The sequence below is a fragment of the Sarcophilus harrisii genome, chromosome 2 (assembly GCF_902635505.1).
Source record: "Sarcophilus harrisii chromosome 2, mSarHar1.11, whole genome shotgun sequence".
NCBI lineage: Eukaryota > Metazoa > Chordata > Mammalia > Dasyuromorphia > Dasyuridae > Sarcophilus > Sarcophilus harrisii.
This window is the reverse complement of record NC_045427.1, coordinates 601544486-601616574: the sequence shown is the minus strand read 5'-3', so window position 1 is coordinate 601616574 and position 72089 is coordinate 601544486. Positions and strand designations below refer to the sequence as shown.

Genomic DNA, 72089 nt, shown 5'->3' with positions numbered 1-72089 from the left:
TTCTGCCCAATCTCCCAAACCCTATTCTGAATCCTCACCGCCAATCTAATCACACTTACCTGAATGGGCGGCCAACCTGTGGAGCAGCCATTTATCATTATCGGCCAATTAACCTCTATACTTCTTACTGATTCTTGTCCTAATAACTCTTGCAGGACTATTTGAAAACTATATACTAAAACCTAAATGAAGAGTCCAAGTAATTTAACCAAAATACTGGCCTTGTAAGTCAGCTATGAAGGTAAAACCTCTTCCTAGGACCCATCAGGAAGAAGGCATTACACCTTGCCATCAACTCCCAAAGCTGATATTCTACTTAAACTACTTCCTGCATAAAAAATTTTTTACTTATTTTTATCACAAAATTCAATTTGTATACTATCCCAATATTAAATTTTTTGCAATTTTTTGCAAATGTTTAATTTTACTTAAGCAAAAATATAAACTCATATATATACATATACATCAATGTATTAGTATATATTTACATATATAGAGCATACATTTATAGTCCTCTATCATATAATAATATACATATTAAGTATATATTACTAAATACATTAATATAATATATTGTTAAACATTAATGAATACATGATTATCTTAAACTAATATAACTCACACACACACATACACATACACAAAATACAGTTTGATTGGGTAGAGGAGAGATTAGAAGCAGGGAGATTATTAAGGAGGCAATCAAAATAGACCAGGCAAGAGGTGATGACAGCCTGAAGTTCAGTAGTGACTATATGAATGGAGAGTAATGGAAAGATAAAAAAGATATTGTGGATGCAGAATATGAAAATAATATGTCTGATTGGGTATATTGGTAACATTATTCAGGTTCTTTATACTTATTCTGAAATTTTTTCCATTGTCCTTTATCATATTTGTAATTTTAATTCTTCAGGGATCATGCTGCTCCATGATTCACAGGCAGTTATGCATAATCACTGGAATGTGATTTGTATTAAAGAGAGTGTATTTTGCAGAGAAAGCAATTTAGGATCTCTGAAAGCATTTTGCAATTTCCCAAATGCAATCTAGCATCATCTCCTCCTACTATTTAATGCAGTTTTTTTAAAGGCAGTTCCCCCTTTTTCTCCTCATAGGAATTGTTGCTGTTTATGTTGCAGCTGGTGCTTCCACATTCCCTTTTTCATTTCCATAGAGATTATAGGTCCCAGAAAATCTTCCACAAAGCTATGAAGATAGAGGAGAATTTATAAGGCTCATTACCAGCAATGAAACTGTCCTAACTCTTGATAGGATGGAGAGCTCAGAGCAGTTGTCTTGGGCAGTAACACCCCCCACCCCCATAAGACAAAGGAGTGCTATCTATACATTGAGGCATTTCCTTTTTGTATCCTATCATCCTTATTTTGTCCTTGCCATTCAGAACTCTGGGCAAGAAAAGAGTAAGGAACAGCTGATACACCAGATGGAAAGGTGCAAATACCATGACAATTACTGGCCAGAAGATACAGAAGCATGAGGAGGAATATTGAACTTGAAAGAAAATTGTAGGAAGTCATAAACTGAAAAAGATCCAGAGCTGCTATCAGTTACTTAGAGTCCAATTTATTTTGTTGAACTGAGTAATTTGTTTATCTGTAATTGAAACAGTGATCTTGTTGCCCTTCTATCTATGCTATTCTGAGAGTTGCAGTTAGGTACAAGGGAAATTCTCCACTTTTGCTCCAAAAGAATTGAGAAGGACTTAGGAGGAAAGACTAGCTGATAGACAGTGGTGAATTTATCCAAACAAAAATATTGGGAGTTTCCTTTTTCACTTTATTCTCTGGGAAACAATCCATGTGATCACAGCATGTCTTTGAATCAACAAATACATAAGGGAAAGAACTAAAAAGATAAGGCCCATGGTGCTTCTGGACATCTCATGTCATTGACATGGTGGGCTCTGAGTAATTCCATATGGTTACTATTTTAACATTATCAGCAATACTCCTTTCTATGATCTATATTAAATTTAGACACAGACAATGAGGGATTAAAGTTATTTTTAAAATACCTAAATGAGCTAACTATGAGAGAGCAACAGGGACAATATTCAGGCTTATAAGAAAGGATTCTCTGGGGCATGCCCTGGAAAGAATAATTTACAAAAGATGAACAGATGTCTCAAGTAGATTGCCACTTGGTGGACAAGTCAAATACGACAGTTAGATAATGTAGTTTAGTTGCAAAAGAGACAAAGTTACTATCCATCATTTTTTACTGAAGTAATGAAATTGAACTAAAAGAACTACAAAAACAATCTAGTGACCTCACATGGGGACTAGAACCATAGTTTCTATAGAACATGATTATTAGGATTTTTCCATTTGACTTGGACATTTTTTAGAATTTCAGCTTATTTTAATCTTTTTTTTTTTCAGGTTTTCCAAGTATTTTTTGAATTGTCAAATATAACTATTTTATCTAATCTTTTAACAAAATATTCACTGAAGCAATTATTTCTTCCCTAAAGTTCAAATTTCTATTTCATTTTTTATTAAATTTTATTGTAGTAAATTGATTTATTTTTAATATACATTGCTTTATGAATCATGTTAGGAGAGAAAAATCAGAGCAAAAGGGAATAATCATAAGAGAGATTTAAAAAAAAACAGAAAAAAGATGTGAACAGAGCATATATTTAGTTTCCTTAGATCTTTTCCTGGATGCAGAAAGCATTTTCTGTCCAAGGTCTATGGGGATTAGTTTGGATCACTGAACTGTTAAAAGGAACCAAACCTTTCATAGTTGATCAATGCACATTCTTGCTGTTCCCGTGTACAATATATTCCCTGGTTCTGCTTGTTTTGCTCAGTATCAGTTCATGTAAATCTTTCCAGACCTTTCCATAATCAACTTGTTCATCATTTTTATAGAACAATAATATTCCAATACCTTCATGTACCACAACTTGTCCAGCTACTCCCCCACTGATAGGCATCCACTGCTTTTCCAATTCTTTGATAGAGCTGCTACAAATATTTTTGCATATCTTAGTTCTTCTCCCTCCTTTATGATTTCCTTGGGATATAGACCAAGGAATGGCACTGCTAGGTCAAAGGGAATGTACAATTTTGTAGCCCGTTGGGTATAGTTTCACATTGCTCTCCAGAATAGTTGGAACATTTCACAATTTTACCAATAGTACATTATTGTCCCATTTTCCCTACATCCTCTACAACATTTATCCTTATATTTTCCTGTCATTTTTGCCAATTTGAGGGATTTGAGGTAGTATCTCAGGGTTGTTTTAATTTAGATTTCTCTATTTAGAGTAATCCAAATTAAAACAACCCTGAGGTACTACCTCATACCCCTCAGATCTCTAATCAATAGCCCTCTAATCAATAGCGATTTAGAGTATTTTTCATATAACTGTGAATAACTTTAATTTCATCATCTTAAAATTGTGTATTCATATCATTTGACCATTTAGCAATTGAGGAATGACTTGTATTTTTTTGTTGTTTTTGTCATTGTTTTTGTTTTTGCCCAATTTATGTTTATCTTTTTTATTATTGTTGTCAAAGGGTTTTTTATTTATTTTAGTGAACTTTTTATTTACAAACCATATGCATGGCTAATTTTTCCAATATTGACCCTTGCATAATCTTTTGTTCCAAATTTTCCCCTACTCACCCCCACCCCTCTCCTAGCTGGTAGGTAGTCCAATACATGTTAAATATGTTGAAATAAAGAGATCCAATATATGTATACATATTAATACAGCTATCTTGCTGCACAAGAAAAATCAGATCAAGAAAAACTGAGAAAGAAAACAAAATGCAAGCAAAAAACAAGAAAGAGTAAGAATGCTATGTTGTTTTCCACACTCTGTTCCCACAGTCCTCTCTCTGGGTGTAGATGGCTCTTTTCATTACTACACAGGTAGAATTGGTTTGAATCATCTCATTGTTGAAAAAAGCAACACCCATCAGAATTGATCGTCATATAGTCTTGTTGTTGCCGTTTATAATGATTGCCTGGTTCTGCTCATTTCACTTAGCATCAGTTCATGTAAGTCTCTCCAGGCCTCTCTGAAATCATCCTGTTGGTCGTTTCTTACAGAACAATAGTATGCCATAGTATTCTCTTCATATATGATAATTTAATTCAGCTATTCTCCAACTGATGGGAATCCATTCAGCTTCCAGTTCCTTGTGGGTACTTTTCCCTCCTTTAGGATCTTTTTTGGAATATAAGCCCAGAGTAACACTACTGGTTCAAAGAGTATGCACAGTTTGATAACTTTTTGAGCATAGTTCCAAATTGCTCTCCAGAATGATTGGATTCATTCAAAGTTCCACCAACAATACATTGGTGTCCCAGGTTTCTCACATCCCAACATGTGGGAATAACTTGTATTCTTATAAATATGACACAATTCTTTATATATATTTAGAAATGAGACCTTTATCAGATACACTGACTGTAAAGATTTTTCCTCAGTTTTGTACTTCCCTTTTAATCTTGTTTCCTTTGGCTTTGTTTGTGCAAAAAACTTTTTAATTTAATGCAATCAAAGTTGTCCATTGTGCTTTTCATAACGTTCTCAATTTCTAATTTTGTCATACATTCCTCTTTTTTCCAAAGATCTAATAGGGAAATTATCCCTTGTTTTCTTAATTTGTTGATGGTGTCATCCTTTATGCCCAAATTTTTACATTATTTTGGTAGGAAGTGTTTATAGTAGGTCTATGCCAAGTTTCTGACAAATTATTTTCCAATTTTCCCAACAAAATAGTGTCAAATAATGAGTTCTTCTTCCAGAAATTAGAGTTTGGGGATTTATCAAAGACTAGATTGATATAAGCCTTGATTATTATATCATGTGTATCTAATTTATTCCACTGATCCACCACTCTTTCTGAGCCAGTACAAAATGGTGTTCATTACTGTTGCTTTATAACATACTTTTAACTTTGGTACAGCTAAGCTAATATCCTTTGTATTTTTCATTAATTCCCTTGATTTTATTCTTTCAGATAAATATAGTTATTGTTTTTCTCTATCTCTGCAAAACAATTTCTTGGTGGTTTATTTCTTAGGGCACTGAATAAATATATTAATTTAGGCAATGTGGGAAAACAGGGATTCTGATACATTGTTGGTGAAACTGTGAACAGATACAGTTATTCTGGAGAGCAGTTTGGAACTATGACCAAAGAGTTATCAAACTGTGAAATATACATGTTAAACATGTATAATTCTTCTCTCTCTCTCTCTCTCTCTCTCTCTCTTTCTATATATATATATATATATATATATATTTCCACAAATATCATGCTGCACAAAAAATCAGATCAAAAAAATGAGAAAGATAATAATAGTAAGAAGCATATATTTAAAACCATCAGTAAGTATCATGTGTAATAGGGATAAACTGGAACCATTCCCAATAATATCAGGAATGAAAGGTTGACCACTATCAACATTACTATTCAATATTATATTAGCAATTCTAGCTTCCACAATAAGAATTGATAAAGAGATTAAAGAATTAGAATAGGTAATGAGGAAACTAAATTATCACTCTTTGCTGATGATATGATGGTATACTTAGAGAACCCCAGAGACTGTACTAAAAACCTATTAGAAATAATCCACACCTTTAGCAAAGTTGCAGGATACAAAATAACCCCACATAAGTCATCAGCATTCTTAATATACCTCGAACAAAATCCAACAGTTAGAGTTACAAAGAGAAATTCCATTTAAAGTAACTACCTATAGTTTAAAAATTTGGGAATCTACCTGCCAAAGAAAAGTCAAAAATTGCATGAGGAAAACTACAAAACACTTTCCCCACAAATAAAGTCACATTTTAAACAACTGGAAAAATATTAATTGCTCTTGGATAGGACAAGGAAATATAATAAAGATGACAATACTACCTAAACTAATATATTTATTTAGGGCTATATAAATCAGACTCCCAAAAAACTATTTTAATGACCTGAAAAAAAATAACAAAATTCATCTGGAAGAACAAAAGGTCAAGACTTTCAAGGGAACTAATGAAAAAAAATTAAATGAAGGTGGCCTAGCTGTACCAGATCTAAAACTATATTATAAAGCAGCGGTCATGAAAACAATTTATTATTAGCTAAGAAATAGACTAGTTGATCAGTGGAATAGATTAGGTTCAAAGGACAAAATAGTCAACAGTCTTAATAATCTAATGTTTGACAAACCTAAAGATCCTAGCTTGTGAGATAAGAATTCACTGTTTGACAAAAACTGCTGGGAAAAGTGGAAATTAGTATGGCAGAAACTAGGCATTTGCCCACACTTAACACCGTACATCAAGATAAGGTCAAAACGGGTTCATGACCTAGGCATAAAGAATGAAATTGTAAATAAATTAGAAGAACAAAGGATAGTTTACCTCTCAGACCTGTGGAGGGGGAAGGGATGTGTGACCAAAGAAGAACTGGAGATCATTATTGATCACAAAATAGAAAATTTTGATTATATCAAATTGAAAAGCTTTTGTACAAATAAAATTAATGCAGACAAGATTAGAAGGGAAACAATAAACTGGGAAAACTTTTGTACAATCAAAAGTTCTGATAAAGGCCTAATTTCAAAAATATATAGAGAACTGAATCTAATTTATAAAAAATCAAGCCATTCTCCAATTGATAAATGGTCAAAGGATATGAAGAGACAATTTTCAGATGAAGAAATTGAAATAATTTCTAGCCACATGAAAAGACACTCCAAGTCATAATTAATCAGAGAAATGCAAATTAAGAAAACTCTGAGATACCACTACACACCTGTCAGATTGTCTAGGATGACAGGAAAATATAATGTTGAATGTTGGAGGGGATGTGGGAAAATTGGGGCATTGATGCATTGTTGATGGAATGGTGAATACATCCAGCCATTCTGGAGAGCGATTTGGAACAATGCTCAAAACAATTTTCAAACTGTTCATACCCTTTGGTCAAGCAGTGTTACTACTAGATTTATATCCCAAAGAGATCTTAGAGAAGGGAAACGGACCTGTATGTGCAAAAATGTTTGTGGAAGTACTCTTTGTAGTGGCCAAAAACTGGAAACTGAGTGGATGCCCATCAAGTAGAGAATGGCTGAATAAATTGGGGTATATAATTGCTATAGAATATTATTGTTCTGTAAGAAATGACCAGCAGGAAGATTTTAGAAAGGCCTGGAGAGACTCACATGAACTGATGCTGAGTGAAATGAGCAGGACCAGAAGATCACTATACGCGGCAACAAGACTATATGACAGTCAATTCTGATGGGTGTTGCTCTCTTCAATAACGAGATCTTTCAAACCAATTCCACCTGTGTAGTAATGAAAAGAGCCAACAACAAGACTATATGATGATCAATTCTGATGGACGTTGCTCTCTTTAATAATAACATGAACCACATCAGTTCCATTTGTTCTTTAAGAAATAGAACCAGCTATATCCAGAGAAAAAACTCTGGGAAATGAGTGTGACCCACTGTATAGCAATTCCAATCCTTCTGTTTTTATTTGCTTGATTTTTTGATTTCCTTCACAGGTTAATTATACCTTATTTCAAAGTCTGATTCTTCATGTGAAGCAAAATAACTATATGGATATGTATACAAGTATTGTATTTAACATAAACTTTAATGTATGTAACATGTATTGGTCTACCTGCCATCTGGGGGAGGGGATGGGGAGAAGGAGGGAAAATTTGGAACAGAAGGTTTTGCAACTGTCAATGCTGAAAAAATTACTTATTTATATAAATTGTAAATAAAAAGCTATATAAAAGTAATTGTAGATAATATAAAATATTTGGGTGTCTATCTGACAAACAAAAGTCAGGAACTATATGAACACAACTACAAAACACTTTCCACACAACTATTGTCAAATCTAATCAATTGTAACATCATCAAGTGCTCATGAGTAGACTGCATGAATATAAAAATGGCAATATTATGTAAATTCATCTACTTATTTAATGCCATACCAATTAAAATCTTAAGAAATTATTTTACAGACCTACAAAAATCAATAAAAACTTTAACTGTGGAAATGTTTTCCCAGTTTGTTGCTTCCCTTCTAATCTTGTTTGCATTAGTTTTGTTTGTACAAAGGCTTTTTAATTTGATATAATCAAAATTTTCTATTTTGTGATCAATAATGATCTCTAGTTCATCTTTGATCACAAATTTCTTCCTTCTCCACGTCTGAGAGGTAAACTATCCTATGTTCCTCTAATTTATTTATAATCTCGTTCTTTATGCCTAAATCATGGACCCATTTTGATCTTATCTTGGTATACAAGTGTTAAGTGTGGGTCCATGCCTAATTTCTGCCATACTAGTTTCCAGTTTTCCCAGAAGTTTTTGTCAAATGATGAATTCTTATCCCCAAAGTTAGGATCTTTGGGTTTGTCAAACACTAGATTGCTATAGTTGACTATTTTGTCTTGTGAACCTAACCTATTCCACTGATCAACTAATCTATTTCTTAGCCAATACCAAATGGTTTTGGTGACTGCTGCTTTATAATATAGTTTTAGATCAGGTACATCTAGGCCACCTTCATTTGATTTTTTTTTCATTAATTCCCTTGAGATTCTCAATCTTTTGTTCTTTCATATGAATTTTGTTGTTATTTTTTCTAGATTACTAAAATATTTTCTTGGGGGTCGGATTGGTATAGCACTAAATAAATAGATTAGTTTAGGGAGTATGTCATCTTTATTATGTTCGCTCGGCTTTTCAAAGAGCACTTAATATTTTTCCAATTATTTAAATCTGACTTTATTTGTGTGGAAAGTTTTTTGTATTTTTGCTCAGATACTTCCTGATTTTCTTTTGGTAGATAGGTTCCCAAATATTTTATGCTATGGACAGTTATTTTGAATGGAATTTCTCTTTGTATCTCTTGTTGTTGGATTTTGTTGATGATGTACAAAAATGTTGAGGATTTATGTGGATTTATTTTGTATCCTGCAAATTTGCTAAAGTTATGAATTATTTCTAATAGCTTTTTAGTAGAATCTCTGGGGTTCTCTAAGTATATCATCATATCATTTTCAAAGAGTGATAGTTTGGTTTCCTCATTACCTACTCTAATTCCTTTAATCTCTTTCTCGACTCATTGCCTAGGCTAGCGTTTCTAATACAATATTGAATAATAATGGTGATAATGGACAACCTTGTTTCACTCCTGATCTTAATGGGAAAGGTTCCAGTTTTTCCCCATTGCATATGATGCTTACTGATGGTTTCAAATATATGCTCCTGACTATTTTAAGGAAAAGTCCATTTATTCCTGTCCTCTCAAGTATTTTTAATAGGAATGGATGTTGGATTTTATTAAATGATTTTTCTGCATCTATTGAGATGATCATATGGGTTTTGTTAGTTTGGTTATTGATATAGTCACTTATGCTAATAGTTTTCCTAATATTGAACCAGCCCTGCATTCCTGGTATAAATGCTACTTGGTCATAGTGTATTGTCCTGTGGATGATTTTCTGTAATCTTTTTCTAATATTTTATTTAAGATTTTATCATTAATATTCATTAGGGAGATTGGTCCATAATTTCTTTCTCTGTTTTCAATCTTCCTGGCTTAGGTATCAGTACCATGTCTATGTCATAAAAAGGAGTTTGTTAAGACTCCTTCTATCCCTATTTTTTTCAAATAGTTTATATAGCATTGGAGTTAATTGTTCTTTAAATGTTTGGTAGAATTCACATGTAAATCCATCTGATCCTGGGTTTTTTTTCTTAAGGAGTTGGTTAATAGCTTGTTCTATTTCTTTTTCTAAAATGGGACTGTTTAGTCTATTTACTATTGGAATCCTAGTGTTAACAGAACCTGAAACAAGGTACTAAGTACAACTAATAGAAACAATGCTTGTGTTCACACCTTTAGAGAGCTCATATAAGCAAGAAACATTTAAGTACTCATTGGAGTTCCCACCTTTGGGAGATTTCAGGATTTAGTATGAGATATCCGAATTCACACCTCCCTTGAAGCTCTCAGGGCCAGAGAGCACTCTGGGAGAAACCCATAATCCCACTCTCTCAGAAGAGATCATATATAAGAAACAGACAGGGGCTCTCTCCAGGAGTTGAGCTGAAAGCATTGACAGGGGAGCATCAAGTCAGTTCAGGAGAAGTCCACTCTCGAAGGTGCAACCAGATTCACTTCATCTCACACAGCTGTGGTGGCTGGGCTCCAGCACTTCCCCCACTGAGACCAACGTGGTCTGAAAGGCTCTCCAGAAAGCTGCCCAGTCCTAGGCAAGGAGGTGCTGGCTGGAGGCTGAAGAAAGCAAAGGCAGAAGCAAGGAACAATCTGCAAGAGCCCTTGGAACCAAGCAGAGAGATAGGCCTCTGGGCCAACCAGGCCCAAGGAAAGAGATAAGAAATAAAAGATCTGAACTTTTATTCCTGGCTGTGTTTGGAGTAATTATCACTTTTAACTGAAACGAAGGCTGCCTCCAGAAAACCTCCCCAAGAAACCTGCTCCCAGAGAGAACCACATTCTTATTTTATAAAAAAGAAAAACACCACAATTTACTTCTTCCTCTATTAATCTGGGCATGTTCTATTTTTGAAGGTATTCTTCCATTTCATTTAAGTTGTCAAATTTATTGGCATAAAATTAGGCAAAGTAACTCCTAATTATTGTTCTAATTTCCTCTTTGTTAGTGGCAAATTCCCCCTTTTCATTTTTAAGACTCACAATTTGATTTTCCTTGTTATTTATTTTAATCAGATTTACAAAGGGTTTGTCTATTTTGTTGTTTTTTTTCATAGAACCAACTCTTAGTTTATTAATTCATTCAATAGTTTTTTTTTTTACTTTCAATTTTATTGAGCTCTCCTTTTATTTTTAGAATTTCAAGGTTAATGTTGTACTGGGGGGAGTTAATTTTTTTCCTTTTCTAGCATTTTTTAGTTGCAAGCCCAATGCATTGACCTTCTCTTTCTCTATTTTATGTAAATAGGCCTCTAGAGATATGAAATTTCCCCTTATTACCACTTTGGCTGCATCCCATACATTTTGGTATGATGTCTCATTATTTTCATTTTCTTGGATGAAGTTATTAATTATCTCTATGATTTGAGATTTTACCCAATCATTCTTTATTATGAAATTATTTAGTTTTCAATTATTTTTTGGTCTATTTTCCCCTGGCTTTTTATTGAATGTAATTTTCATTGCATCGTGGTCTGAAAAGGATGCATTTATTATTTCTGCCTTGCTGCATTTGAGTTTGAGGTTTTTATGTCCTAATATATAGTCAATTTTTGTATATGTTCCATGAACTGCTGAAAAGAAAGTGTACTCCTTTCTGTCTACATTTAGTTTTCTCCAATGATCTATCATACCTACTTTTCTAGTATTCTATTTACCTCTTTGAATATTTCTTTTTATTTTGTGGTTTGATTTATCTAATTCTGAGAGTGTAAGGTTGAGATCTCCCACTATTATACTTTTGCTGTCTGTTTCTTCTTGTAGATCTCTTAATTTCTCTTTTAAGAATTTAGATGCTACTCCACTTTGAACATAAATGTTTTAATATTGATATTGCTTCATTGTCTTTGCTACCTTTTAGCAAGATATAGTGCCCTTCCTTATCTCTTTTAATTAGGTCAATTTTTGCTTTTGCTTGATCTGAGATGAGGATGGCTACCCCTGCTTTTTTGACTTCCCCTGAAGCATAGTAGATTCTGCTCTAGCCTTTTACTTTTGCTCTGAATGTATCTCCCTGGTTCAGGGATGTTTCCTGTAAACAACATATTGTAGGATTCTGGCTTTTAATCCATTTTCCTAACTATTTCCTCTTCATGGGGGAATTTACCCCATTCATATTTATGGTTAAAATTACCAAATCACAGCTGTCCTTTTTTAGTTTCCCTCTCCCCACCTTAGAATTCCTCCCCCTATCTTTCCCCTTTTTCTCACAATTTCTGTATTCCCTTCCACTTAGCTTACTCCTTCCCTTTTCACTTTTCCCTTCCCACTTTTCAATGAGGTGGGAGAAGTTTCACCATAATTTGAATATGTCTAAAATTTTTCTCTTTAAGCCAATTCTGATGGCAGCAAGATACACACTATATTAATCTCCCTCCATTCTTTCTCTTAGATATAATAGGTTTCCTTTACCTCTTCAAGAGATGTAGTACCCCCACTTTACCCTTTTTCTGGTACAATTTCCTTTCTACCTTTAGTTTCTAGAACAAGGTATACATGTATTCTTTATATATCTTTATCACAGAAATATGGTTCCCAATATTTCTTTTTACCTTCTTAGGTTTCTCTTGAGTTCTATAAGTTCTGATTTTTTTTCATAAAAAAGGTGAAATTCGCTTATTTCGTTGAATGTCCATCTTCTCCAGAAAAAGATGCTCATTCTGGCTGGGTAAGTTATTTTTGGTTAAATACCAAGTTCCTTATCTTTTTGGAATATCATATTCCAGGGCCTTCGTTCCTTTAGTGTGGACACTGCTACATCCTGGATAATCTTTATTGTGGCTCCTCTATATTTGTATAGATTTTTTTCTAGCTGATTGCAGTATTTTTTCCTTTGATAGTTCTGGCATTTGGCCACTATATTTCTTGGTGTTTTGATTTTAGGATCCCTTTCAGTAGGTGATCGATGAATTCTTTCATTATCTATTTTACCCTCTGTTTCTATGACTTCTCAACAATTCTCTTTGATGATTTCCTGGAAAATATTGTCCAGGCTTTTTTTTTTCATCATATTTTCAGGGAGTGCAATAATTCTCAGATTGTCTCTCCTAGATCTATTTTTCAGGTCTGTTGTTTTCCCAAGAAGGTATTTGACATTTTTTCCCATTGTTTAATTTTTTTTGGTTTTGCTTTACTGATTCTTGGTTTCTCCTCAAGTCATTCAATTCTATTTGTCCAATACTGATTTTCAATGAAGTATTTTCTTCACTCACTTTTTTTATATCTTTTTTCTAATTGTCCAATTGAGTTTTTAAGTGAGTTGTTTAGTTCTATGGAATTTTTTCCATTTTGCCATTTTTTTAGAGAGCTATATTCTTTTTCCAGTTCACTAATTCTATTTTTCAAGAATTTGATTTCCTTATCCACTCTGTCTTTAAAAGAGTGTCATCTGACTTCTCCAGATTCTCTTGCCAAACCTCCCTTTCCTTTTCTCATTTTTCTTCTATCTCTCTTGTGAGAGTCTTTTTAATTTCTTCTATGAGAGCTATCTGTGTTGAGGACCATATGATATCCTCCTTTGGGGATTCATCTGGAGATGGTCTGTTTTTAGTCTCCTTAGGTTTTTAAGTCTGCTCTCTATCCAGATAGAAGCTATCAATGGTTAGGGTCCATTTAAATGTTTTGCTCATTTTGTCAGAGAAGGACCAAAGAAGCCAAACTAGCAAAAAACAAACAAACAAACAAAAACAAAAAACAAATGTAATTTGTTGTTTTTTTTTTTTGTTTTTTTTTTTGTTTTTTGGCTGAGTGGTGTTACTGAGCTTCCTTTATAGACTACAAGGGGGCAACAGCGAGGCACTGTGCTGACCCTGTGCTCTTAGACTCTGAGAGAATGCTGAAACACTGTGGGGGGGGGGGAGGGTGGCCAGGTCCCAAGAGACCCTAGCTATTCAGGGTTATAGTCTTCACCTCCTGTGTTTTTAGCTTCTCTGCTTGCTGCCAGCACAAACTATCCGATTCTGACAACTGAGATCACACTCCACCCCCTCCAGTCTGCTCCGCAGTGAGCTGCCTGCTGTGCTCTCACTGCTGCTGCCTGCCCCTCAACCTGTACCCTATCTAAAATCATCCCCATCCTTAAGCAAAAATAGACCTTTCCTGGTGAATTTCAAGGATGTCTTCTCTTGATAATTATTTGTGTTTTTTTTTAATTATTCAAGCACTAATTCCGAGGCTTGTCATGAAATGAATTCTGAGAGAAAATGTGGACTAAGCAGATGTGTGCGTCCTCTCTGCCATCTTGGCTGCAAGTTGGTCCAATGATCTTATGATGAAAATAGCCATCTAGACTCAGAGGGAGGACTGTGGGAATTGAGTGTAGATCACAACATAATATTTTCACTTCTTTTGTTTTTGTTTGCCTCAATATTATTTTCCTTCTCATTTTTTTTTTGATTTCTGAATTTTCTTGTGCAGCAAGATAATTGCATGCTTATATTAGATGTCACATAGATTTTTACCATGTTTAACATATATTGGATTACTTGCCATCTAGGGGAGGTGGTGGGGGAGGGGAGAAAATTGGAATGCAATGTTTTTCAAGGGTCAATGTAGAAAAATTATCCTTGCATATGTTTTGAAAATTTAAAAAAAAACCTCCATAAAATAAAATTTAATTTAATTTAAAATAAGAATCCAAGCTCTAAAGGGATGAAACTATGAAAAAGTGCACTTGAATTAGACAACTGAGCACTTAAGGTTATTCAACAACGGCTCTTAGCATATGTTTGAAAAAATGGCCCTTCTCTCTGTTTGGTGCTGGTGCAATATTTGGTGTATACAGATAATTGTAGGCAAGGATTAGGCGGTGTGGTGAGACAAGCCAGACTCACTTGGAGGCAGGATGAGGAGGAGAAAGGTGGAGATTCTGGACTCCAGAATTGAGAAGAGATCTTTGGCAAAACTCCAGGCAGTTTGCCTGCTTCTCCCTGTAAAGACCAAAGACTTTTATTTTTTTTTTCATCTGAGGAATATATTTGGTTTATTATTAGAAAAACTATAAGCAAATTTTGCTATATTAGTAACAAAAACAACAAAAATCATATTATTATATCTATTGGCACACACAAAAAACACTTTTGACAAAATACAACACCCGTTTCTGTTAGAAACTTCAGAAAGCATGGCCCAAAGGACTTTTACTTAGCATGGTAAATTGTTGTTGTTGTATAGTTGTGTCCAACTCTGTGGATACACAACTCTCACTTGGGATCTTCTTTGCAGAAATACTGCAATGGATTGACATTTCCTTCTCTAGCTCATTTGACAAATGAGGAAACTGAGGCAACTTGAATTATGTGAATTGGCCAGGGTCACATAGTTAATAAGTACAAAGACTTTTATTTATCCTGACTCTGGCTGATCCTGAGGCCTCCGGGAGCTAGCTAACATCAAGCCATTTTCCAATTGATAAATGGTCAAAGGACATGAAGGGACAATTTTCAGAAGAAGAATTTGATCAATTGCATGGTTTTGAAACCATCAATGTTGAAAAATTATCCATGCATATATTTTGAAAATAAAAAGCTATAATAATAAAATAAAGAAAAATAAGAAGTGGGTGTTGTGATAGAAGGAAAGTCAGATTGGGGTGGGGAGTAATCAGAACCAAAACACTTTGAAGAAGGAGTAGGGTAGAATGAGATACGGAGAAGAAAATAAAATGGAAGGGATAGGATGGAATGAAAAGGGACAGTAACTGAAAAAAAATTAAGCAAGTTTTGTTCAAAAGGGTCTCATTTTCCAAACATAGATTGGACTGAATCAAATTTATAAAAGACCACCTCCCAATTCTTAACTAACAAAAAGTTATTAACAATTTTTAAATGAAGTGATTAAAAAATGCTCTCTATAGCCATATAGAAACAAAATCATTTAATTCACTAATGACTGGAGAAATGCACATTTGAAGCAATGCTGAGATACTACTTCAAACCTACTGGAATGGTTAATAGGACAGAAAAGGTAAATGACAAGTGGTCTAGGAAAGGCTATCAGAAATGAGACATTAATGCACTATTGGTATAGTTCTGAAGTGATTTCAGCCATTGGGATAATTTGCAAAGTTTATAAAAAGTTTATAAAACCACACATACCCTATAGCTCGTAATACCACCAATAAATCTGTATCCTAAAAGAGATTAAAAAAAAAAAGAAAGAAAAAGATGGATATGTACACAATATATTTCTGTTGGCAAAGAATTACAAATCCTATTAATTAGTGAATGGTTAAACATATATAGGTGATTATAATAAAAATTATTGTGTTATTTAAAAAATCAAGATGTTCTCAGAAAATAAAAACAAAAGCTGAAAAGAATTCCATAAGCTGACGCAAAGTGAAATGTACTGTTTGCAAAGTAATAGCAATATTGCAGGATGATCAGTTGTGAATGACTTATTTTCAGCAATCCTATAATACAAGATAAATCTAAATGATTTACAATGAAAAATGCTATCTATCTCCAAAGAAAGAACTAATAACTTCTGAATATAGTTTATTGCATACTTTTAAATTTTCCTTTCCTTTTCTTGAAGGGTTTTTTTTTGTCTTTATTTTTTAAAAATAATCAACACAGTATTTTGGTCCAAAGTTACAGGGATCATGCTTTATTATAAACTTTATCCTGACCTAGCTTATTGATTATAACCCGGAAAATGTTGAGAGAACAAGCAGTTAAGGTCTGAGAAATAAAAGGCAAAGTACCTATGTGTGTGCACACATACATATATGGACTATTAGATGGAACATTTGCAAATTCAAAGAGAAAAACTGAAGAAAAGCAACGAATGATCACTGTTATGACTGTGTATTTTAAAATCAGCCGGAGTCAGAAATTCAGATTAAGGGAAAATCTTCAATCTTTATTCTCAGTAGAGGTGAAGAAGGATCGGAGGTGAAAGGTGATCGGAGGTGAAGAGGGGATCACAATAGCAATGTGTGCAGCTGTGTCAAGAAGCCAGTCAGCTTTCTCTTTCTGCTCCTCTCTCCACCCCTCTGCCTCCACCCACCGAAATTGTCATTTCCTATACAACATATCAGGACTTGCACAAAGAGTGGGTGGGGCCATTCTTTCTCCAAGCATATATATTAACAGAGTATGGTCCAATTATTATTTAGCCTCACATACTTGGGACCTCAGTGCATCAACTAGAGCTTCAGCCCATTACAGATCATACTCTAGTTTTAACCCAGAAAGGATTAGGTTTCTGTGGTGACTTCAGCCATGAATTCTCCTTGTAGACTGGCCAGAGACTCAGAAGTAGAGGTGGTTCTCCTTGACCTTGTCTCTGGACCTTTGACCCCCCCCACAGTTTCTGAGGCTGTGGTGATGCCCAGGATCTGCTGCCCTGCCTCTTGGTAGATGGGATGCTATGGCAGGGAAGCTCTCCTGGGAAGGGCAGGAAGTGAGAGGAAGCAGGAGGAATGCCCAAGTGGCTACGTATATTAAACTGGTCAGATTCAGGGTGGTAAGGAGATGGGACAGGTGGGCTCCTAGGATCTCAGTTTGGCCAGGATCCCAATCTCTGGTGCTGCAGCAGAATGATAGCACAGGGAAAGTGAAAACTCTGTAGGGTAGGATCATAGGACTGGGTAAATCATAGTCTGGATAGCTCTTCTTTCAATTGAAGATTCTGAAAGTGATCACAGTGACTGTAGGGGGAACTTCTGATCTGGATTCAGTGTAATTGACTCGGAGAGATCAAGGCATGGACAGAAACAAAGTCCATAAAGTTAGTCATAGTTCCCCAATGTTACTAAAGAAAGGATGTGGGGAAATAAACCAGAATGCAAATTACAGGAACCAAGGTATCAACTTGGCCAAACCAGAGACCCCAAAGAACACAATTCTCACTCTAATGCAGATGGGAGCTGACACCCAACAAGGCAAAAGCCACTGGAGGGAAACTCTTGGGGTCTTCTACTCCTCCAAAGCCAGCCAGGGCCAAGATGATTCCCAACAGGATGAAGAGAAGGGTAGAAAAGAAAGTGAAGACCAAGGTGAAGAAATTGTGGCTCACAGTATGTTCAAAGCTGCCCGCAAAGCCACAGATGATGGGCAGGGAGAGGAATGATCATAGAACAAAGTGAAGGTTATCAACTTTTAAACTTCCCAATCTCTCCATGAGGCCACAGGGTAATTCGGGGTTCCTGGGAGGTGGCAGAAAAAGTGCAGCAGGGGTTGGGGAGCAATTCCAGTAGTTCCGTGAGGAAGTAGGGAAAAGTACCCACCGACCTTCCCCAGAAGCCACCCCCTCTGCACCCCCCCGCCCCTCCCTTCCCCATCATTCTATGTTTAAATTATTTTTACATGTAACTGGGGGGAATGCAAAATAAATTCAAAAAATAAAAGAAAGCAAAACAGACAAAACTCCAGATCCTTTGTTACTTTCCCCCATACCTTAAACCCAAACCACAAATAAATGTAAATAGCAATCATTTCTGTTTTGGCCAGAACCATGAAAATCTCATCTCAGAATTATTTATTTATTTATTTGATTTAATTTATTTTTAGTAGTAATTGCTAGCATTTATAGAGTGTTTTAAATGTTGGACATTCTCTCTCTCTCTCTCTCTCTCTCTCTCTCTCTCTCTCTGTATATATATAAAATTTCATTTCATGCTACAAAACTTAGGAAGGTAGGTGTTATTATTTCCCCCATTTTACAGATAAGGAAACTGAGATTGATAGAAGTTACATATATAGAAGGTCTCATCACTATCATAGCAAACTCCTGTGTTAAATCTGTTTCCCACATTCTGCTTTTAAATTCATTCTTTTGTCCATATACAATAACATATAAGTCTATACAATTAGCAAATGTCTACAGCAGTATTCTAACTCAGGTCCATTGCTCTTTCCATCACATCTAATATACTTTCACAACAGTATCAAATTCTGATTTTTCTTCTATTGATTATCGATTGATTATGTCTACTGTTTGCACCTGTGGAATCCAGGATTTCAGTAACTTAATATATTCTTTTAATATTTTATGTGATGTCATCATTCCTTTATTTTCTTTTTCCTTTTCAAAAAGTGACCACTTTATAGAGTCATATTCTATATGTGATTCCTAGAACCTCAAGTCTCCTTGATAGTGAAGGAATGAATTTAACCTCCTGGGATCTTTGATTTATTTCTATTATTCCCCAAATGTTATTCATTTGCATATAAATATTATAGGACTTTTTTTTAAATTTCTGGCTTTCTCACATATCATCTTCTCTAAATGATTCATTCTCTTTTCTAATATATTTCCTTAATTGTTCCTGACTCAGAAGATATATATATATATACATATAGGCAATTCCACATATATCTTCATTCTTTTTTTTTAAATCAGTCCTTTTAATCTGACATGTAAAAAAAGGAAGGAATATGATTCTTTTCCTAGGTGCACTTCATCCCTGGCAAGTAGATTTATCATTTTAAGATATAATTCAGAGATGAAATTCCATTCTGAGAATTTTCTTAGCTAGCTGTGCATTTTCCAGATTTCTTTCCCTTTGTGATTTTTCTTAAATTAGCAGTAATAAAGAAAAGAACACCCTAAAATTTTAAATTTTAACCTTTAGGCTTCCACATGTTTAGTATTATTTTATAAGTTCACTTTGATGATATAATTGCTTGACACATTGATCATCATAAATAAAAAGGTTGGTAAGTTCCAGAATATTCTTTGTCAAATCTTATTTAAATATTTCTGAAAATACAATAGATCTTTCTGTTAAATATATTATGGAAGATAATATAGCATAATGTAGCAGCTAAAATTCTAAGATTAGAATCAGGAAGACCTGGGTTAAAAATTTTAATCTGATGCTTGCTTTGTGAAATAAAGAGTCAATTAATGACTCTGAACATCAGTTCCTTCAACTATAAAGTTAAAATAATAACACCATTTCCCTACAACATAGGATTGAAATGATTCTCCAATAAAGAAATTATTTTTTTCAAATCTTAATATAATACATACATTTGTTATCATATGATCCTATTTGCTGATAGGAAAATTTGGAAATCAATGCCATTAATATAAAATGATTTTTTTAAAAAATCTAGCCAATGTGATTCAAAATATTTTCCTTCACTGGTAAATACCTTTAGTGTAGAGATCTCCATATATGAAAAAATTTCACAAACTTGATTTGATTTAATACTGAGATTTTTAAATAACATCACCTTGATTTGTACATAAACCTGAAAAAATTCTTAAATATTCCCTTACTGTTGATATTGAAAAGATTTCAATGATATATTCAATACTAAACTATGAATAGGTACATCCTTTACCATAAATATCCTCTCTAGCTGGAGAGTTTAAAAAAAAAACACATTTTCCCTAATTGCTTGAATTTTAGAGCTGCATTTGCTCATGGCCTCTGCCCAAATACTCTTTATGAGACTGCCGCCATCTGAGTCTGTGTCTAGCAAAAGCAAAGTGCCAAGTTTGGAGTGGGGGAAACAGTCTGGCCCATTGATTTTGATGAGCGCCAATGTAATTTAGGGGTCATTTATAATGACTCTTAAATTATTCAATATTTCCCACAGCCAGATTTCCTTCTGAAAAAATCATTTTTCCCTTCACTAACTATAGCCATTTTTAGCCCTCTCATTTGCTGTAGACATGTTAGTATCTGTGTGTGATGTTTGGAAGAATGTACATTTGAAAATTGAGAAAAGAGACATCATGATTGTAAAGAATTTATTAGTTGTCACACATAGGGCTCCTGTTCTTTAAAGTTAGGTAGAAATAGTTAAGTGGCACAGTCTAGAGTCAGGAAGACAAGAGTTCAAATTCAGCATCTGACACATTAATTTTCTGATCTTGAGTAAGTTACTTAAACTACTGTTTGCTTCAGTTTTCTCAGCTCTAAAAGGGAATAATAGCATCTGTTTTCCAGAGTTGTTTTGAGGTTCAAATGAGATGAAAATTTAAAGGACTTAGCACAGTGTTAGCACATGGTTAAGCACTGTGTAAAGGTTGCCTGTTATTATCATTTTAGAGCACTTTATTTGAAAAATGCTGATCTGGTTAACCTTGCCCCTCATGTTGCTATAAAATTTAAACCATGTTTGAAACTAAATACAAGGAAAAAGGTATCTTTATAATATTTTGAAAGTATTAGCAATTTTTTTAATGATAAAATGTTATTAGGAAAATTGAAAAGACATAATAAAGAATTTGGAAAATCAAATTTGTTTACAATGAAGATATTAAAGATAGATGCTTTTCTCCCCTTTTATAATCAAGTGATTATTCCTTGATATTCAAAGTCTATGACTTTGACACAATCAAATTACTTTATTTAAGATTTTGTAGATAAATATCTGGTCTTCAGCAAAGAACCACAGAAATTCAGCAATATCAAAAGTTACAAATATCTATCCACGGGATTCTAGAACTAATTAAAAGCCAAGAAAGACAAGCTTTTTAGAAATGCTATAATCTGAAGGCAGACAGGTAGTTTAGTGGATAGAGCATTAGATGTAGAGTCAGGACTTGAGTTCAGTTATGCCTTTGGACATTTACTAGCTGTGTGATCTTGGGCAAGTCATTTAACCCTGATTTTCTCACAAAAAGAAATAAAGAAATAGAAATGTTGTAATTTTAATCAGTTTCCTGAATGCTAATTATAATTTCTTATAAGATGATAAAATTCCATGGCATTAATGTTGATTAGGCCATTGACCTTTACCACAGGTTTGGAAAAATGGTTAAAAGTAATGTATTATATTGGAAGGACTGATGAATTTTGCACCAGCATTCATGATTAGAATCCTCGTTCTAATAATTGCTGAAAGTTTGACATAAAAAGTGACTTTACATATTTGATTTCAGTTTCTACATACGTAATAAGAAATATTTGGGCAATAATCCTTTCTAATTCTAAAATCTATGATCTGATGTTTGGCAAAATGACAAAAAATTGTTTGTAGCATATACCTACTAATCTAAAATTTTCAAAAGAAAAAATAAATGTCAATTTAGTAAGTAAAAGTAAATCATCATATTAAGAAGGCAGTAATAACAGTGGTAGAAGTCTTATAGAATATTGAGATATTGAAATAATTAATCTCTTAGGCATTATCCCTACCTCTTAGATAGAACTGGATAAGTAATAATTACAATCTTCACTATAAAGATACTATTTGTAGAATTGTGTTCAGTTTTGGACACCACATTTGAAGAAAGGAACATAAAGACTGTACAATATCCAGAAGAGAATAGCTAGGAAATAAGTGAGGTCCTATGTAGTATAAAGTTAGGCTGAAGAAATCGGAAAATGTTTACAAAAAAGAAAATAGACATGATAACTTTTGTTTTGATTTTTAGCATTTTAATATCTGACAAATAGAAGAATGATTAAATGTAATGGGCTGAAACTCAGTTGATGCACTGAGATCTGAGCACTTAAGGCTAATTACCAATTGGACAATACTCTATTAGCATATGCTTGGAGAAAGAATGGCCCTGCCTATTATTCTGTGCAAGCTTGATCTGTTGTATAGGAGATTGAGTGGAGGATTGAGAGGATGGAGTGAGAAAGCCAGAGTGACTCCTGGCCAGTTTCATGTCTCAATTGCTCTCCCTTTGTATTGCCATTCCATTCATGTCCAAAAAGAATAAAGATCAAAGACTTTTGCTGATCCTGACTCCAGCTAATTCTAAAGTATCAGGGTGCTAACATGGTCTTCACAGTTAAATATCTTTAATTTGTTCCTAAATGATAGAATGGAGTGGAAGGGGAAAGAAGCCAATTTAGATTTGGTCATCTTTGAAAACAAAGGATGAAAAGCGACAGAAAGATTTGATGTAAGAAAATGATTAGAATGATATGAAAAAATGGATGGGTAGTCTGAATAATAGTGAGTTTCTTCTTACTGAAACTATTCAAGCCAAAATTGGGTGATCTCCTGCTAGGTATGCCATAGAAAGGATTGTTATTTTTCTGATAAGCATTAGAGTACATAGGTTCTGAGGTTCTTTTCAATTCAGAAGTACATTCATTCAGTGAATTTTAGATTTTAAGATCCTGCCTATACTTTATAAAATAAAATTCAATGGTTTGATGGTTCAACTGATAATCAAAAAATAAAAACAAAAACTAAATCATGTAGCTATTCTCAGAGAATACGTGTTCCTTCAGAGAAAATACTGGTGTTCCTTCCCTTGTATTCAGGAAAGTTAATGAGTTTCCAAGTGATCTTCAGTTCACAAACCAAGTATTGACATTTACCACTCCTGGTATCTTAAAGTAAGTAACTGAACCTCATTTAGCCTTGGTTTCTTCATCTGCAAAATAGAGATAAAAATACTTGTACCACTTAACCAGTGTGGATTGAGAAAAAGTGCTTTGTAAAATTTAATGAATAATTGTAACAATGTATTATTAATATTGTTGTTAATATAAATTATTATTGATTAAAATAGATTAAAACTGGTAAAAATGATTGAAATTGTAGAGAATGGATTATTCATAATGTTATAGTGACAGTGAGAAAGAAGCCTCTTTTTTATTTATTTGTTTTCTCTCCACTTATATTTGGAAAGCAACCACTGACTAATTATGGTTTTCTTTTCTTTTTTATTTATAGCCCTTCAAGGCTTGTAGTTTAGTCATCTTAAAATTTAGAGATATGAATTGTTAATCAGTATTTTTGTTTATAATAATTTTCTATTCTGATGAATTGATCAAACAAAGTTATGTCTGAATTTTCAGAAAAAAAGCTGAGGTCACCCTGTTTCCATGAGTAAAGTTCCCAATATTTGTACCTTGGAAACCTTTCATTTATCTCCTCTTCCCCTGTACTTTTGGTGTCAACCCCAGTAAAAACAAGCAAACATACATCTTCACTCTAGATGGAAATGGTCCTCCATCTAAACTAGAGGGTTTTGATTGTTTTTGAATCACAGATCTTTTCAGCAAACCAACAGAACCTGGAGACTGCTTCTCAGAATTTGTATAAAATAGAATATATATAGTATCTAACAGAAGGCTATTCATATCAAAATAAGATATTAAAAAGATAAATTTTCAGACCTTAGGTTAAGCACTCATGGTTTAGCTTTCCTTCTTCAAGAAATCCCCTAGCTATGGACCATAGGTTCATTCTTTTGATTCTGAAATCATATCTTCTATATGTACCATATCTGCAATACATTTCCTTCAAATGCTAATTAAAAACCCCTTAGCAAATTAATGTACTTTAAAGTTTTAATGAATGATAACACCTTAATATAGCATGTCCCCAGGGTATCCATATTTTAGAAATAAATATGCCACAAGAATGAGTTTCTAATGATGGATTTTCAGATACTATGATAACTTATTGAAAAAATATTTACAGGTAGAATAAGTCTTTAGAGCAACCCTCCAATTATACTGATAAATCCCAAATATTCCAGCTCTGCTTCTACCTCCATCAATGTATATGTTAAACTCCTGTTTATTCGTGCATTCAAAAGTAATTGAATTATAGTATCATTCAGTTCCCTATTAGTGGGGATAAACTTCAGAGGTTATCAAGCACATAGTGTGTGAAAAAGGTTGAGATTCACAATATTTCCAAAAAGATCAAGCAAAAAGAAGATGACTACTTTTGGAAATAGTATATCCTGGATTTAATTGTGATTGATTTGCTTTAAATGTATACCTTAAATTTGCCTTTTTCCAACTTTGACCTTAGGGAGGACAGCTATTTTCTCTCCTCCCTGGCAAATCCGGAAATACTTGCAATACTTATTATCCCACACCCCATGTTTGCTTTTTCAAGTCTTCTAATTTCCAGGTTAAATGGAAATTTTTGTTTTGTTCCATGATTTGAAAATTAAATAAATTAATAAATAAAAGCAAATATATGTCAGGTCTACCTGATTTCCGTCTTCACTTCTGATGCTTTGAAAACACTTAGAAAGATGTTTTACTTGTCTATTTTTATCACTCTTGTTATTGTTGTAGTTTGTTCCTCCATTTATTCACTTCTCTTTCATTTCTATTGCCAAGAGGAAATCAGAGCATTATTAGGAACTATTTTGCCCAACAATATGCCAATAAATTTGACCACCTAAGTGAAATGGAGGAATACCTACAAAAATATGTATTTCCCAGATTAACAGAAGAGGAAATAAATTACTGAAATAGTCCATTTTAGAAAAAGAAATAGGATGAGTTCATCTGCAAGAACAAAAAGTCAAGAATTTCAAGGAATTTAATGAAAAAAATGCAAATGAAGGTGGCCTAGCTGTGCCAGATCTAAAACTATGTTATAAAGTGGCAGTCATCAAAACCATTTGGTACTGGCTAAGAAAAAGAATAGTCAATCAGTGGAATAGGTTAGGATTACAGGACAAAATAGTCAATGACTATAGCAATCCAGTATTTGACCAACCCAAGGACATCAGCTTTGGGCATAAGAAGTCACTATTTGACAAAAAAAAAAAACAAAAAAAACAAAAAAAAACCTTATAAGAAAATTGCAGCTAGTCTAGCAGAAACTAGACATAAACTGACACCTAACACTGTATACTGAGATTAGGTCAAAATGCATTCATGATTTAGACATAAAGAATGATATAAACACGTTAGGAAAACAAAGGATAGTTTATCTCTTATATTTGTGGAGAAGAAAGTAATTTGTGGCCAAAGAAGAACTGCACTTCATTTTTAAACACAAAATAGATCATTTGGATCATATTAAGTTAATGTTTTTGTACAAACACTATTAAAAACACTGGAGAGTATAGGAATAAATGGACTTTTCTTTAAAATTATCAGTAGCACCTATTTAAAACCATCAGCAAGTATTATATGTAATGGGGACCAACTAGAACCATTCCCAATAAAATCAGGGATGAAACAAATTAGCCCACTATCACCATTACTATTCAATATTGTATTAGAAATGTTAGCTTCTGCACTAAGAGATAAAGAAGAGATTGAAGGAATTAGAGTAGATAATAAGGAAATCAAATTATCATTCTTTACAGATGACATGTTGGCATTCTTAGAGAACTATAGAGAATCAACTAAAAAACTGCTAGAAACAATTCACAATTTTAACAAAGTTGCAAGATACAAAATAATTCCATAGAAATCATCATTATCAACAAAATCCAGCAGCAAGAAATTCAAAGAGCAATTCCATTCAAAATAATTGTCAATAATATATAATATTTGGGAATCTATCTGTCAAGAGATAGTCAGGAACTATATGGACAAAACAACAAATCACTTTCCACAAAAAATAAAGTCATATATAATAAGCTGAAAAAATAACAAGTGCCCATGGGTAGGCTGAGGGAATATAATAAAAATGACAATACTACCTAAATTAATTTACTGATTTAGTATCATACCAATCAAACTTTCAAGAAATTATTTTACAGATGAACAAAAAATAATAATAAAGTTCATGTGGAAGAACAAAATGTCAAGAATTTCTAGGGAATTAACGGGAAAAAAGCAAATAAAAGTGGCATAGCTGTGCCAGACCTAAAACTATATTATAAAGCAGCAGTTATCAAACCATTTGTTACAGGATAAGAAATAAAGTAATCAATCTTGGGTTCACAAGATAAAATAGTCAATAACTATAGCAATCTAGAATTTGTCAAATCCAGAGACCCCAGCTTTTAGGATAAGAACTCACTATTTGACAAAAGCTATTATGAAAATTGGAAATTAATATGGTAGAAACTAGGCATGGACCCATGCCTAACACCATACACCAAGATAAGGTTGAAATGGGTTCATGATTATAAATAATGATTTTATAAACAAATTAGTTGAACATAGGATTGTTTACCTCTCAAATCTGTAGAGAAGGAAATAATTTGTGACCAAACAGGAACTGGAACTCATAATTGAACACCAGATAGATAATTTTAATTATATTAAGTTTAAAGAGTTTTTGTATAAACAAAACTAATACAGACAGGATTAGAAGGGAAGCAATAAATTGGGAAAACATCTTTATACTTAAGGCCTTCATCAGAACCCTTATATATAATTAAGGCCTCCTTTCTAAAATATATAGAGAATTGACTCAAATTTCTATGAATTCGAATTATTCCTCAATTGATAAATGGTCAAAGGATATGAACTGACAATTTTCAGATGAAGAAATTAAAACTATTTCTAGTTATATGAAAAGATGCTCTAAATAACTGTTGATCAGAGAAATGCAAAGTAAGACAACTCTGAAATACCACAACATACCTCTCAGATTGGCTAAGATGAGAGAACAAGATAATGATGAACATTGGAGAGGATATGAAGAAACTGGGACACTAAAACATTGTTAGTGGAATTGTGAATAAATCCAGCCATACTGCAGAGCCATTTAGAACTACACTCAAAAAGTTATCAAACTGTGCATACCTTTTGCTTCAGCAGTTGTGTTGGGCTTATATCCCAAAGAGGTCTTAAAGGAAGGAAACGGATATATATATATATATATATATATATATATATATATATATATATGTGCAAAAAATGTTTATGGCAGTCCTTTTTGTAGTGGCAAGAAACTGGAAACTGAGTGGATATCCATCAGTTGGAGAATGGGAGAATAAAATATGATATATTAATGTTATGGAACATTGTTGTTCTATAAGAAACAATCAGGAGGATGATTTCAGAGAGGTTTGGAGAGACTTACATGAACTGATGCTGAGTGAAATGAGCAGAACAGGAGATCATTATACATTTCAAGATAATACTATATGAGGATCAATTCTGATGAAAGTGGCTATCTTCAATAATGAGAGGATCCAAATCAGTTCCAATTGATAGATGTGACTACAACAATGAAATTACTGAGGACAGTTCCAGTGATCCTGTGAGGAAGATAATCTCACTCAGAGAGAAACCTGTGGAAGGTGAGTGTGAATCATAACATAACATTCTCACTCTTTATGTTTTGCAAACAAATTGAATTTTGTTTTCTTATTCAGTTTCTTTTCTTTTTGGTCTTATTTTTCTTGTGCAGCAAGATAATTGTATAAATATGTTGACAGATGTTGGATTTAACATATATTTTAACATGTATAACATATTGGATTGCTTGCCATCTAGGAGAGGAGATGGGGGGGAAAGGGGAAAATTTGGAACACAGGGATATGTAAGGATCAGTTTTAAAAAATTATCTGTGCATATGTTTTGAAAATAAAAAGCTTTAATAACAAAAAAAGGAAGCCAATGATATAAGAATTAGAAGTTGAAAGGGAGAGTGCTCCAAGCCTAAGGAAAATCAAAGATATGATGACAAGAGATTAAAGCATTATACAAAAAGAATATCAAATAGACTGATATTGGTTGGTTTATAGATTGTAAAGGGCAGTAATATATTAGAAAATTATGCAATCTTGAAGGGGGTAAAAAGCAAGATTTTCAAGTTACAAAATACTTAATACTTAATTTTTGAGTTTAAAAAATGAGACAATACTGTGTGTTGCATAGTGAGATAATAGTGGAATGACCTGTTAAATTTATTCTTTAGGAAAGAAAGTTTCCTAAACTTTAAGAAAGTTTAGGAAAGAAGCTAAGTGGAAGGTAGATTGCTGTTGAGAAAAACTTGAGATACAACTCTGAGACACCAGTCTCTCAGACTGGCTAAAATGACAGTAAAACATAATAATAAATGTAGGAGGTGATGGGAGAAAACTGGGACACTAATACATTGCTGGTGGAGTTGCAAAATTATCCAACTATTCTGGAGAGTAATCCAGAACAATGCCCAAAGGGCTTTTAAAACTGTTCATACCCTTTGACCCAGCCATGCCATTACTGGATCTGTGCAAAGGAAATCATAAAGGAGTGAAAAGGACCCACATGTGCAATATGTTTCTAGCATCTATTTTTGTTATAGCAAAGAACTGGAAAATGAGAATATGCCCCTTAATTGGGGAATGACTGAACAAATGGTATATGAAGATAATGGATTTTATTGTTCTATAAAAATTATAAGCAAGATGAGTTTAAAAAAAACCTGATAATGTTTATATAAACTGATGCTGAGCAAAACAACCAGAATGAGGAATACATTATACACAATTACAACAAGAATTTTCAGTAATCTATTGTGAAAGACTTGATTCTCTTGGTTCAGTGACCCAAAGTAATCCCAATAGACTTTGGACAGAAAATGCCATCTGCATCCAGAAAAAAGAACTCAGAATCTGAATGTAAATCAACACATGCTATTTCAATATTTTTATCTCTCCCATCATTTTCCCTTTTGATCTGATTTTTCTCTCCCAACATGATTCATAAACAATGTGTATTAAAATAATTTCCTAGAATAAAAGAGAAAGATTTGAGATCTAGGGAAAACTATTCTAATAATCTAGCTAAAAGATAATTACTAGAATAAAGGTAGTGTCCATGTGAGTAGAGAGAAGACATATATAAGAGATGCTATAGAGAATTATAAGAATCAGTAATTAATTGGAGATGTGGAAGGGGTTGGGGAGATGGATTGATTATTCTATAGAGGCTTTCAAAATGGGTGACTAGAAGCAGGATGGTACCCTCCCTATAAAAATAATGTTAAGAATATGGCAAGATTTAGGGAAAGACAGTTAATTCTATTTTACACATGTTGAGTTTAAGATGTCTATGGAACATCTACTAGAAAATGTGGAATTGGTTGTTCCTAACACAGAAACAGTGCTCGGGGAGAAAGTAAGGCTCAGTTCAAAGATATAGGAACCATCTGAATAGAGATAAAAAATGAAGTCTTGGGATATAATGCTATCATCAAACCAGATATTACAGAGGAAAAACTAAATACATCTTATACTTAATGCTTTCTTAGATATATTTGACGCTGGTGTAAGACCTTGGATTATTTACCATTGAACTGATGTTAAATATAAATATTTTATTGTCTTTATTCCACTAAACACTTGGAATAGGGGAAGGAGTAGATCATAGACTTTAACAGAAATATAAAATAAACAATGACATGTTTGTTATTTTACATCTATGCAATTCTTTCAATGATTTGTACTTAATTGCTTCAAACAGATACTCAAAATATATTCAGATGATGAAATGAAGGAGAATTATTAAATTTTTAAATCTTCAGAGAAATGGTTTTTAAAAAATAACCACAAATTTTACCTTAGAAAATGGATAGTTAGTCAAGAAGAATATTGATTAAAGAGTGTATAGAGCCAGATAGGAGTGGTAAAAGGGCATAATATAAACATTCTTCCCTTAATTTTATAATAAAATCATAAAGAACAAAGTAGAATTTCCTCAAAAAGCCACAAACTACCTGAGATGGGAAAATAAGTAACTTATAACACACACACACACACACACACACACACACACACACGCACACTTATTAGAAGACTTAAATATGCTAAGAAATTCTCTCTATGGGATCCAGTAATATTCGAAATAAATATAAATTTATACAAACATTTGTAAACCTCCAAGTTTTCAGTATAAGGAATAGATAGATTGAATCTTCTGATCTTTTCCCTCAGTCATTTACATGAGGCAGCTAGTGGTAGAATAGATAGAATTTTGGAACTGGCATCAAGAATATTTGCATTCTAATTCAACCTTTTGAGAACTATAATTATATATTAGTTATCTAACTTTGCATAAGGATCTTCAACCACAAAATGAAATTAATAGTAACACCTACATCTAAAATTTGTTAGGATATCATAAATAGAATGATATATTTTTAATAACTTTTTATTGACAGAACCCATGCCAGGGTAATTTTTTACAACATTATCCCTTGCACTCACTTCTGTTCCAATTTTTCCCCTCCGTCCCTCCACCCCTTACCCCAGATGGCAAGTAGTCCTATACATGTTAAATAGGTTACAGTAGATCTTGGATACAATGTATGTGTGCAGAACCAAACAGTTCTCTTGTTGCACAGGGAGAATTGGATTCAGAAGGTATAAATAACCTGGGAAGAAAAACAAAAATGCAAGCAGTTTACATTCATTTCCCAGTGTTCTTTCTTTGGGTGTAGTTGCTTCTGTTTCTCCATGATCAATTGAAACTGAGTTAGCTCTCTTTGTCCAAGAAATCCACTTCCATCAGAATACATCCTTATACAGTATCATTGTTGAGGTATATAATGATTTCCTGGTTCTGCTCATTTCACTTAGCACCAGTTCACGTAAGTCTTGGCAATCCTCTCTGTATTCATCCTGCTGGTCATTTCTTACAGAACAATAATATTCTGTAACATTCATATACCACAATTTACCCAACCATTCTCCAATTGATGGGCATCCATTCATTTTCCAGCTTCTAGCCACTACAAACAGGGCTGCCACACACATTTTGGCACATACAGTGCCCTTCTTTAGTATCTCTTTGGGGTATAAGCCCAGTAGAAATATTGCTGGATCAAAGGGTATGCACAATTTGATAACTTTTTGAGCCTAGTTCCAAATTGCTCTCCAAATGGCCACACAATTCCACCAACAATGTACTAGTGTCCCTGTTTTCCCACATTCCCTCCAACATTCCGCATTATCTTTCCCTGTCATTCTAGCCAACCTGACAGGTATCTCAGAGTTGTCTTAATTTGCATTTCTCTGATTAATAATGATTTGGAGCATATTTTTATATGGCTAGAAATAGTTTCAATTTATTCGTTTGAGAATTGTCTGTTCATAGATGCCAATCAATTGGAGAATGGCTGAATAAATTGTGGTATATAAATATTATGGAATATTATTGTTTGGTAAGAAATGACCGACAGGATGATTGGAGAGACTTACACGAACTGATGCTGAGTGAAACGAGCAGGGCCAGGAGATCATTATACACTTCGACAACAATACTATATTATGACCAATTCTGATGGATCTGGCCATCCTCAGCAATGAGATGAACCAAACCAATTCCAATAGAGCAATAATGAACTGAACCAACTACGCCCAATGAAATGATTAAGAACCATTACATTGAATTCTCAATCCCTATATTTTTGCCTGCCAGCATTTTGTATTTCCTTCACAGGCTAATTGCACAATATTTCAGAGTCCGATTCTTTTGTACAGCAAAATAATGGTTTGATCATGTATATTTATTGTGTATCTAATTTATACTTTAATATATTTAACATCTACTGGTCATCCTGCCATCTAGGGGAGGGGGTGGGAGGAAGGAGGGGAAAAATTGAAACAAAAGGTTTGGCAATTGTTAATGCTGTAAAATTGCCCATACATATAACTTGTAAATAAAAACTTGTAAATAAAATATAACTTGTAAATAAAAATTTTTTTAAAAAGAGAATTGTCTGTTCATATCTTTTGACCATTTATCAATTGGAGAATGGCTTGATTTCTTATAAATTAGAGTCAATTCTCTATATAATTTGGAAATGAGGCCTTTATCAGAACCTTTGACTGTAAAAATGTTTTCCCAGTTTATTGTTTCCCTTTTAATCTTGTCTGCATTAGTTTTGTTTGTACAAAAACTTTTCAATTTGATATAATCAAAATTTTCTACTTTGTAGTCAATAGTGATTTCTAGTTCTTCTTTGGTCATAAATTCCTTCCTCTTCCACAGGTCTGAGAGGTAAACTATCCTATGCTCTTCCAATTTATTTATAATCTCATCCTTTAAAAAAAAATAATCTCATTCTTTATGCCTAGGTCATGAACCCATTTTGACCTTATCTTGGTGTATGGTGTTAAGTGTGGGTCAATGTCTAGTTTCTGCCATACTAATTTCCAATTTTCTCAGCACTTTTTGTCAAATAATGGATTCTAATAGGATGGTATTTAAAAGGTATTTTGTAAACTTTCAAATACTTTATAAATGCTAGGTGCTACTATTAATAGTAACCTGCCAATTTAATACTAAAAGTCTTATTTATAAAATGCTAAAATTAAGACACTAAGACAATATTTTTCCATCTTTGTTTATACCTTACCTATGTTCTCAGAAAGATCTTTATTGTTGTCAATTATAGCATAAATTTGATCTACTTTAGATTTGGTCCAGTTTAGATTTTTTAGATTTAGATTTCGACACTTTAGATTGGAGGTGTATCTAATGGATACTTGTAGAGAAGGAGACAAATTCTGAGTATTACTGCTCTTCTCCTAGTTAGCACTGGATCAATAATGACTGAGTCCACACTTGCAATCCTATATTCTTTCCATACATAAAAAAGTAGTTTTTGTTCTCTACCCCACACAATAAATTCCAGTTGTTCCCATAGTCTCTAAGATCATATAACTATCCCATTATTTGACTTTTGAAATCCTTAAGTACTTGACCTCCACTTATTTTTCTAACCTTAGCATTTACTTCTCTTCATCTATATTTTGGTCCATTCACAAATGTCCTCTTTGCTATTTCTCATACATAACAATCCGTCTGTCTTTTCTGTATTGTCTTTGTATTGACTGTCCAATAAAATCCTAAAATGCTTTCCTACTAACCTGAACTCTTAAAATTCTTAGTTTTATTTAAGGCTTATATCAAGGGTTACTTCCTAAATGAAATCATTTTCAATTCCCTCTCCTCCTTCCCCCATAGCTATTAGTGCCTCAATCCAATCCTGTACCCATTTTGTATAAATCTACAAATATCAATAGTGTTTGTCAAGAATGGAGTAAGCCCTTTAAGGAAAAAGACCAGCTCATTATTAACTTTGTAGTCTCAGTTCCTGGCATATATGTATATTCATTTATTCATTTATTGACCTGCCCAGAGTACCCTCTTCAGTATATTTCTGGAGTCTTTCTTACATAAATGACTGTTTTACAACTTAGAAAGGGTTCATGTATGTGAGAAAATGTGGGAGATCATGAAGAAAAATCTTCATGCTTAGAAATGTATATTCTCTGGAGCACAAGGAAAAATTTATTCTGTGAAATTTCTTTATTCAATCTGAATTGATGAAAGTACAAATGTAGATTCAAATTTCCTGTTAGGATATAATTCTAAATTGCATGCAGACTTATTATGGATGATGAAAGTGATCTTTTGTCTGAAAATGACAAGAAAATAAATCTCTGTCTCATGATTAGGTCTCATATTGACATAACTGCTCTCTGGTAGGTAACATGAGATTTTAAGCTTATTTTTAAACTAAAAAAACTATGTGACAATCATTTCTTCTTCCTTTTACAATTCACAATTCAGGGAAGATATTAATAACTGGACTTTTAAAAGTCAAAGTGAAAGTCTTTCTAAACTGTGCTAGTATATCTTCAAGCTAAAAATATAATAGATTTTCTCTATTACAATATTGGACCAAAATGGAAATTTCCACATATGTACTTTTATTTTAAAGTGTTATAACTCCTGACATCTTTTAGAATGTGAAAAAGTCATATTAATTAATGGGTTATTGAGAAGTTTCAATAAATGCTAATGTCATCAATATCATTTTGTCCAGACAAAAGAAATGAGATTGACTCTTTCCCCTAAAGGATAGGGAGTATAGTCTAATTTATTCAATCAATGACTCAATGTTATGGTTTTTCATAATTATTTTTTCCATCATAACACTTATGGGTATCAAATGGTTTGACTTTCCAGAACTATATTTGCACTTAGCAAAAATGATATCTCATTGCTTCATTAGAGCCAAGGGTTTCCTGTAGAGGATGCCCCTATTTTCAAATCCTCCAGTTTTCTTAAGTTATTCTGTTCATTGTGTCAAGTCCCAGAATACTACAGGATTTTCTCAATGTGCTCAATGTTCATTTAGATCATATAATTACCAATTATTTCCAAGAATAAAAACCTCAATAATGAAACAATTTGTACTTTGTGAAAATCTGTCATGGTGAGACCACATACTCATACAAATTACAAGGGCATCCTTATATATGTACTGATTGCATTGCTATGGGGAATACTATTTGAGGAAACTTACCATAAGTAATGAGAGCTTTTCAATATAGTCCAAATAGCCTAAGATAATAAGCAATTATGTGATATATGATTTCACAAGGGTCACATTAAACATGTGTGTGTGTGTGTGTGTGTGTGTGTGTGTGTATGTGTGTGTGTGTGACCTGAAATATGGTCTGGAATATGATATTCCAGAGGGCAAAGGAATTTGAACTGCAGGCAAGAAATCAACTATCCAGCAAAATTAAGCATTGTCTTTCAAGGAAAAAGATGGACAATCAATGTAATTAGGTATTTTTATCTATTTTTGATGAAAAGACCAAAGCTGAACAAAAAGTTTGATCTTCAAAAAAGAACTCAAGAGAAGTATAAAAGGGTAAAAGAAAACAAATAAAGCCCTATATTTTAAAGGTTAAAATGTTTGCATCCCTATACAGGAAGATAATAGGTTTAAGTCTCATAAACTGTATCTGTTAAGGTTATACATAGAAGTTGTAAGTTTAATTGGACATTATTGTGATGGAATAAATAAGAAGCTATAGGTGGAAAAGGGCAATCCCTGGAAGAAAATGAAAGGGGAGATAAAATGGAGTAAATTACTCACATGAAGAGGCAAAAGAAATAACCTATTTCAGTTGAGGGAAAGAAGTGGAGAGAGATAAGGATTGTATGAGCCTTAATCTTATCAGATTTGCCTCAAAGAGAGAATATCAGACACATTTAGTTTAATATAGAATCTTGTCTCATCCTATAAGGAAGTAGGGAACAGGAAAAGGAAAGGGTGAGGTAGTAGAAGGGAGAATAAAAGTAGAGGGAGAAAGCGATAAGAAATGGGGAAGGGGCTGTAAAAGGGCAAGGTAAGAAAATTATTGAAATAAAAAAAAAGCTAAGATTTGTTTTTATGAAAATAAGAAAAAAAAAGATATAACTTTAGTTATTTTGATTAGAAAAAGGAAAGAAAATCAATTTGCTATTGTCAAAAAAGGGCAAGCTTTCCACCAATGAAGAGGAAATTAGAGCAACAATTATTAGCAATTCTGCTCAACTGTATGAACAATAAATCTCATAATCTAAGTAAAATGGATGGAAACTTACAAAAATATAGATTGCCCAAATTAAGAGAGGAAAAAATTATTTAAATATTCCCATTTTAGAAAAAGAAGTTGAACAAGCTATTAATCATCTCCCTAAAATAAAACACTCCAGGGGCAAATGTATTTACAAATGAACTCTAGCAAATAATAAAGAATAATTAATTCCAATATTTGGAAAATAATTAAAGTAATTTATAAAGTATTTGAAAAAATAGGGAAGAAGGAATTTCCAAATTCCTTTTATGACACAAGTGATTTTTTTTTTTTTTAATATTAGCTTGGCCTATTCAAGAGCACTTGATATTCTTCCAGTTGTTTACATATAACATTCTTTTAGAAAGTTTGTAATTCTGTTCCTAACTTTGTCTCGGCAGTTAGACTCCCAAATATATTTTTATTATTTACAGTTTTTAAATTGATTTTTTTTATTTTTAAAATAACCAAAATAATAATAATAATAATAATAAATGAAATAAAAATAAAATTTAAAAATATTGTCCTTTAAAAAGACAATAATTTATTTTTCAACTCAAATATTAAATCTAATTTTATCATTATTTATTATAAAAATGACAATTCTACCTAAATTAATCTACTTATCTAGTGTCACACTAATCAAACTCCCATGAAATTATTTTATAAAATTGTATAGACTAGAAAAAAAAAGAACAACAGAAAGAAAAAGAATAACTATAGAACTAGAAAAAAATAACAACAAAGTTCATCTGGAAGAACAAAAGGTCTAGAAGTTCAAGACATTAATAGGAAAAATGCAAATAAAGATTGCCTAGTTGTACCAGGATTAAAACTATATTATAAAATAGTGATCATCAAAATCATTTGGTACTGGCTGAGAAATATTGTAGTTAATGACTGAAATAGGTTAAGTTCACAATAAAAATAGTCAATGACTATTCGATTACAAGTTAATGTATCTTTTTTATTATATAATATATATGTATAATAATATATACATAATATATAATAATAATATATTAACCTATATTATTATAATGTATCAATAAATCTATAGGCCCTAGCTTTGGCAATATGTACTCACTATTTGACAAAAATTACTAGAAATATTGGAAATTAGTATGGCAGAAATTAGGCATTGAACTACACTTAACACCCTATAGTAAGATGAAGTCAAAATGGGTTCATAATTTAAACATACAGAGTGATACTGTAAGCAAATTTAAAAAGAAAAACAAAAACAAAAACAAAGAATGGTCTACCTCTTACACCTGAGGAGAAGGAAGGAATTTATGGCCTAAGAAGGAACTAGAATACAGTATGAAATGTACAATGAATAATTATGATTATATTAAACCAAAAACTTTTTGAACAAATAAAACTATTTGTTTAGAAAGTTTAGAAAGAAAACCCAAAACTTGGAAAAATCTTTATATTCTAGAGTTGAAAAAGGCCTCATTTCTAAAATATTTCTAAAAAATATGCCTCAGATTTATAAGAGTCCAATCCATTCTCCAATTGATAAATGCTCAAAGGATATAAACAGACAATTTTCAGGTGAAGAAATTGAAATTATTTCTAGTCATATGAAAATCACTATTGATCAAAGAAATGCAAATTAAAACAAGGCTTAGATACTACTAAACACTTCTCAGATTGGTTAAGATAACATGAAAAGATAATGATGAAAGTTGAAGGGAATGTGAGAAAACTGGGACACAAATTTATTGTGAGAGTTGTGAATTGATCCAATCATTCTGGAGAGCAATTTGTAATTATGCTCATAAGACAATCAAACTGTGCATACTCTTAGATCCAGCAATATCTCTAATGGAACAATATCAAAAGCATTCGTACAAAAGAGTTTTGTACATGTAAAAAAATGTAGCAGTCCTTTTTGTAGTAGCAACTGGAAACTGAGTAGATGCCCATCAGTTGGGGAATGGATGGATATGTTAATGTATATGAATGCTATGGAATTGTTCTATAAGAAGGAGTTGTTCTATAAGAAATGATCAGCAGGATGATTTTAGAAAGGATTGGAAGAAATTACAAGACTTGATGCTAAGTGAAGTGAGGAGAACCAAGAGAACATTGTATACACCTACAACAATATTATGTGATGATCGATGCTGAAGGAGTTGACTCTTCAACAATGAGGAGATTCAGACCAATTCCAATAGACTTTTGATGTTTAGAGGCATTTGTATACATAAAGATGACTGTAAGGACTGAATGTGGATTACACCAAAGTTTTTTCACCTTTTTGTTGTTGTTGTTGTTATTGTTTGCTTGCTTTTTTTGTTGTTGCTCATTTTTTTCCATTTTTAATCTGATTCTTGTCCAGCATGATAAATGTTGAAATATATATAGAAGAATTGTACATTTTTTAACAAATACAGGATTACTTACTTTCTAAGGAAAGCTATAGACAAAGGAATGGAGAAAAAAATTGTTACACAAGGTTTTTCAAGGATGAATGTTTAAAGCAATTATTTGTATATATTTTTAAAATAAAATATATTATTTTATAGTAATATATTGCTCAAATTGTTATTGTTTATTCATTTTGTTCAATCAAATGTCTATGATTTAATTTGAGGTTTCCTTGGCAAAAATATTGTAATGATTTTATATATCCTACTCCAATGCATTTTATAAATGAGAAAATAGAAAGAGTTCTGATGTACTCAGGGTCATACAGCTAATGTATGAAACAAGCTTTAAATTCAAGGTGATGCATTTTACAATCTATCCACTGTAACAAGTAGCTACTGAAATTATTATAACTTGTTAAATATGCTATTGAGTTATTCTACTTTTTTTCAAAAGGCTTCACATTTGGATCATGAGATGGTGTTGATTTATTAAAAATAACTGGAATATTTTTAGGAAATTTTCTAGTATTTTCAATGATCCTAAGATTTCCCTAGATATAGAAATACAAATATAATATAAATGTTCTTCAAGAGCTCACATAAAAGTAAAAATCATGGAAAATCATTTTTTAAAAAAATATTCTTCCTTTTATGTTAAAAGAATCCTTGACTATTAATAATGGAAATGCAAACAAACATACATGATTGCCTGTATATATGTGTGTTTATGTGTGTATATTTCCTCTGCTTTTGGATAGAAGGGCCAAAATGGAAAAGAAAAGACAGGGATTCCCCTGAGTTCCCCCCCCCCCACATCTCTCTAAATATCTTTGAATATTGACTCAAAGCAAATTCTGTCATGGAAGAACTCACAAAAACAGAATCACACAATTTTTCCAGTCTAAGACAAGAAATACCAAAATACCACAGCTTGCAGTCACAGGAGAGCTAAAGCCCTGTTCACACTTTCAGGGTAAAAAAGAGTCTTGTGATCACCCAAAGAGTAGAGTACAGTAAAGAAGAATAATATAAATACCTCTTTCTATACTATAATCACACTAGAATAATATAAAATGCATAGATGCTCAGAATTATTTCTGAAAACAGTTGCACAAAAAACCTCTTAGGACAATGCATTTCCACTCCAGAAGCATATTTACACTTTAGAATAAAGTAAAAAATATAGAAATAAATGGACAAGTGAGCAAAAGCTGAAAAAAAGAATCCTAATCATAGAATGTTACTGTGGGGACAGGAAAAATAAAAGCACCAACTCAGAAAAACACAACAAAGTCAAAAGTTTTACAACCAAAGATTGTGTGTGTGTGTGTGTGTGTGTGTGTGTGTGTGTGTGTGTGAGAGAGAGAGAGAGAGAGAGAGAGAGAGAGAGAGAGAGAAGGAAGAGAGAGGGAGGGATGCAGAGACTTGGTCTTAGGTCATAAAAGCCTAAAAATGATTTTTAAAATGAAATTAGAAATGTAGAGAAAAATTTGATAGAGATATGAGAATGAGGTAATAAAATCATGAAAAAGGAGTCAAAAGGAGGAGTCTGGAAAAATGGTGAAGTAGGTAAGAAAATTCAAAGCTCTGTAGTTTTATCCCACAAACAGAAAAAAATTGTTCCTCAGGGGAAAAAAAAAAAAAGATTGGTGAAAAACAAACAAGACTTGGGCTACAACAGGGGTTTTCCTAAAACAACCCAGGAAGACTAGAAGAAAGACTCCAGGACCAAGATTTAATTACTGTGAAATGTAAATACTTTCAGGCTAACTCAGCAGAAACAGCAAGAAGAAACCTCTGGGGTTAGCTGCTTTTATAGGGAGCCAGCCTGAACCACTGGAACTTCCCTGTCCCAGACATTGTGGGGAGCTGAGGGTCTGAGTCAAGAAAGTTTGAGGGAACCTCTGCTGATAAGAAATGCAAGAACCATCTGTGGAGCTGAGATGCTACTGTGGGTGAAAAAGAGGCAGCCTACTCAGTGAGTTCAGAAGCAGCAGGGCAAAAACTGCCTATTTTGGGTACTTCCAGGAAGGTGGAGTTCTTGGCATTGGGGTCCAAACCAGAGAGGAGAACTAAAGTGAGAAAATGAGGCTAGAGGCACCATTCACACACCCCAGAACTCCAGGTGATTACTCTAATAAGTTCTCGTTAAAAAAAAAAAATGAACAGGCAAAGAAAGAACCCAATCTAATCTATCTGCCAAGGGAAAGTCAGGTGCTATATGAGCAAAACTACAAAACACTTTCCACAAAAATAACATCAGATCTAAACAATTGGGAAAATATTAAGTGTTTTTGAATAAGTCAAATGAATATAATAAAGGTGAAAATACTCCCTAAACTAATGTATCTATTTAGTGCTATACCAATCAAACTCCTAAGACACTATTTTACTGATCTAGAATAAATAACAACAAAATTAATCTGGAAGAACAAAAGATCAAGAATTTCAAGGGAACTAATGAAAAAAGAAAAGCAAATGAAGATGGCCTAGCTCTGTCAGACCTAAAACTATATTATAAAATAACAGTCACCATAACCATTTGGTACTGGATAAGAAATAGAGTAGTCAATCAGCAGAATAGGTTAGGTTCACAGGACAAAACAGTCAATAACTATAACAATTTAGTATTTGAAAAACCTAAAAACCCCAGCTTTTGAGATAAGAATTCACTATTTGACAAAAGCTGCTTGGAAACTTGGAAACTAGTATGGCATAAACTAGGCATTGACCCATACTTAACATCATATACCAAGATAAGGTCAAAATGGGTTCATGATCTAGACATAAAGGATATTATAAATAAGTTAGAAGAACACAGCATAGTTTATCTCTCAGATCTGTGAAGGAGGAAGGGATTTGTGACCAAAGAAGACTTGATATCATTATTGATCACAGAATAGATAATTTTGATTATATAATGTTAAGTTTTTGTACAAACAAAATGAATGAAGACAAGATTAAAAGGGAAATAATGAATTGGGAAAATACTTTTACAATCTAAGGTTCTGATAAGATCTCATTTCTAAAATATATAATTGACTCAAATTTGTAAGAATTCAAGCCACTTATCAATTGATAAATGGTCAAAGATTATGAACAGACAATTTTCAGATGAAAAAACTATTTCTAGTCATATGCAAAGGTACTCCAAATCACTATTGATCAGAAAATGCAAATTAAGATAATTGAGATACAACTACACACCTCTTGCGTTGGCTAAGATGACAAGAAAAGATCATGGCATATGTTGCAGGGGATGTGGGAAAACTGGGACACCAATACATTGTTGGTTGAATTGTGAATGAATCCAAACATTCTGGAGAACAATTTAGAACTATACTCAAAAAGTTGTCAAACTGGCCATACCCTTTGATCCAGCAGTGTTACTACTGGGCCTATATCCCAAAAAAGATCTTAAAGAAGGGAAAGGGACCCATATGTGCAAAAATGTTTGTAGCAGCTCTTTTTGTAGTAGCTAGAAACTGGAAATTGAATGGATACCCATCAATTGGAGAATGGTTGAATAAATTGTGGTATATGAATGTTATGGAATATTATTGTTATGTAAAAAATGACCAGCAAGATGATTTCAGAGAGACCTGAAGAGACCTACATGAACTGATGTTAAGTGAAAAGAGCAGAACCAGGATATCATTATACACAGCAACAACAATACTATATGATGATCAATTCTGATGGATGTGGCTTTCTTCAACAATGAGATGATTCAAAACAATTCCAACTGTTCAGTGGTGAAGAGAACCATCTACACCAGACAGAGAACCATGCAAAGAGAGTGCGGACTACAACATAGCATTCTCACTCTTTGTTGTTATTTGCTTGCATTTTGTTTTCTTTCTCAGTTTTCTTTTCCTTCTTGATCTGATCTTTCTTGTAAACAAGATAACTATATAACTATGTATACATATATTAGATTTAACATATATTTTAACGTCTTTAACATATATTGGACTATCTGCCAGCTAGAGGAAGGGATGGGAGGAAGGAAGCTTAAATTTATAAGGAAAATTTCCTTATAAAGTTTAAAATTTCAAAAAAATATTTTTTATCAAGTAATCCTGTCATATTCAGCTGTTGTAACCCCCTGTTTGGAACAGAAGGCTTTTCAAAGATTAATGTTGAAAAATTAACCATGCATATGCTTTGTAAATAAAAAGCTTTAATAAAAATTTAAGAAAAATAAAAAAGAAAGAACATAACCACAAAAAGTTATTATGGGAATAGAGAAGAGCAATATTCATCTTCAGAGGACACTGAAGTTTAAAAAAAAGTCTCTTCTTCCCTAAAGAACATTGTGAAACAGCCATCTTCCCAGAAAGAAATTATAGAAGAAATCAAAAATATACTTTATAATAAAATGAGAGAGATAGAAGAAAACTACAAAAAAAGAAAGAACCCTCCAAGCAAAACAGGAAGATTATGAAAAGAAAGTCAATCTACTGCGAAAGCAAATCCAGAGTCCAAAGAAGGAAATGATTTTTTGAAAATGATAATTGAGCAAGAGGAAGCTAATGAAGCTACAAGACATGAAATGACAAAAACATATAAAGAAGTTTTTTTAAAAATTGAAGAAAATATGAAGCATCTTATAAGAAAATCAATAGATCTAGAGAACATATCAAAAAGAGGAAACATAAGAATATGAAAGCTGTGACCAAAAAAGTAATCTTGACAACAATAATACAGAAATAATCAAAGAAAACAGTCCTAAAGTGATAGAATTGGAGGGTAAAGTAGAAGTAGAATAACTCTCCTGATAACTCTCAAAAAATCCTAAAAGAAAAACATATAAGAACATTATTGCTAAATATCAAAGAGAAAATTTTCAAGCAAACAACAAAAACACAAAACAGTTCAAATATGCTGAAACAACAAATAGAATGGCACAGCAGCTACTGTAAAAAAACATAGGCCCTGGAATATTATATATCAATATTCAAAATAACTCAATAGATGCAGAAAAGGCATTTGAAAAATCCAGTACCCATGCCTATTAAAAAACAATAGAGAATATAGAAATAAATTTATTTTTCCTTAAAATGATCAATAGCATCTATTTAAAATCATTAGCAAACATCATGTGTAATGGGGACAAACTAGAACCATTCCCAATAAAATCAGGAGTGAAACATGACTGCCCACTACCACCATTACTATTCAATATTGTATTACAAATGTTAGTCTTGGCAATAAAAGAAGGAAAAGACATTAAAGGAACTACAGTAGTTCATGAGGAAACCAAATTATCACGCCTTGCACATAATGTGATGATATACTTAGAGAACTCTAGAGAATCAATTAAAAAATACTAGAAAAAATTTACAACTTTAGCAAAGTTTCAGGATACAAAATAAATCCACATAAATCATCAGCATTTTTATATATCAATAACTGTAATGTTCTTCTTGGTTTTCTGGAGGTCTTTGGATCAGCTTTCCTTTCAGCTGAGTAATCACCAAGAGAATATCCAGAGATAAAGACCAAATTCTTTATTGTCTCCTTCACAGTCTTTCTCCTTGCCTGGGGCCTGGCTAGCTTTCAGAGGGTGCTTCAGATGGGCCTTGTTCTCAGCAGAGGAAGCAGGATGACAGGCCAGCCAGCTCCAGCCTCCAGTCCTCTGTCTTCTCCGAGTCTGTCTCCAAGTCTGTTCAATTCCCCTTCTAGGTATGACTCTCATCTCTTAAATGCTCTATTACAACCAAATCTATTCATCATACTGAGTATAAGCCAATCATTATATCACTAGGAAACCATTATTTGTTGTAAGATTAAATAAATCATACTGAACCAGAGAACTCACATGTTAAACTAGATAACCATTGTATTACCAATTCCACTGAGTTAACACTTTCTAAAAATCCTTGTTTCAAGTAAAGAGTTCTGGCCCATTACATCTTCCAGTTTCTTTTGCTTTAGAAAATAGGTGGTCATGCCTTCCCTGACTTGTCAGGGAGGTGAGAACCCCAAAAAGGAGGTGATCACACCTTCCCTGACTTCTCAGAAAAGAGGGAGAAAACACCCTAAAAGGATGTGATCATGCCCTCCATGACTTCTAAGGAAGGGAGATGAAAACACCAAAGGGAAATGGGGAATCAAACACGATTAGCCAGTTTCTGAGGGGGTCTCACTTAAAACTGGTATACATAAATCCATCAACATGGGAGGCATTAGACAAGCACAGACTAACACATGCTAGTAGTGATGTAACAAACAACATGAATCAACATGAGGAATTATACATATCCATAAGTCCTAGAAATAGTCCAAAACCAATCTATTGTCCATTACTTCATGTGTTGGGAATCCAATGCAGATTTTGAAGTATTGTATCAGTCTTATCAGGTCTCAGGGAATCCAATGATTCCTGATGCATTTCAAGTCCTGCAACATTCTTATCATGTCTAAGAGAATCCAATGATTCCTGCAATTTTGAATTTCTTTGAACAGTCTCATTATTAGCCATGCTCTTTCAGTGCCAAATGTTTCTTAGGTGTTCTCCTTTGTTTTGAGGTTTTTCTCTTTTTCTGTATCTCTCTGATGGACAAGGTGAATACAGCTCATTGGCACCCATCTGATTCCTTCCCCATCTGTAGAGATACAAGGAAACTCTCTCCCCAAAGCAGTTAACCTATCTAGTCCCTTCCATTTGCCACCTTCTGGATCTCTCCATATCACCTGGCAATTATATTGAAGCGACTTGCACTGGACACTGCTTTTCAGTCAGGTTAAAAAGCCTGTATTCTCCACAATTGTAATCCCTTTCTCCCATTGGATTGCTTTTCGGCTGATTAATCATATCATGGTACTGAACTTCTAAAGACTCTCGGAGTGTAACCTCAGCTGCCATCATGCCCCACCTGTTTTTTTGTTTGAGGTCTTGGCCCTGGGCCCTGCTTCTCATTTCCCTGGGTCAATCTACATTCTGAGGCCCAATGGAAACCCTTGTTGCATTTTGGACATGGGGTTTGGGGTCTTGTTCACTCACCCTGTCTTCTCAGTCTGTCTTTATGACAACATTGAGCTTTCAGATGCCCTACTTAACCATATTGAAAGCACTGACAAGTCTTTCTACAAGTTGCTTGCCAAGAAGACCCCATCTTCCCATATTCTGCATCATAGGTATAAAAAGCATCTGTGCCCACTGTGGCACATTTTCTTATGATCTCTTCTGAAGGACCATCTTTGTGTAGTCCCTACATAATTCTTCTACAAACCTCATTAGTATTTTCTCTAACAAGTTGTTTTATCATAATTCCTCTTGCTGCATTTTCACCAATAGTTCATATGACTGCTGTCTGAAAACATCCCATGAAATCAGCAAAGAGTTCATTTGGATCTTGCTTGTTTTTGTGAAGGCTTCCCCTCTATCTTTTCTTCCTGGGAGAGTGACCCTTGCTTTGATAGCAGCAGCAGCAATTTGCTCATATGCTGTCAAAGGGTAATTAATCTGTGCTAAAGTGTCTGCATACTGACCTTTACCTGCTAGTTGATCAAAGGTGACTTCTATCTTAACTATAGTTTGCCTATTCCGTTAAGCTTGTATCCTGCATAGTTCACTATACTCCGAAAGCCACAGTAAGTTATATCCAGGTTCTTAGAATCTTGCTATAGATTTCTAGTCACTCGGGGTTAAAATTTCATAAGCCAAATTCTCTAATATCATCTTAACATAAGAAGATGTAGCCCCATAAAGAGTGCAAGCCTTTTTCAGTTCTTTAAGGATAATTTACAGATCAAAAGGAGTGTATCTTCTCCTTTCTTGACCTGAAGAGTCATAACATAACATAACAAGGGTATGCATTTATTTTTAAATCAGATACATATTGTCCTTTTTTAGCTTTAACTAATGCCTTTTGTAATTTTGTCATAGGGGGTGGACAAAGCTCTTGCATGGATGGTGCTGATGATGTCACTGCCCCTTCCCCTCCTCCTTCTCTTCTTCCTCCACCCATGAAGGATTAATTGAGGTAGTTCAGGAGATGGGGAATACCCTAATGACACCTGCTGTGAAGCACCATTTTCCTTAATTTCATCAGCATTGTATTTAACTCCTTTCTTGTCTAATTCTTCATCCTTTTCAACTGTTTTATCAGTATCCCCCTTCTGCCCTTTCTTCTTATTTCAAGTACAGAGTTCTGGCCCATTACAACTAAAAAAAATCCAACAGCAACAGAAACAAAGAGAAATTCCATTTAAAATAACTGTCGATAGTACAAAATATTTGGGAATCTTTCTTCCAAGGGAAAGTTAGGAAATATATGAGTAAAACTACATAACGCTTTCCACACAAATAAAGTCAGACCTAAACAATTGGAAAAATATCAAGTTGTTGGAATCTTTACAAACTGTTAAGCCATTGGAGTTGATAGAGACAATAATTATCTAATTTGGCATGGTTCAATATCATTGATTTGATCTTAGAAGGAGATATTTTGGGCCAGAACTTGAAACAAGGTACTAAGTACAACTGATAGAAATGATGCTTGTGTTCACACCTTTAGAGAACTCATAAGTATCTAAGTATTCAATGGAGTTCACACATTTGGGAGATTTTAGGGATTAGTATGGCTTAGTATGAGATATCTGAATTCACACCTCCCTTAGGGCCAGAGAGCACTCTGGGAGATAACCCAGAATCCCTCTCTCTCCAGAAGGAGGAGTTAACATTTGGGAGATCATATATATACAGGAAGCTCTTAGAGATTGAGGGAGTTTTTCTTGGGAACATTGACTGGGGTTAGAGAGGAGCACTTGGGAAAGAATTTCTCCAGAACATTGACTGAGGTCAGAGAGGAGCACTCTGGGAAGACAAGCCCTATCTTCGAGGCAAGAGATTCATTGCATCTTCCAACCTGGTGCTGGCTGGAGGCTGAAGAAAGCAGAGGCAGAAGCCAAGGACAAAGCTGCAAGATCTCTTGGAACCAAGCAGAGAGATAGGCCTGAGCTAACCAGGCTATATTGTAGGACACAACAAAAGATCTGAACTTTTATCATCTGGCTGTGTTTTGGAAAAAGAACACCAACATCAAGTGGTCTCGGATAGGTTGAACAAATATAATAAAGATGATAATATTACCTAAACTAATCTATTTATTTAGTGCTATATCAATCAGACTCCCAAGAAACTATTTTAATGACCTAGAAAAAATAACAACAAAATCCATCTGGAAAAACAAAAGGTCAAGAATTTCAAGAGATTTAATGAAAAAAAAAGCAAATGAAGATAAACTAGCTGTACCAGATATAAAACTATATAATAAAGAGGTAGTCATCAAAACCATTTGGTATTGGCTAAGAAATAGGATAGGATAGTTGAATATGTTAGGTTCAGAGAACTCAATGACTATAGGAATCTAGTGTTTCACAAACCCAAAGACTCCAGTTTTTGGAATAAGAATTCACTATTTAACAAAAACTTCTGGGAAAATTGGAAACTAGTATGGCAGAAACTTGGCATTGACCCACATTTAACACTGTATACCAAGATAAGGTCAAAATGGGTTCATGATCTAGGCATAAAGAATGATATCATAAACAAATTAGAAGAACAAAGAATAGTTCATCTCTCAAATCTGTGGAGAAGAAAGGAATTTGTGACCAAAAAGAACTAGAGATAATTATCAATCACAAAATATATAATTTTTATTATATAGTTAAAAAGTTTTTATACAAACAAAACTAATACAGACAAGATTAGAAGGAAGCAATAAACTGGGAAAACATTTTCACAGTTAAAGGTTCTGATAAAGGCCTCATTTCTAAAATATACAGAAAATTGACTGAAATTTATACGAATACAAGCCATTCTCCAATTGATAAATGGTCAAAGGATATGAAGAGACAATTTTCAGATGAATAAAATGAAACTATTTCTAGTTATATGAAAAGTTCCTCCAAAACACTATTGATCAGAGAAATGCAAATTAAGACAACTCTGAGATTTCACTACACACCTCTCACATTGGTTAAGATGACAGTAAAAGATAATGATGAATGTTGGAGGGGATGTGGGAAATCTGGAACACTGATACATTGTTGTTGGAAATGTGAAAGAATCCAGCCATTCTGGAGACCAATTTGGAACTGTGCTCAAAGTTATGAAACTACATATCCTTTGACCCAGCAGTATTTCTACTGGGCTTATACCTCAAAGAGATCTTAAAGGAGAGAAAGGGACCCACATGTGCAAAAATATTTGTGGCCACTCGTTTTGTAGTGGCAAGAAATTGGAAACTGAGTGGATGCCCATCCATTGGAGAACAGATGAATAAATTACGGTATATGAATTTTATGGACTATTGTTGTTCTATAAGAAACAACCAAAAGGATGGTTTCAGAGAGGCTTGGAGAGATGTACCTGAATTAATACCAAGTGAAAGGAGCAGAGATCATTGTACCCAGCAACAAGAAGATTATACAATGATCAATTCTGAGTGGCATAGCTCTCTTCAACAATGAGATGATGCAAATCAGTTACATTTGTTCAGTGATGAAGACAGCCATCTACACCCTGAGAGAACTGTGGGAACAGAGTGTGAACCACAACATAGAATCTTCACCTTTTCTCTTGATATTTGCTTGCATTTTGATTTCTTTCTCATGCTTATTTTTTCCTTCTTTACCCAATTTTTCTTGTGCATCAAGAAAACTGTATAAATATGTATATATAGATATAGATATTGTATTTAACATATATTTTAACATATTAAGCTTGTATTCGATGACCGTTCATTTAGGGGAGGAGATAGAGGGGAGGAGGGAAAAAATTTGGAACAGCAACTTTTGCAAATGCTGAAAAATTACCATCTATATGTTTTGTAAATAAAAAGCTTTAATAAAATTTTTAACAATAACCTAAAATTATTGGTATTTATTAAATTACTGAATCACTGAGAAGAACCAAATGTTTTATAGTTGATCATCATACAATCTTGCTATTATTATGTGCAATGTATTCTTGGTTGTTTTGTTTTGCTCATCCTCAGTTAATGTAACTCTTTCCAGGTCATTCTAAAATCAGCTTGTCCATCATTTTTATAGAACAATATCCCATTCTTTTATTTATCAATTCCCTAACATTAATTTAATTTATTTATCAATTCCCTAATTGATGGATATCTCCTCATTTTCCAGTTCTTTGCCACCACAAAAAGAGCTGCTACAAACATTTTTGCACATGTAATCCCTTTTCTCTCCTTTAGGATTTTCTTGAGATACAGATCCATTAGTGACACTGCTAAATCAAAGGATATCATTAGTGTTATATGCTATGGGCCAGAACTTGAAACAAGGTACTAAGTAGAATTGATGAGACAATGGCTATCTAATTTAGCATGGTTCAGTATGATTGATTTAATCTTACAACAAATAATGGTTTCCTAGTGATATAATGATTGGTTTATACTCAGTGTAGAGCATATCAGCTAGGAGCCTTAGCCAGGATTCATTCAGAGAGCTAAAGATGCAGAGGCAGAGAAGACAAAGTACTTATGGCAGGAGCTTAAGCTTTAAGAACCAAGGAGAGAAATTCAATTAGATCTTTAATCTTCTTGGTGGCTGACTTGGCCTCCTATACTTCCCCCACTGAGACCAAGGCCAGTCTGAAAGCTCTTCAGAAAGCTGCCCAGCCCCAGGAAGGAGATAATAAAGAATTTGGACTTTAACCCCTGGCTATGCTTCTGGTGATTAATAAACTGAAACGAAAGCTGCTCCCAGAGACCCCAAGAAAACCAAAACAGACAATATTACAGTTATAGTCCTTTGGATATAGTTCTAAATTGCTTTCCAGAATGATTGGATCATTTCACAACTCCACCAACAACGCATCAGTATTCCAGTTTTCTAACACACTCTCCAATGTTTATCATTTTATTTTCCTGTCATTTTAGTCAGTCTGAGAGATATGAGGACAGAGTTGTTTTATTTTGTATTTCTATAGTAATTTAAAGCATGTTTTCATATGAGTATAGATGGCTTTAATTTCATCATCTGAAAATTGTCATTTTCTGAAAATATTTTAAAATAAAACTTTATAGAGCTTCATGAGGAAAATAATGTCAACTCAAATGTCAAGAAAATAACAATCACCCTCCTCAATTCTTTGTTTCTGATTAAGTCATGAAAACAAAAGAACATGTTTTTCTGCCTGATGTTCTGATATACTTATGAAATCCAGTTCATATATGCCTAGGATGTTTCAATAATGGAGTGAAAGTTGGAAAATATATAGGGACAAAAGCTTATGCAGTCTTTCCTATAGAGAAAAAGAGAAAGATGAAAAAACTAAGTATATTGTTATTCTATTCTCAACTTGAAAAATGTTCTATTATTTCTTATTTGGGATTATTTCAAATTAAAGTTCTTTATCTTGCATTTTTAGACAGTTATAATTTGCTTATGCCACAACTATACATAATCTGGATACAGCCTGGCTCCACTCAGCACTGAGTAAACACTAACTGCCCTATAAACTAGGCATACACACGTCTTCCAACCCAAACCTTAAATTCATCTTCTTCATGAGAAAAAAAAATTTGCAAAAAAAAAATTAATACTGACATAGTATACAAACTTAAATTTTATCAAATGTTAATTTATTGTTTGTGTAGATTAATGCAAAGCAAAGTACTGAAAATGCTTAGATGGGCTTTAATCAGTTCCACAAGCCCAAAGATTTGGTCATGGCCTTACTGTTAATTTTGTATTAATGAAACACTCTGTTACCAAACACTCATCCTCATTGTTATCAAGACAGAATTCTCAATATTAACAAATATGCTATATTCAATCTAATCCTTACTTTTTGCTCAGGGATGTTTATTTGAATGGAGAGAAGGAAAAAAAGGAGGGAGGAAGAGAAGGAGGAAAGAAAGGAGAGATGGAGAATGAGAGAAAGAAAAGAAAACAGGAAAAAGAAAGGGAGGAAGAAATGAGAGAAAGAGGGAAGGAAGAAGAGAGAGAAACAGAAAGAGAGAGAGAGAGAGAGACATAGAGACAGAGAAACAGAGAGAGAATAAGGGATGAAGGAAAACATTTATTAACTGCTTATTATTTTCCAAGAACTGTGTTAAGTGGTGAAGATGAAAAAATAAATTAGTTTCTTCTCTCATGATAGTCACACCCTAATTGGGAAAACAATCCATGTAACTGACATGGAAAAATAACAACAACCACATATTAGAAGTGGCATTTGAAGAAAACTATGCAAATTTATTCAACCACAAAACAAATAGAAATACCTGGAGATACTACAGATTGAGCCATATGGTTCATGTTTGACCATTAGTTGGATTAAATGGTGTCTGAAATTCCTTCCAAAAATCAGATGCAATAATTTTGTAACTATGTCTTTCTGATAAGACTTAAAAAATTTTGATCGTTGTGGTAGTTCTGTGAACTCAACATGGTGAATTTTTTAAATCAAAATAATAAATGAATTAATTGTGTATATGGGGATGTTTGAGTATGTGTATTTCTTTGTATGTATGTGTGCACATGTGTATTTATATGTGTGTGGGGGGTGGAGGCACATGCATTTCTCAAGCCCTGGTAGTTTTCTTTCTTTCTTCAGGTACTTATTGAGTGTGTGCCTCCAAAAACTGAGCTATTCCTTTGAAAAATCCTTTAGGTTCTGTTACTGTTATTTGATAAATAAAAGGAATTTCAAATGATCAATTTGAGAAGTAATTGTGTAGCATGAAACACTATTAGTTTTCTGTAATCAATCTTAATTGACAAGATTCATTAATACAAGAAGAAATTGGTAGTGCTTGTCCCTTTTATCATATGCCTACAGGTAATTATAATTTTAAATGTGTTTTTACTTGAACATTTAAAAAAAGCATTTTGAGAACATAAAGTAATTTCTAAGGATGGATAAAAACTGACTTTAAAATTTTAATAGATATCTTAACTGTTTTTCATATATACCAAATATTCTTTCTCTTTATCTTCTCCTGGATTCATTGATTTCTTTCAAGATTCATATGAAATCCTACAATTTTCAAGAGGACTTTTCTAGGTCTTCTCATATTTATTTTATTTATTTATGCATTATATATGCAATTTATATTGCATTCCATGTTAGATTTCTTTCTATGGAAATCATACCCATATCTTATATGTACATAAGTGTTGACATATTCATCCTCCATCATTAGCATATAAGTTCAATGAATGTAAGACCAGTGAAATTAGCATAGTGTTCAAATTATAGTAAATCTTATACATGCTTATTGCTTGAGTTCCTGAAATGCTACATTTTCATGGTTTTGTACAGAGAGTGAAAGTTATTCCTTCTCCTAAAAGTGAGAAATATAATCATTTCCTATAGAATTATGATCATAGTTTCTTCAGGTATACACTGATCATACCCCATAATCTGTTTCAATATTAGCCTGTTTATCAATAACACCAAAGTAACAGAATGAAGAAATCAGGGAGGTGTGAGGAGATAGCTGGATCTCAGCAGGGAAAGGAGAAACAAGGTGAATAATTATGTGTAATTAGGTAGACCTCTTTGCTAATTGGATTACTTCTTGGTGAGCAGCTTTTATTTATGTATTAGAATGTGATAATTACCAATTAAAGGTATTTTCCTATCATTAGAATATGTGAGGAAGCCCACTTTAATTGAGTTAAGCCTTTCTGAGAAACTCTGAGAGATCAAGCCTTCAATGCAGTAATTGAGCATAGCAAATAGGAAGTTTGACACATCAGTTAACTACTAGCATTAGGAATAAGCACTTCCAATTAAAAGTCAAAATATTAAGGCTCTCACTTCTAGTCACCATGGAGAACAAATTGAATTTTTCAATGACTTTAAGAATATGTGTGTGTGTGTATGTGTGTGTGTGTGTGTGTGTGCATGTATGTATGTGTGTATGTATATATAAATGCTTTTCTGATAAGATGTTAAAAAACTGATCATTGTAGTAGCTCTATGAACTCAACATGATGAGTTTTTTAAATCAAGATAATAAATTAATTAATCAAGTGTGCATGGGGGTATGTTTGAGTATGTGTGCATGACTATGTATATTTGTGTGTATGTATGTGTGGGTGAATGTTCTGACATAACTTGACATGCAAAGTAAATGAGGACAGATGATAAACGAGTCATTAGTTTCCCTTAAATGGTCCAAATTTACAAGCTTAATCTCTACATAAAAGCACTAAAAGAACTGGTAAATTAACAGTAACTTTTTGGGATCTTCAAAATTTTACAGAAAAAATGGACAGATTGGGAAAAGACAAACGTCCTTACAATATTAAATGACAATATAGTGGGTAATTTATGATGAATTATCCCAAGGAGTCATCCTTGGTTCTTGATTTTAATAGTTACAGCAACAGTATGAATAAAAACAAAAGATTTAGATTTTCAAAATGTCCAGATGAAATTATACTGAGAAGGAAAACTAGTATTTTGGGTGACACAGTCAACATCTAAATATATCTAAACACAGTGGAATTGAGAACTATATTTTTAAAGATGTAATCAAATTGCCATAAACATCAAATTTCATAAACATCTGGGTGCAAAAATATTTCTGTAAGTTTGTGACAAAAGTCATTACCAGACAAAAATTTGTGTGAACGAATACTTGTGGCAGCCCTCTTTGTAGTGGCCAGAAACTGGAAACTGAGTGGATGCCCATCAATTAGAGAATGACTGAATAAATTGTGGTATATGAATGTTATGGAATATTATTGTTCTGTAAGAAATGACCAACAGGATAATTTCAGAAAGGCCTGGAGAGACTTACATGAACTGATGCTGAGTGAAACGAGCAGGATCAGGAGATCATTATATACTTCAACAACAACACTATATGATGACCGATTCTGATAGACCTGGCCATCCTCAGCAATGAGATGAACCGCCAATGGAGCAGTAATGAACTGAACCAGCTACGCCCAGCGAAAGAACTCTGGGAGATGACTAAGACCTATTACATTGAATTCCCAATCCCTATATTTTTGCCCACCTGCATTTTTGATTTCCTTCACAGGCTAATTGTACAATATTTCAGAGTCCAAGTCTTTTTGTACAGCAAAATAATGGTTTGGTCATGTATACTTATTGTGTATCTAATTTATATTTTAATATATTTAACATGTACTGGTGGTCATCCTGCCATCTGGGGGCGAGGGGAGGAAGGAAGGGAAAAATTGGAACAAGAGGTTTGGCAATTGTCAATGCTGTAAAGTTATGCATATATATAACCTGTAAATAAAAGGCTATTAAAATAGAAAAGAAAATGAAAAAAATGTGTGAATTATGTATGACAATTTAGGTTAACTTAAAGATTAACATAAAAGAGTCATGTGAAATGAGAGCCAGCAATTATAAAGCTATCCTCTAAACTGCATTGTTATCACTGGAATACAGAAAAAACAAGGTGATAATATCATTCCAGTCATATAGCATGTGCTTTATTGGATTCAGTTTTAGAAATAATAAAAAAAAAAAACTTAGGAAATTACAAAAGAATCAATCTTAAGAATATTCTATAGATAAATTTATATAAAAATTATATAAAAATTGTATACTTCTTTATCCTAAAGAAGAAACTTAGAGAAGATTTGAAGACATGTTATGTAAAAACTTGATTAGACTTATTTATTTTGGATCAAGGAGAACAAAAACTATTATTTATGGAAGTTTCCTTAAGATTAATTTCTGGTAATGTACATAAAACTTAAGTAAAATGATTCAAAAGTAGAAATGACTGATTTAAGAAGTACCGGCTTCCTCATCAATAAAATATTAGAAAAGATTGAGAACATATACTTCACAAAGAAAAAAAAAACTATATTAACTAACATACAGGAAAAGCCATAGCAAAGATAAATTAAAAGTATGTAAGGTTTTAATTTGAACTGCAGTACTGTTTCTTCAAAGACTTTTGCAGATAATATTACTTTTCAATAATGTGCTGTCTTTAACAATAGAATATATTAGGGAAAGCACTGAAATTGGGCAGAGATATGAGAAAACTCTTTATCTGGAACCCACCATTGACAGTTGTAGGAATATGAAGAAAGAAATTCTTTCTGTGAACCTGTGTTTTTTCATCTTTAAAATGGAGGTAATAGCATATGCAATTATTACCTCTCAGAGTAATGAGGAACAGAATTAAAATAATGCTTATGAGGAAAATTGAGATTCTTGCAACTCTATGGAAAAGATAATTATTAAAACTTGGTATGATGAAAGAAAGAAATCAACAAGTTTAAGTTTAACTGTTCAAGGCAATAGTTCCTTTGTCTTCATCTGAGAGTTGAAAGCAGGAGAAGGCTAGAAAAAATTTAGGTGGCATTGCTCTACTAGAAAATATGATGATTTTTTTCTTAAGTAAATCATACTTAAAACAAATATTTATTCTTCACATTATTCATCTGGTCTTGGTCTACATGAACCCCAATGACTTTAAACTCATAGCTCTCAAGATTAAACAGCACTGGGGTCAGAGCCAAGATGGTGGAGAAGAGACATGACTTTCTGTGAACTCCTCTAACATTCTCTCAAACTAGCAGTAGATTGAGATTCTAAACTGGTTTTTGAAGTGACAGAACCCACAAATATTTGAAGTATAACACTTTTCCAGAAGAAAATACCTTGGATGAACTTCAGAACAGGTCTGTTTCAAACAGGCAGGGGGACAGTCTATGAGCCCACACCACAGTATAGGGAACCTGAGGCAAGGAATGGGGACCAGAAGCCAGAGCATTGTGGATCCCCACACCAGGGAATCTTTTGTGAGCCTCTTAGGCTACTCTGCCCTGGTTGCAAGCAAGTGGTTTGGCAGATTTGCTACAAAAGATAAATTGTAAACCACTGAGTCCCAGAAGAACATTGGACCTGGTCATGATTACCCAAGACTGGAAGTCAATCAACAGAACTTCCTCAGGGCAAACTAAGGCAGCTGTCACTCCTTTGCATTAAGAGCAAATATAAAACCTTAAAAAATAATGAGCAAAAAACCAAAAAGAACTCTCACCATAGACAGCTTTTATGGAGAGAGAGAAGAACAGACCTCAAATCTTGAGGATCCTAAAGGCAAATCAACTCCAAATGAAGCCCCAAAAGGAAATATGTGTTGGTCTCCATTACATAAGGCTTTCTTAGAAACTTTCAAAAAGAAACTTCAACAAGAGTTAGAAGAAAAATAGGGAAAGGAAATGACATATTTGCAAGAGGTTATGGAAAAGGAAAAATAGAATTTTTCTGAAGAAAACTCTTTAAAAATATATTTGATGAAATGAGAAAAGCATATAACTTTTTACAAAATAGGTATGAAAAAATACCAACTTTTTGATAAACAGTATCTGTGAAATGAAAAATTGCAATGAACAAATCAAAACATAAAAATTCAATTGGCCAATTACAAAAGGTAACTGAAGAAAATAATACACTAAAAATTAGAATTGAGCAAATGGAAGTGAATGACAATAAGACTTCAAAAATCAGTCAAACAAAAGCAAAAAGTAAAAAAAAAAATAGAAGAAAATATGAAATACCTATTAGGAAAACAAGTGACATGGAAAATAGATCTAGAAGACACAATCTAAGAATTACTGGACTTCCTGAAAGTCATGATGAAGAAAAAGAACCTTGGTCTCTCAGAACTAGATCAGTTCTAGTCAATCAGACTAGATCATCAAATCTAAAACCAGATTCAAACCAGAAAATAAACAAGAAAGAAGTTAAGGAGGTAAACTGAGTATTACAAAAGTTAGACATTGTAGAGATCCAGAACTCTGGAGAACCAAGGACCTTTCTGAGGGCTTCCAGAGAGCTAGCTAGAACATTACAATGTATGATAGAACTTTGGAGAAAATTGAATGAAGACAGAAAGGAATACACTTTTTTCTTGGTGGTCCATAGAATTTAAACAAACATTGACCATGTATTATGGCATAAAAACATCAAAATCAAATACAGAAAAGCAGAAATGATTAATGCATTTTTTTAGATCATGATGCAATAAAAGGCCACAGGAAAAATTGATCAAAAATTTATTGGAAATTAAATCACCTATTTGTAAAGAATGAATGGGTAAAGTAACAAGTTATAATCAATAACTTCATTCAAGAGAATGAAAATAATGAGGCAACATACCAAAACTTGTGGGATGCAGCCAAAGCGGTTATTAGGCAAAATTTTATATATAGGGAAGTAGTAGGTGCCTATTTCCCTAAAATGGAGAAAGAGAAGATCAATGAATTGGGCTTACAAATAAAAAAGCTAGGAAAAAAAACAATTTTAAAACCTTCAAATAACACATTTGAAATTCTGAAAATAAAAGATTAGATTAATACAATTGAAAATAAGAAAACTATTGAATTAATCAATAAAACTAACAGTTGATTTTATGAAAAAAACAACAAAATAGATAAACATTTTTTGTTAATTTGATTAGAAAAATAAAAGAAGAAAATCAAATTGTCTCAAAAATGAAAAGGGATAAATTTTTACCAATGATGAGGAAATTACAACAATAATTAGGAATTATTTTGTCCAATTATATGCCAATAAATTTGATAATCTAAGTGAAATGGAGGAATAAGTACAAAATATAAATTGCCCAGCTTAACAGAAGAAGATTGTTTAAATATTCCCATTTTAGAAAAAAGAAATAAAACAAGCTATTAATCAATGTCCAAAGACAAAATCTCCACAGACAGATGGATTTACTTATGAATTCTATGAAATATTTAAAGAACAATTAGTATCAATACTCCTCAAAAAACTATCAAACTTTATATACCCTTTGATCTAGCAGTGTATCTCTTGGGCTTATATCCCAAAGAGAACTTGAAGGAAGGAATGGGACCCATATGTGTAAAAAATGTTTGTGGCAGCCCTCTTTGTAGTGACAAGAAACTAGAAACTGAGGGGATGCCCATCAATTGGAGAATGGCTGAATAAATTGTGGTATATGAATATTATGGAATATTATTGTTCTGTAAGAAATGACCAGCAGGATGATTTCAGAGAGACCTGGAGAGACTTACATAAATTGATGCAAAGTGAAACGAGTAGAATCAGGAGATCATTGTAAATTGCAACAAGAATATGTGGTGATCAATTCTGAGGCACATGACTCTTTCCAGCAATGAGATGATTAATACCAATTCCAATGATTTTGTGATAATGAGATCCATCTACACCAAAAGAGACACTGTGAGGATTGACTGCAGACCACAACATAGCATTCTCACTCTTTTTGTTGTTGTTCATTTGCATTTTGTTTTCTTATTCATTTTCTTTTTTAAAAACTGATTTTTCTTGTACAGCAAGAAAATTGCACAAATATATTTATTTATATTGGATTTAACATATATAACATATATTGAATTATTGCCATCTCTGGCAGGGAGTAGGAGAAAGGAGAAAAATTGGAACACAAAGCTATGCAAAAATCAATGTTAAAAAACTATCCATGCATAGGTTTTAAAAATAAAAAGATTTAATAATAATTTTAAAAATTAAACAGCATTCTCCTGAATAGTATCCTTGATTAACATCAGAATTTCTTTCTTTGACTTTTGGGTTATCTTTCTCATTACTTGATTCATTTCTCTTTATTCTACTGATTGTTCTTTCACTTTAGAATTATTCTTTTTTTACCTGAAAACAGCGTATAAATACAGAAGGAATAGCATGGCTATGCCATAGTATCAAAATTTAAATTATTTCAGAAATAACTGAATTTGGTATTCATTTATAAAGAATAATTAGCCTACAAAACTATTAAACAGCAATACTTCCTCCCAGAGAAACTTAGAACAACCAAATTCCTACTACCCTTCTCAACTTGAGTCTCACAGTATCTTGTGGTCTGTATATGAGGAATCCAGAACAATCCTTTCCTTATACATTTATTCACAACTGAAATTGCCACAAAAATTATTTTAAATGTAAAATTCATATCATCATTTTTATATACAATACAGAAATTATGTTAACTATATGTGTGTATATAGGAACAACATATAGAAACTACTCTTTTAAATATTTATGATCAATTTGTAAAGTATCATTTCATAGATGTATATGTATATGCATATATTTTTCATGTATAGTATATAGATAGTTAACATAATTTCTGTATTGTATATAAATTACAAGTGTAACAAGATATTTAAACTTCAAGTATTAATTTATATATATACATATAGTATATTATATATTACTTTATACATATATTTCTATGTATATATACATACACATATAACATCCAAGTTTCCCATGATTCAAAATCAATAATATTTAGTCAGTTTTCTTATTTCTGTTATTGTTTGTCATATTGAAAAAATATTGACAGAAATGATATCATAGGTCTCTTTGAGTATGATACAAGGAGATTAATGTATGTGATGCAAATTTCATGAAATAAATGTCCCCTTCCTTGTGTGGGTATGAATGCATATAGAAATGATAAAATCTTAGTCATTAAGAATTTATGAATGGCCATAGCATCCGGACTACTTGAAATTTTAGATGCACGCATATTCTGTCCACATATGGGTGTGCATTTACTCATAGAGAATAAAAATAAATATTTATTGAGTTCTCACTCTATGTAGAATCCTCTTCTAGATACTGGGAATTAAATAAGGCTAAAATAATTAATTTTTACCCTGAAGGATGTGCAGCATGATTTGTATCAATGTGTCAACTCAAAGAAATTGAATCAAAATTAAAGGAATCTTTTATGTCTTTATGTGAAGTTATTTATTTTCAGAGTTTTATTGTTGAACTTTAAATATATAATTCCTTTGGGAAACTATAGTAATTTTTTTCCTGAACCTGTTTCTTCTTCATACAAAGTCCCATCCTTTCAAAACCAGTATTCTTTCAGTGATGCTTTGTCAGGGAACATTTCAATGTCTGAAGAAGTTGTGAAGACCGCGTATTTTAAAATCAGCCAGAGTCAGGAATTCAGGTTAGAGGAAAACAGTCAATCTTTATTCTTAGTGAAGAAAGATCGGAGGTGGAAGAGAATGGGCAATAGCAATGTGTGCAGCTGAGTCAAGAAGCTAGCTAGATCAGAAGCCATAGGACCAGCAGCTCCGTGCATAGAACCTAGGCCCAATCTCTCCCCACCTCTCTTCCTGTCTCCCTTCCTCCACCCCAAAACCGTCATTTCCTATACAACACATCAGGACTTGCACAGAGAGTGGGTGGGGGCCATTCTTTATCCAAGTATGTATATTAATAGCGAATAGTCCAATTACTATTTAGCCTCACGTGCTTGGGACCTCAGTGCATCAACTCAAGCCTCAGCCCATTACAAGAAGTGAAGTTTATGTTGAAGATAACCCAAAATTCAATGGAGAGATACAAAGTAGCTGGAACAGAAAGCTTAATTCTACATGGGAATTTAAACTGCAGACACTGGAACCCTGGAAATACTGAGGTCCATTTAAAAATAATGTAGCATTACCAATATGTGCTTGGGGTCAATTTGATCTGTTGACAAAAAGGAAACTATTCATTTAAATTTGATCACTGCTGTTTCATGAACTACAACTTCATAGAGACAGGTAAGTACAAGGCAGAAGGAAAAATAAATGGAATGACTTATGATTAAAAGAAATTACAGAATAATAATGGGACAATTTATGTAGGGAATTTTGTTATGTGCTGGGAAATGTCATTAATGTACAACTGGTGAATTTTGCATTTCACAAAATAAAGCTATGGTAAAAAGATTTATCTCTCATTCCACAACCATTATTAGCTTCATACAAAATTGAACCATTTAGCATTTCCCCCTCATGTTATCAGCATTGGATCTTCCTTTGAAACTTCTCCAAAGAAAAATTAAAGGAGCAGATTTATTCTTCAGAAACTTTCATAATCCATCTCTAAGGGCCTCTCTAAACTCCCTTCAATAAAAGCCTCCAGTCAGTGGAAGACTGGTAGTAGGTAAAAACATCTGTTCAAAATCTTTAATGGGGAGCAGTTCAGAATAGTAGCATATGCCACACACTTGGGAGCTAAAAAGGGTTTATTTCTTGGATTTAGGTAGATATATGAAAACCTATTTTAGAAGGGTGTTAAAGATGCCCTAGATGAAAGTACCACATTAGATTAGATTCACTTTAGGAAGAAACAAGGCAGTCATAAGTCACTGAACAATTAACAAAAATTTTACTTGGCTCAAACAAAAAACCAAGTGGGATTCAATATCTATAACTTTTAGATTCATCTGCATATAGGAATATGCCTGTTCAGTAACAATGTTGAATCTCATGGTCTTTAGACATTACCTTAGTCAGATGGGCCTTTACTCATTTAAAATTATTTTAAAATTCATTTTCATATACACACACATATATGTAATTTTAATTTTTTTTACCAGATTCATTTTTACAAGATTTTTTTTTCCAAAATATTCTCTCATCCTTCTTTGAAAGAAGATAATAATCTAATTTATACATGCTATCACACATAACATATTTTTTTATTCTTTTTATATAAAGCTTTTTATTTTCAAAACATATGCACTGATAATTTAACAATATCTTGCATACCCTTGTGTTTCATATTTTCTCCTCTTTCCCCCTAACCCCCTCCCCAGATGCCAGGCAATCCATTATATGTTAAACATGTTAACATATATATTAAATACAATTTGTATAAACATATTTATACAATTCTCTTGCTGCACAAGAAAAATCAGATTAAAAAAAGACAGTAAGTGCATAAGAAAACAAAATGCAAAAGAACACCAAAAAGAGTAGGAATGTTATGTTGTGATCCACATACAGTTTCCTCAGTTCTCTCTGGGTGTAGATGGCTCTCTTCATCACAAGATCATTGGCAGTAGTCTGAATCATCTCACTGTTGGAAAAAGCCATATCCATCAGAATTGATCATCTTATAATCTTGTTTTTTCTGGGTATAAAGGTCTCCTGGTTCTGCTCATTGAACTCAGCATAAGTTCATGTAAGTCTCTCCAGGCCTTTCTGAAATCATCCTGCTGGTCTTTTCTTACAGAACAATAATATTCCATAACATTTATATACCATAAATTATTCAGCCATTCATTTCCCATTTGATGGGCATACATTCAGTTTCCAGTTTCTTGCCACTACAAAGAGGGCTGTCACAAATATTTCTGTACATACGGGTCCCTTTCCCTCCTTTAAGATTTCTTTAGGATACAAGTCCAGAAGTAACACTGCTGGGTCAAAGGGTATGCACAGTTTGATAACTTTTTGAACATAGTTCCAAATTGCTTTCTGAATGGCTGGATCCATTCACAGTACCACCAACAATGACACTCTAAATAATGTGGGTTCTGTCACTTTAAAACCTGTTCAAAGGTTTAATCTGATGTTGATCTGAGGGAAGCCAGGAAGAGCTCAGTAAAGACCTATCTACTTTCTGCTATCTTAACTCTACCCCAATGCAAAGATGTATTTCAACATTCACATTGACAAAATCTTGTGTTATGCTTTTCTTTCAATACTCCCCTCTCTGCATTCCCTAACACATCAAGTAAGCTGATATAGGTTAAATATGTGCAATTATTTTAAACATATTTCCATATTCATCATGCTGTGCAAAAAAGTAAGAAAAAAGGGGAAAAACAAAAAAGGTAAAAATACCATGCTTTTTTCCACATTCAATGTTCATATTCTCTCTCTCTAAACATTACTTTCAATCACGAGTCAATTGTAATTGCTTTGGATAAAATCATTGTTGAAAAGAGTCAAGTCCATTATACAGTTGATCATCACATAATCTTAGTGTCACTGAATAAATAAATATTCTCCTTGACCTGCTCACCTTACTTGACATTTATTCATCTTAGTCTTTTTAGTCTTCTGAAATCACTCTGTTCATTATTTTTTATAGAACAGTAAAATTTCATTATATTCACATACTAAAACTTATTCAGCCATTCTCCAACTGAGAGATACACATACACACACACACACACACACACACACACACACACACAAATATATGTACTTAACTGAAGCCTGGTAAGGAAAGGGGAGAAAATAAAAAAAGTAAAGAAAAAGTACATAGCATGAAACAAAAGAATAACTACAAGAAGGCAAAAAAGGTGGATACTCATAAATATATTTCCCTCTATTATTATATATGGTTTCTTGTGATTGAAATTTATTGTTATATATTTTTCTCACTGATGTTCTGCTGGACACATGGCAATGTTTTGTTTTGATTTTATTTCCTTTTTTCTATTCTGTTTTTTTCTTATGTTGTATTCAGTGCAATAAATAAATTTTAAAAATATGTTTTTAAAAAAGAAAAATAATAAAATAATTGTAGATATTTTAACTTACTTGAGAATCTTCTAAAAAGGACAAACCCATGGACTATGAGAAGCCAGTAGCAAAACATTTTCACGTAAATAAAGTCAGATCTAATCATTTCAAAAAATATTTGTTTGTGAATAGGTTGAATGGAGAGAGTAAAAATAACATTTTTCTAATCTAATTTACTTATTCAGTGATATTCCACTCATACCAAGAAAGAATTGTTTTATAGATCTAAGAAATAAAATCCATTTGGATAACAAAAATTGAAAAATATCAAAAAAATCAGTGAAAAAATGGCAACCTTGTAACTTCCAGGGAGGAGTGCATTTATCAGACCAAAACCAACCCAGTGGCTTCCCCGCAAGCCCCCAACCAGGGGCGGGGGTGCCCCGGCCGCTTTGGTGACTCTAGATAACCTCGGGCCGATCGCACGCCCCCCGTGGCGGCGATGACCCATTCGAACGTCTGCCCTATCAACTTTCGATGGTACTTGCCGTGCCTACCATGGTGACCACGGGTGACGGGGAATCAGGGTTCGATTCCGGAGAGGGAGCCTGAGAAACGGCTACCACATCCAAGGAAGGCAGCAGGCGCGCAAATTACCCACTCCCGACCCGGGGAGGTAGTGACGAAAAATAACAATACAGGACTCTTTCGAGGCCCTGTAATTGGAATGAGTACACTTTAAATCCTTTAACGAGGATCCATTGGAGGGCAAGTCTGGTGCCAGCAACCGTGGTAGAAGATGCAATGAAATCTCTCTTGCCTCGGAGATAGGGCTTGTAGGCTTCCTCCCAGAGTGCTCCTCTCCGACTCCTAGGAATGTTCCCAAGTAACTCTCTCAAGAAACTCCCCCAAACTCTAAGAGCTTCTCATATATATATGATTTTCCAAAGGTTAACTCTACCTTCTGGAGAGAGAGGGATTCTGGGTTATCTCCCAGAGTGCTCTCTGGCCCTAAGGGAGGTGTGAATTCAGATATCTCTTTCTAAACCCTGAAATCTCCCAAATGTGTGAACTCCATTGAGTATTTAGATACTTATGAGCTCTCTAAAGGTGTGAACACAAGCATTGTTTCCATCAGTTGTACTTAGTACCTTGTTTCAAGTTCTGGTCCAAAATATCTCCTTCTAAGATCAAATCAATCATATTGAACCATGCCAAATTAGATAATTATTGTCTCTATCAACTCCAATGGCTTAACACTTTGTAAAGATTCCAACATTTGGGCATAAATTCCACCCTTATCCACAAATCCAAGAAGTAAAATATCCCTTGTTCTCTTAATTTCCTTGTAGTATCATGCTTTATTTTAAAATTATGAACCCATTTGACCTCATTTTGGTATAGGCAATTGTGTTGAGGCCCATCTTCTTAATAAATATCAATGCAAAAATTTTTAAATAAAATATTAGCAAAGATATTGCAACTATTTATCATTAGAATAATACATTATGACCAAGGAGGATTTTTACTAAGAATGCAAGGCTGTTTCAGTATTAGGAAAAATAGCAGCATAAGTGACCATATCAATAACAAAACTAACAGGAACCATATAATTATCCTAATCAATGCAATAAATGTTTTTAACAAAATACAGCACCCATTTCTATGAGAAACACTAGAGAACACCTAACCCCACTCTGGTCTGCTCGGCTGTGAGCTGCCTGTTGGGCTCTCATTACCACTGCCTGCCCTCAGCCTGAGTCTGATCTAAAACTTTCCCCACCTTCGAGCAAATACAGACCTTTCCTGGCAAATTTCAAGGATGTCTTCTCTTGGTAATTATTTGTGGGGGTTTTTTCAGTCAAGCATTAATTCAGAGGCTTGTCATGAAATGAATTCTGAGAGAAAACACAGAGCTTAGGCAGCTGTGTGCCTCCTCACCATCATCTTGGCCTGAATATTTTACATTATTTTCAAGTCTACCCTTCCCAGATGTTATACTTCAGCAGACTAGATAATATGCCTCTCAAGAAAGGGAATAACTATGATTCTTATTTATACTTTTTTCAGTAAATATCCTTTGGTAAAGGATGATTGATCCCTACTGGTTAATTGATATTGAAGATCTTAAAGAATAAATCTTTGTGAATAACACTGTCAGAAATCACAACTCCTTGGAATTATGGGAGTAATCACAAAATCATCAAAAATCAATTTCTCTGATTAGGTTCTAAATTTCTTTACAATTCCATCTCAACATATAGTTCTATCTTTTTTGTGACTTGGCTTCCTAAAATTGGCAAGATAGATGTACTAGTCTTTTCTCTCTTTCTTGCATGGAGCTCACTATCCCCATTCGTGTCATTGCTTTGTTCATCTCTCACATCCAGAATACATTCACTCCTCATCTCCACCACATAGAATTCTATTCTTTAAGATTTAACTCAAGGACTCTAAGTATTCAGCTATTGAGGATTTATAGCCAGGATAACATAATTGCCAGTTAACTTTATAATGGATAGAGTGTAGTGTACTTTCTAGAGCCCCCAAATTGGAGTGCCAAAATGTACTGTGTCCTAGAGCCTCCACGCTGGAGTGCCAAAATATACCATCTGGACAGCTCTCTGGAGGATCTCGGGACCAGCCTGAGATCTTTGTCTTAGTGGAGGAGTAATGAGGCAGAGACCCATGTGGATGGTCAAAGATGGAGTCCTTTTATTTCAAGTTCCCCAGCCCTAAATACCTTCGTAAAATTACATCACCACAACACACTGAGCATGTGCTATCACCACAGCACACTGGGCATGTGCTAACTATAAGCACCCTGCTATTAGTAGGTAAATGCCTCTTTTACTGCAAGTATCTCTATTTCAAGTAGAACACAAGTTGTCATGTCCCTACTCCCCTCCAAATCTCAGGAAGGCTGAGACTCCCCAAAGGGAGATGAGAGCTGAATTAGACATTGTCAGCAAGTTTCTTAATGGGCTAAAGGGTCTTATACCTTACAGAGAGTTCCCTACTATCTGTGGCTGTCTGCACAGAGAGCATAAAACACAATGTTCTAAAAGGTATGTGTGTGTGTATGTGAACACACACACACACACACACACACATATATATATACATATTTATACACATACATACAAAATACATATATACACATATATAATCTTATAGAAAATAACTCTCTCTGAAAAATAGAATATAATCCTCCAAGGAAAAACATGTATGTATATGTATGTATGTGTCTGGACCTGCTCACTAAAGGATTTTGGGACCAGACAGAATCCTTCCTGATCATGGGTGAAGAGGGAAGGAGCAGAATTCATGAAAATGGTGCAGCAGGAGTCCATTTATTCCAAATTCTCTCACATCATAATATACTTACATAAATATAGCACACTGCACATACACTAACTATAGGATACTGCACAAGAGGACCTTATAAACAATTAGCTATTGTGTGCAAATGTTTCCTTGTCACTTTAGTATAGCTTTGCTTTAATTACAATACAGGTTGTCACACATTCCTGACTTTTTAGGAAGGATGAGACATCCCTAAGGGAGATGGTGAGCCAAGCCAGACACATCAATAGGGTTCCTTTTATTAAACTAAAGGGTCTTATACCTTGCTCAGCGTTATCCACTATCTGTGGCACTCTGCATTCCCCACTTTCTTTTGTTTGAATTAAAGCAGATATATATCAGTGGTAAAATCCATAAAACAAGTTTCACTGATGCTGAGTGAAATGAGCAGGACCAGGAGATCATTATATACTTCAACAACAATACTAGATGATGACCAGTTCTGATGGACCTGGCCATCCTCAGCAATGAGATCAACCAAATCATTTCCAAAGGAGCAGTAATGAACTGAACCAGCTATGCCCAGAGAAAGAACTCTGGGTGATGACTAAAAACCATTACATTGAATTCCCAATCCCTATATTTATGCCCACCTGCATTTTTGATTTCCTTCACAAGCTAATTGCACAATATTTCAGAGTCTGATTCTTTTTGTACAGCAAAATAACGGTTTGGTCATGTATACTTATTGTGTATCTAATTTATATTTTAATATATTTAACATCTACTGGTCATCCTGCCATCAGGGGGGGGGTGGGGTAAGAGGTGAAAAATTGGAACAAGAGGTTTGGCAATTGTTAATGCTGTAAAGTTACCCATGCATATAACCTGTAAATAAAAGGCTATTAAATAAATTTAAAAAAAAGAAAAAGGAAAAAAAAACAAGTTTCAGCATGGGAGGAATCACATAGGCAATATATATATAACAAGCAATATGAATAAGCAAGATACTATAAAAGACTTCCATGAATCCCAGAAAGAAAGTATAGAAAATAACTATTAATTCACAACCACATATACACTGCCTTCAGTAGCCAAGAAATAGCCCAATGCCAATCTATTGTCTTCATGTGTCAGGGAATCCAATGATTCCTTCAGGTTTTGAAGTCCTACAACAGAGTCACTGACAATTTTTGATGTTTATGAGTCAATTGCCATACATGTGGGGTTAACAGACATACTTTTTTAGTGGCACATGTAGTCAGAGATGGAACCACCTGTTGTTTCTTGGGTTTTCTCCTTTATTTCTAGGGTCTTCTCATTTTCTGTCTCAATCTGATGGATAAGGCTAATACAGCTTGTTGGCACCCATCTGATTCCTTCTCCATCTATAGAGATACAAGCAAACCTTCCCCCCCCTCACCCCCAAGCAGTTAATCTATTTAGTCCCTTCCATTCACTGCTCTCTGGATCTCTCCACATCACCTGGAGATTATATTGGAGCCGCTTGCACTGGACACTGCCCTTCTGGTGGGTTATAAAACCTGTCTGCCAGAGCCAATGCATCTTTATCAATTATCAAGAAGTTAATAGTATAAACAGCTAAATTTAGAAGTTCTCTAGGGTTACCTGTGACTTCCCCTTTCTTTTGTTTTTGGAGGAGCATCTTGATGTCTCTCTCCTCTCTACTATTGCCTGACCTTGAGGATTAAAAGATATGCCAGTGATGTGTAAAATCTTATACTGTGCACAAAAATGTTTAGAAATATATGCAGGTCCATCATCTATTTTTATTACTTGTAGCATGTCCATAACTGCAAAGGCTTGTATAAGGAAATCAGTGACTATCCAGGACTGTTTTGCTGCTGGTATTGCAAAAGTAAATCCTGATATGGTGTCCTCGACAACATGGATAAAAGACAGAGGACCAAAAGATTTATAATGGATCACATGCATCTGCCAAGTTTCAATGGGCCTCAAACCATGACTATTCTTCCCCAGAGAGAGAATAGGAGCATAAAAAGGGAGGTAAGCTGTACAGGGTTTTACTAAGCTACTAATTCCCTCTTTTGTTATACCAAAACAAAGATGTAAAGCTCATGCAGCCAGATGATATTTAGAATGAGATTCTTGGATGGCATGAATTAGGGGAGTATTGGGTAACAGGATGAGAAAGCATTCTGCCTTTATTATTATAAAAAATAGGTCCTGGAAGACCACAATGAGAATAACCATGCAAGAAGTAATACTTACTTAGGTTTCTCACTTGCTCCTGAAGTTCCTTAAAAAGCTGAAATATGTTAGAGGCTACAAATTTTATTTGGGCTATGGCAATTTTTTTTGTACTACACCTACTGAATAAGCTGAATCAGATATTATAATTATATCTCCTGGATAATAAGTAAGAGCTAGCATGATTGCATGCAATTCACTCTGCTGAATGTACTGAAACGAAGTTCTAACTGCTCTTATAGCTAAACCAGGAGAATATACAGGACAAATGTTATGTTTGGATGCATCTATAAAGATGGTAGATCCTTTAAAAGGGATCTTAGGAACCTTTTTTTTTTTAAACCTATGGACAATTATATGATAGCTGGGCTTTTCTTAAGGTGGATCTGTGTGTAAAATTTGGAGCTGTGGCCAATAAAATTTGCCATTCTAAGATGTTTTCACAACATACATTAATTTGTACATTGGTACACAAGGTGCATATCTTGTTAGTATCCCACGTAATTGTATTACTCATTAAATGGCTTTTAATAAGATTTTACCCACAAGCACTGGGTGAGGAATAAGGCTTTGGTCTGATTGTGCTGGGAGGATCACCCACTCAATCACACTTTCTCCTTAATGAAGGACTGCTGTAGGTATCTCTTTTGTAGCAAAAAAGGTGATAAATTCCAAGGGTTTTTGAGTGACTCTTTCTTTCAACCACATTAAATAAATCCAGTTCAACCTCTCAGTGTCTTTTGAGTTTCCTTTGTAAGCTGTTGGGGTGAGTCTAAAGCAGTGTTTCCCCCTAAAATGTCATACAATGGTTTTAATTGATAAGTAGTTAAGCCTATCACTGGACGCAGTGATGTCTCCTATCAATTCCTGAAAATCATTTAGTATTATGGACCAGAACTCTGTAACTTGAAACAAGAATTATTAATAAGTGTTGTCAGTGGAATTAATGATACAATGGTTATCTAGTTTAACATGGTGATTAATAGTTCTCTAGTTCAGTACATTTACTTAGTACTTAATATAGTTGCACAAGATTCACACCTATGAAAATGTAATTAGAATAGAGCATATAAACTGGGACAAAACTCAGCCAGGGTGGGACTGAGAGATAGATTAATTCCATCATCCACCTTTGTGGTGGCTGGAGGATGAAGCATAATCCCTCAGACTCAGAGATTCACTTCATCTCATACCACCATGGTGGCTGGCCTCCTGCACTTCCCCCACTGAGACCAAGGCCAGTCTGAAAAGCTCTCCAGAAAGCTGCCCAGCCCCAGGCAAGGAGACAATAAAGGATTTAGATACATGGCTATTCTCCTGGTGATTACTGAACTGAGATGAAGGCTGCTCCCAAGATCTCCAGAAAACCAAATAGAACACTACAATTTAGGGTGTTCAGCTTCTCTCTTCTTAAAGGAAGATTTTGTACTGTAAATATCTTGGGGTACACTTTATATCTTAAATATTGAAAACAAGTATGCCTCTGAATTTTTTTCTGGGATTATATACAATTTGTAGTTTCTTAGAGTTTCTAATTTTTTTAAGACATGCTTCTAACATTTGCTCCTCAGGGGCACACGCCAATATCATCCATGTAGTGTAATAACATAACTTTTGGAAATGCTTTTCTTGCTGGGGTAAGAAAGCAGCCACATACATCTGACAAGTTAGGAGGATTATTTTTCATTCCATGTGGCAAAACTGTATATTCAAATCTTTTATAAGGCTCAGCTAAATTAACACTGGGTACTGAAAAGGGAAATCTTTTCATATTCTCCCTATTCAAAGGGATAGAATAGAAATAATCCTTAATGTCTATAACCCAAAGAGGCTATTCTCAAGGCAAATGAGTAGGAGATGGAAGCCCATGCTGAAGAGTCATTATTTCCATTTGTTCATTCATTGCTTTCGATGAAGGCAACAGCCTTCATTTTCCAGATTTCTTTTTTTTTATAGCAAATATAGGAGAATTCCAAGGACTTAGAGAAGGTCATAGGTGTCCTTGGTCAAGTTGCTCCTGTGCTACATCAAATAAGGCCTGAATTTTTTTCATGTTTTAAGGCCAATGTTCCACCCACACCTTTAACTTTGCATTGCATGAAGATAGGTATGAGATCTGGCAAGTCTTCAACAGTTAGTTGGTCAATTAACTCCAGGCTGCCTATTTCATTGGGCTTGTGTTCGACAGAACTCACTATACTCAGAAAGCCATAACAGGATTTGTCCAGGTTCTAAACATGTTTTTACTATAGATTTCCAATCATTAGGGATTAGGATTTCATAAGCCATATTCTTTAATAGCATCTTATCATCTTATCATTAAAGGATGTAAATCCATAAAGCATGCAAGATTTTTTCAGATCTTTGGTTACTTCCAGAATAAAAGGAATATGTCTTCTCCTGATTTGAACTGGAGGCCCATTAGGGTTTGGTTCTTCAATCACAGGGTATGCTTCCATTCTCAATTCAAATGCATCCATTCCCTCCTCCCTTGCTTTAACTAATGCCTGGTGAAATCGGGAAACAGCAGGAGGGCAAAACTGCTGTGTTATTGGATGATGATGATGTCACTGTCCCCCCACTACTTCTCTGGCCCAGCCCACAGGGAGGAGGATCTGAAAGGGAGGATATCCTGAGGGCGCATGTGCAGGGTAAATGGAAGTGAAGGCAGGCTGAGAAATAAGGCCAGGCCTCTCACCCTCCCAGCTCAGTGCTTACCTCTGTCCTGTCTCACCCTCCCAAGAACATTTGTTCTCCTCATACTTCCTTGTTTGGTACCCCACATTAAAAGCTTTCCTTTTCTTATATGTGGGATCTCTCAAAGACAATTTTATTACATTGTACATAAGGAATGAGTCCTTAGGGATTGAGTCTCTGGCTCCAACTTCTCCTTCTTAGAGAGCCATGGACACATGTTCCATATCCAAAAACTCAGGGATCTACTTCTGAGTCACTAAAAGCCTTGTTCCTTTATTAAGCCAACCAAGCATTATTCATACTTTTCCTCAGAGGGGGACTCTTTCCTTAGCACTTGCCCCATTTCAGGTGAAAAACAAAAAATTAGTCCTTATGAATCTTTCCTCTTGGGTTCTTTGTAAATTAGTCTGTTCCTGGGCCCCGGGGATTCCTGTTCTTGTCAGTCACACTGCTGTGTGCCCTGCTTTCCAAGGCCCCACATTGAACCCTAATTG

At 33.7% G+C, this 72089-nt stretch overlaps 1 pseudogene; it reads right to left on the bottom strand.

Annotated features, from left to right (window-relative positions):
• Positions 1-16933: 16933 nt before the first annotated feature.
• Positions 16934-65768, bottom strand: LOC111718800 (annotated as a pseudogene).
• Between the last annotated feature and the right edge of the window lie 6321 nt (positions 65769-72089).